Source organism: Cibotium barometz, chromosome 44, assembly GCF_041138505.1.
Source record: "Cibotium barometz isolate CiBa-2024 chromosome 44, ASM4113850v1, whole genome shotgun sequence".
Taxonomy (NCBI): Eukaryota; Viridiplantae; Streptophyta; class Polypodiopsida; order Cyatheales; family Cibotiaceae; genus Cibotium; species Cibotium barometz.
In genome coordinates, this window is record NC_141089.1 from 32,346,346 (window position 1) to 32,418,434 (window position 72,089).

At 42.9% G+C, this 72,089-nt stretch overlaps 2 protein-coding genes across 3 annotated transcripts; both read left to right on the forward strand.

Moving 5' to 3' along the window:
* The first annotated feature begins 9,493 nt into the window (after window positions 1–9,493).
* On the forward strand, window positions 9,494–43,778 carry LOC147613220 (uncharacterized). Of its 2 annotated transcripts, none has more exons than XM_086782485.1 (6): window positions 9,494–9,798; window positions 9,901–10,477; window positions 10,586–10,855; window positions 41,159–41,886; window positions 41,993–42,452; window positions 42,540–43,778. In XM_086782485.1, exons 2-6 carry the CDS (start codon window positions 9,943–9,945, stop codon window positions 43,421–43,423), a joined length of 2,877 nt encoding a protein of 958 aa, XP_086638611.1. In that variant the 5' UTR covers window positions 9,494–9,798; window positions 9,901–9,942; the 3' UTR covers window positions 43,424–43,778. The 2 variants fall into 2 exon arrangements, with proteins under 2 accessions (XP_086638611.1, XP_086638610.1); XM_086782484.1 differs by having other exon boundaries at window positions 9,563–9,798; window positions 10,571–10,855.
* Window positions 13,090–14,676, forward strand: LOC147613221 (uncharacterized). The gene is made up of 3 exons (XM_086782486.1): window positions 13,090–13,259; window positions 13,388–13,703; window positions 13,811–14,676. The coding sequence occupies exons 1-3, from the start codon at window positions 13,090–13,092 to the stop codon at window positions 14,267–14,269; spliced, it is 945 nt and encodes a 314-aa protein (XP_086638612.1). The 3' UTR covers window positions 14,270–14,676.
* Window positions 43,779–72,089: the final 28,311 nt, after the last annotated feature.

Here is a 72,089-nt window from a genome sequence, read left to right on the forward strand (position 1 = left end):
AAGTTTTTAGGGGGGAAAGGGACATGTAGCGGTTGGAAGAGGGCCAAGTGTTGGGGTAGGGGAAAGAGCGAAGGGGGTATGATGTTGGAGGGAGAAGCCACGTGTTCGAGCAGAGCACACACACAGAGAGAGAGAGAGAGAGAGAGAGAGAGAGAGAGAGAGAGAGAGAGAGAGTCTTGTTATGAGGAGTTAAATCATGGAATTTTATATTTCCACATTCTTTATTATTTATGAATTCCCCTAGACGAGTTTAGATTATCGATGTATATATTTATTGGGATGTGTGACAGCTCCCTTGTGTACATTTGATTTTATAAGAGATACACGCATTTATAAGGTTCAAGGTTTACACCTATTTTTGAGTAGATTTAAGGTTCAAGGTTTGCATGTCCAATAAAGCAAACTCAAAGGAAGGCTTGTTTTTGTCCATTGGATAATCAAAACCCACACTTCTTTTACCCACAAGGCAGCGAAAGGGTGGAAAACCATCTTTCAAAACCACCAAAAACCCTGTTGGAATTAGGGTTGCAGGAATGCACACACAACTTCAAGAAGATGAGGAAGCTTGAGCACAACACAGTAGTGTATTATGAGTGCCAAAAATGAAAGATTACAAGCCCTAGAAGATAATGGGCGTATATACAATGCACGGGGGAAAAAACCTCCTAGTGAGGGAAAAAGTGCCCCGGCGGTCCTAAGTGTGTTCACACATATCACTACTATAATATGGTAACAAATCCCCCCTGGAGTGATGCGGTGAACAAGAGCTAGCACTCATGTATAGGGAAGTGTCTAGCTATGTGGACGAATCCACAAAAGGGAGTAAGCCCAAAGCTTTGCGAAAAGCTTCGAACTTCTCACGAGGCAGAGCCTTTGTGAAAAGGTCTGCAAGGTTATCCTGTGTTGGCACATAAGCCAAACTGATCTCTCCTGCAGAGAGTCTCTCCCTGACATAATGGTAGTGCACCTCAATGTGCTTCGTACGAGCATGGAACACTGGGTTCCGCGCAACTGCCAATGCGCTCTGACTGTCAGTGAAGATGGTGGTGGCAAATGGCTGCCCAACACCCAAATCAGCCATAAGGCGTCTGAGCCACACACACTCAACCGTAGCTGTGAAAGCTGCCCTGTACTCAGCTTCACAACTAGAAGTGGCCACAGTAGGCTGCTTCTTGCTCAACCATGATATGCATGAGCTTCCAAGCATGAAGCAAAAACCACTCGTGGACACGCGTGTGTCATAACAACCAGCCCAGTCAGAATCTGAAAAAACATGTAAATCTGGCGGCAATGATCCCCCCTTGGGATAAAACAACCCAAGATGCCGAGTACCACTCAAATAGTGAAAGATACGCTTCACTGCCTGCCAATGCTTAATGCCTGGGCTATGCATAAATCTGCTCACCTGTGAGACTGCAAACTGAATGTCTGGCCTCGTAATGCATACATAAATGAGGCAACCAACAGCTGTCTGATAGAGTGTGACATCAAAGTGATCTCCAGCATCATGAAGACTCAACTTCAAACCTGTCTCCATTGGAGTAGCAATAGGCTTGCAGTCTTCAAGGCCAAATCTCCGCAACAATGTTTCAATATACTTTGTCTGACACAAAGCAATACCTCCATCACACTGCTTAAATTGTATCCCCAAATAATGATGCAAATGCCCCAAATTTGACATCTCAAAAGAGGCATTCAAATCAGCCTTAAAATCAGCAATATGACTCTCATTTGGTCCTGTGAGCAGCATGTCATCGACATAGAGAGCAATGATTAGATGTACACCATCCACACGTTTAACATACAAAGTGCTTTCTGTTGGACTATTCTGAAACCCATGTGCAGTCAAATATGCATGTATTTTTTCATACCAAGCTCGTGGAGCTTGCTTTAAACCATATAAAGCCTTTTTTAACCTGCACACTTTGTTTTCCTGCCCTCTTTGAACAAAACCACGAGGCTGCGATACATACACCTCCTCATGCAAATCTCCATTTAAGAACGCAGTCTTTATGTCCAGCTGATGTACATTCCAACCATTATGAGCTGCTAATGCACAGATGCTACGAACAGTGGTCATACGACATGTGGGAGCAAAAGTCTCATCAAAATCAATGCCCTTCTCTTGAGCATAACCTTTTGCAACAAGCCTAGCCTTATGGCGATCCACTGTGCCATCAGGCTTACGCTTCAATTTGTATACCCACTTAGTGCCAATGGCCTTCTTGCCAGGGGGCAAGTCACATAAAGACCATGTACTATTCTTCATAATAGCATCGTATTCTGCTTGCATAGCAGCCATCCAATTTTCTGAACTTTGTGCCTCATCAAATGAAACAGGCTCACTTTCATCGCACATACTAGAAACAGCCAATGCATAACAATCTGACGCATAAGAGGCACCATGAGAGCCAGAACGAGTGCGACTAGACAAAGGGGCATCCAACTTGCTGTCACGCAAAGTCTGCACCAGCCATCTAGGCATGTTCCTAGAGCCCTCAATCTCTTGTCTCTCATCCTCAAGTGCATCATGCACATCTGCATCAGATATAGGCTGATCTGTGCCATCATTTAAAACCTGCATAGGCTGAAAAACTGCCTCATGAGGTATTGCACTTGATTGTGCACCACTGAAAAGAGGCAACAATGTATCATAGACATCACGTGAGCTGATATCTGTCTCCTTAGTACATGAAACCAAGGGCTGAACTGCATCTTCCACAAATACAACATCACGGCTAACCAAAATGCGCTTTGTCTGTGGATGATACAAACGATAGCCTTTGCTCTCAGCACTATATCCAACAAAAATACATTTGACAGCTTTGTCATCCAATTTTCTGCGATGTTGCACAGGCACTAATGCATATGCCAGGCAACCAAAAACACGTAAATGGCCAACAGATGGCTTGCGGCTATGCCAAGCCTCATATGGAGTGACAACCTGTAATGCTTTGGTGGGACACCTGTTTAGTACATAAGTGGCACACATGACAGCCTCAAGCCAAAAACCATGTGGTAGACTTTGACTCTTAACCATACATCTTGCCATTTCCATGAGAGACCTGTTTTTTCTCTCAGCCACACCATTTTGCTGTGGTGTATACGGCACTGTACATTGGTGTTTTATCCCACGCTCAGCCAGAAATGCATTAAATTCTGAAGACATATACTCCCCCCCTCGATCTGAACGGAGGGTGCCCATCTTACTTTCTGACACATTTTCAGCCATAACCAAAAACTGTTTGAAGCACAAAAACACTTCGGACTTTGCCTTCAAAGGATATACCCATGCATGCCTGGTAAAATCATCAATGAAAGTCACGAAGTAAAGGTAGTTTCCAAATGATGGAGTTTGCATGGGACCACAAACATCACTGTGAACAAGCTGCAATCTGCGTTCAGCTCTCACTGATCCATCTTTGGGAAAGGAAGCACGCTGCATTTTACCCAATATGCAGCCCTCACAAACATGCTTGACAGGTGCCTCAAGCTTAGGCAAAGAAGACACCATTTCAGATTTCTGCAGGCGCAGCAAACTTGCAAAATTCAGATGACCAAAACGTGCATGCCACAGTTTTGCATTTGAAATAGCCTGCGTATCCATAATAGCACATGCTGAATCCTCTACACATTTGCCATCCATATTGAGCTTATACAGCCCTCGACATAGTGAACCAGATGCTACAATGATGTCACCACAAGAGAGATCATGAACAGTACATCTGTCATCCACAAATTTTACAACCAAACCTGTTTTGGCAAATGCGGAGACTGACAGCAGATTCTTTTTGATCCCTGGCACATACAATGCATCAAAAAGTGTAAATGTGTTGCAATTTGCAACATTCAGCACAATCTGTCCAACTCCTTTAACGGGATAAGAGGAGTTATTGGCACAAGTGACAGTATTCCCTGTGGGAGCAGACTCAAGGAAAGTGAATAAACTGCGCTGCGAGGTGATATGCTTAGTGGCACCACTGTCAAAGTACCATACATCTGAATCTACTGCAGACATACATGTGTCATGCAAAGATGGGTCATAACTGCACTGCGCATTGAATGCCCATTTTGTATCTTGAACAACATTAGCAGATTCATTGTTAGAAGGAGAGGCATCTGCCAACAGCCATACCAGCCTCTTTCTTCTTAGCCTCTTTCGCAGCCAGCTTAGGACACGCTTTGATGACATGATCATTTCCCTTACAGTACTTGCAAAATGTCTTCTGTTTGTCACCCTTCTTCTCATCTTTGTCTTCCTTCTTTGGTTGCGCAGCATTTGCAGATTTCTGCTTACTAGAAGAAAAGCCAGCTTTACCTTTCCCGCTTCTCTAACTAGCAACGAAAGCTTGATCTGCGACACGCATAATATTCCTGTTTTGCCTTGACTGGTCTTCTTGCAGCAAAACAGAAACTAACTCCTCAAATGATAAGGCATTGGGATTGCCTTTCATCATCAAGCGAAGAGTGGAAGCAAAACCCTGATAAGAATCTGGTAGACCATTCAAAACAGTCTGCACAAGTGAACTGTCTGACAGGATTTCATCTGCAGAAATGAGCTGCTCTTTGAAATCCTTGATCTTTGTCAAAAAGCTATCCATAGAATCACCTTCGTTCATATGCTCACTCTCCAACTGTTTTCGGAGGTAAGCAACACGAGCCTCATTTCTTGCCTGATACAATGTGGCAAGTACATCCCAAGCATCCTTAGAAGTCCTGCAGGAGCGAATATGTGGGATAATGGTACGTTTGACAGACAGCGCAATCAAGGCATGAGCCTGCGCATCTCTACCATCCCAACGAATCTGCTCTGCTGAAAGTGGTGGTTCTCGAACAGCTGCTACAGCACTTGTGCCTGCACCATCATCAACAGTACCTGTTTCTGATGTGTTTGCAGCATTCCCAGCCACAATAGGACGTGCATCAATACCCTGCACAATGTTCCATAACCCCTTTGCTACCAATACATGTCGCATCATATATGCCCACAATGGATAGTTGGTGCCATCCAACTTATCCTCAGCAGCCAACATGCGGAATACATCATTGTTGTCAGCCATGGCCAATGACTGTACTACTAGATGTAAATGCTGTCTGTAAGAGGTAAACCTGTATAAAATCGACCTGTGCTATGTAGCACAGCCCAAAACAGACGAATGGGCACCTGTCCTGCAGATTTTAATCTTGACAGAAAATCTGCAGACGCTCGTGAAACCTCGTCGCAATCGGAGGAGATGAAGCGGCAGGTGCCGGTGATGCTGCCCGGGAGGAGGAAGCCTGCTCTGATACCAATTGTTGGAATTAGGGTTGCAGGAATGCACACACAACTTCAAGAAGATGAGGAAGCTTGAGCACAACACAGTAGTGTATTAGCCAAAAGTAGTTTTTTTGAGTTCTTTCTCTCTTACAAATCATCCACCACCACATTTATGTTTCCCTTCAACTGCAAGCTCCCAAACTGGTATTATTAAAGCTTTAGGAGAAAAAAGGGTACAAGGAAGTGATAGGGCAGATTAGGGATGAGAGGGGACAAGAAATTGGAGATATCAAACAAATTGCTTAGAAATGGGTTAAATTTCTTAGGGCCACCTTCAGCCAAAAGGAAGATAGCTCTCAAAGAAGGTTTTAGGAAGAGGGGAGGTTACTTCCAAGGTATGATCAGTAGAAGGTGGAGACAGATAAAGCCAAGTGGTTGGAGAGAGATGTGAAGGAGGCATAATGCAAGATTGCCTTGCAAAAACTAGGGAAGGAGAAATCTCCTGGGTGGGATGGGTTGTCTACAGAGTTCTTCGTTGCCTTTTGGTCATCCCTAAAAGATATGGTATGGACCACATGCAAGGAGGCATTTGCTTCAGGGAGGATGAACAAAGACTTAAAAGAGGGGATCATAAAATTAATTCCTAAATAAGCAACTTGGTTACAGGTTTAATAATTGGTGACCTATCACCTTACTCATAATGGTATATAAGATCTTGGCCAAAGTCATTGCCATGAGGATTAGCCGTGTTCTACAAGAGGTGATATCCAGGAGGCAATATGGATTCATCAAAGGGAGATCCATCTATGACAACATATTTACGGCATTGATGGGTAAGGAAGTGGCTTAAAAAATAGTACAGAAGTGTGTGATGCTCCAATTGGACTTGGAGAAAGCTTATGTGACAGGATACATTGGTCCTTTGTGGCCAGGATTATGAAGAAGTTGGGATTTGGAAGCAAAATGGATACAAGCATCTTTACTCTCACGGCTGGGGGTTGCTCTAGGCTACTATTGAATGGAAGATTAGTTGGGGGGTTTGAGATCAAAAGATCTGTAATGCATGGGTGTCCTTTTGGCTCCCCTACTTTTTGCCATAGCATCACATCCTTTGATTGCCATATGTGAGAGGGTTGGTGATAGGCTTGAGAATAAGAAATGGAGAGCAGCTGGTGTTACAATGCTTTGCAGACGACTCATTACTTTTCTTGAAAGTAAACGATAACGTAAGATATGCTTTGCAAATAGTTCAATTATTGATGCCTCTGGTTCCAAATGTAACATTCATAAATCCAAAATCATTAGCCTAATTAAAGATAATGATTTTGACATGGAAAGACGGGGGTGTGAGGTGATAAGGAAGGGATAGATTGTTAGGCATTTGGGGATTCCTTTTGGAGTAGGGATGACTAGTAAAGATATAGCTAATTGGGCAATTGAGAGGTTTCTAAATAAGATGAAAAAATGGAAAGGGATTAGGGTGGATTTTCATGATAGAGCGGCCATTGTTAATTCAGTATTGAATACATATATCATGCTTTTATGCCCTGTAGTGGACTTCAAAAAACGTCAATAGAAGAGGATCATTGCTCCAATTAGGATGTTTATTTGGAAAAACAGCAAGGATGACATGAAGTATCTAGCTTGGTTGGCTTGGGAGAAGGTCAGCCTACCAAAAAACCTTGGTGGACTTGGAATTGTGCACTGACTACTCATGTCAAAGCCAAGGTGGCTACCAGCCTAACTAAATGCTTATTTGTAGGATGAAATTTAGTCCAAAATGGTGAGAGAGGTGATTGAGGATTTCGATGTGCAGTGCAAAGGGAGGTGGAGTGGATTGGATTGGAAAGCCAACTTCTGTTTTCTCATGCTCCATTGAGGATTCAGAGTTTTCCCTTTTGTAGGTTCCTTTGTCTTAACTGGAAAGAAGTGATGGGACTGATGAAGTGGGAGGGACGCACAAGGGTTACATGGAATTATCTATTTAGTTTAGGATTATGGTGGTCTCATAAATTTACTCCTCCCCCCCCCCCCCCCCCGCGGCCCCCTCTTGCTCAATTGGATGTAAGAATAACTAGAAGATTGAATAATAAGGGGTTGAGGTTGATTGGAGATTGATGGGGCAAATCTTAGGTAGGGTGGAAAGAGTTTTGGGACATATTAGGGAGGAGTTTGGGCTGTAGATGAGGGACTTATAGGTAGTAGGATAGGCCCTGGAGGAGATTGGCAAAGGTTGGATCTCTACTGCCTTTAATGAGGCTTGTTGGATGAAGGAATGGACTTGGATTACTGGGACCAAGCTGGTGAAGGTGACCACCAAGTGCTTGTATGAGAGTGAGATGAATGTGGTTTATTGCAATAAAATCTAGAGAGTAAGATGGAGCTCAAATACATGGCAGAAAAGGTGGAGATTGTTGTGGGACATGGATATCCCTTTAAAGGCTCATATCTTTATGTGGAGAGCATGTATGTGGGCTCTTCCCCTTGGATGCAAATTGGTACAGAGGAATTTCACTTCTAGGGCGTGTCCTAGATGTGCAATTACAATCGAGGATGGTAGACATGATTTTTGGGGATGCTTGGCTATCAAGGGGCTGTGGAGCAGAATCTAGAAATGGGTGTTCTCTAGCATAGGGGTTAAGGGGGGGATTGGTTGATGGGGAGACTGATAGAAGCTGAAGGGGCAATTAATAAGGTCTTTAACCTTGTTAGATATAGCTCTCTATGGGATATTTGGAACTCTAGAAACGGGCTAGTATTTTAAAAGGGTTCAAAGAAGGGGTGGATGCAGTAGAGTTGCTGTATAGATGTGTGCACCAGTGTTGGTTTGTTTTTATTATGTAAATAGGATGAATGACAATTCTTTTGTAGAGGTAGTGCAGGCCTTACAGTCTAGGATAGGTTGAGCCATGATATGATTGCACATATTAGGATAACCTAGTTGCTTTCTGATGTGTGGCAGGGCTATACAGGGAAATATGCGGAGGAAAGGTTGCCAAAGTTTGGACCCAAGACCCAAAGATGGTATCGGAAGGAGAAGCAATCGATTTACACCTTATGGCCCTAATTGAGAATCCTCTTGGCACAAGACTTAACGTGAAGATCTTGGACCAAGAAAGATTTCGTGGAGGAACAGACACCTAAAGGATGCACTACGGAGTCTTTGCTTGTTGCTGGTTGGCAGCTGGGGTATTACTTTTCTTGGGAACAGTTATCCTCTGTTTGGGAAGAGGAGAGGTGGGATCAGATTTGTACCTTACTTAATAGTGGCTGTTGTAAAAAGTCGAACATTGTATATGTTTTCGCTCCGGTTATAAATATAATTATGTAAAAAAAAAGAACGTTTGGTCGCCTTGTAAACGTTTTAGTGCCTAATTAAATTAAAGGATTCACTTATGCTCCTTAAAGCTGGGCATTCCCAAAACACATGTTTGCCATTTTCTATTGAAGACCTGCACCTAAGGCAAATGCCACTAGCCACTAGTCCAGTGAGATGAACTTAGTGGACTGGTGTTTAACATTATCAGAACTTGCATCTTATGGGAAATCTGGACCAACAGGAATGAAATTATATTCTTGAGGGCTACATGTACAGGGTTGCAAGAGTCAGAGCTGATGTATAAATGTGTGTATGTGCTGGTCTGTAATGTAATGTAAATAAAATTAGATCTCTGGAGTTGGATTTGTTGATTCAGAACTTGTAGAGGAATATGTCTTAAATATTTCCTTGATTCTTGATAAGCTTCAAACATACTAGGGTTCTTCCCCTAATGATGGATTGTTGGCTGCAGGTGAGATGTTGGGTTGAGAAGAAAAGGCCTCCTAAATTTGGACCTAAAACTCAAAGATGGTACCGCAAAGAAAAACAAATTGATCACACATTTGTTGCCTTTATTGAGAACCCGGTTGGCATTAGACCCACAGTTAAAGTTTGGTCAAAGCGAGGGGGAATGATGGAAAAACAGTCCCCCCGTGGTTGCATTGTAGATGCCATGATGGAGGTTTGCTTATTGCTGGGGTATCAGATCTCTTGGGAACTATCTTCTTTCTTGTGTGAGGATGAAAGATGGGAGTTTCTATGTAAAATCTTGAATGAGGTGAACAAAGAGTAAATAGTGGTTTTTCTGGCTTTGGTGTATGACAGATTTGGAATAGTTAATAATATAAATAAATATTATTGGTAAAAAAAACGATTCACTTATCCGTTTCTTTTCTGTAGTCTAAGGTTGTGTTGATTATACATGGCATTACTTAATATGCTCGCCCAAAAAGGGTGAAATATAATATGCACACCAAAAAATATGCACAGGAGGAGCACGGGGGGTTCGTTCTCTATCGCCAATTATGTGGCACCAAATTCACTGTGCGGGGGGCGGCGGGGGGAACTTTGTGCTGCAAAGCCCTAATTTCCGACATCGCCGTAGCCAGAACTGAGGGCGAGAACCCCAGGTCTTGTTCAACGTATCTTCTTTTTTCTGCAGAACCCTAACTCTTGGCATCGGGCGTTCGCCATCGCTCTCGACATAGCCAGAACTCGTGAGGTTAGTGCTCTCTTTCTTGCGGAATTTTAGTTTTTGTCCATTTCTTTTGCAGCCATCGTTTTCTGCTATCCGACTTGCTAAGAGAAGTCCTCCTTCGTGCAGCTGTGGTACTCGTTTTTTTAATCACTCCTTGTCCTGCAAAATATGGAGTCGAATACGCCCTCCACATCTTCGATACCCTCCCCCACATTTACCTATGCCACCACATGCACTGTTCCAAGATCCGTCTCCTCCCTGTCTTCATCTTTCACTCCTTTCTACCCTCGGTCTCAGCAGCAGCATTATCATTCACAGCCGGGCTCTGCCGATGGCTGCTATGGCTCTCCTCAAAAGCAGGATGACAATGCTGCCGATAACTACCGTGCATACTTGCAGCCTCACATAGATGGTCCTAACTTTTACAATCACTCAAACTATGCAAGCTTGGGATCTGAGCCGTATGAGGTTTCTTGGACTCCCGAGGGTTTTTATGGAGGCAATATGTTTGGTTTTGACGCCTGGCAATGGGGTGATCCAGCTTCGGTGGGGTATGCATATGCAGACGGTGAAGCTGAGCATTCTGCTTATTTACCCTCAGACTCATTATCCTATGTGGCAGGGTCTCCTCCCATAGAAGAAGCGTCTTACACTTCTTCTCCAAGTGATACAGCATCTCTTTCAGCACCTTTCCGTGGGCAAGGTACTGCCTTTCATCATTGTTATGGCCATTGTTGCTGTTGTGGTCATCATCATGACAGCTTTCTTTTTAAGAAACATCCCTGCAGCTCTGTAGTTTGTCATTGTGCAGGTGTTACAGTTGCTTCTAGTGTATTTCAGAGCAGTGCCCTGCTAGAGCAAGATAGATGTTGGCTAAACAAAAACTTGATTATGGCCATTGGTGGGAATCCTGTAGCAAGCCTCAAGAAAATGACACCTGAATACCCAGCAACTTCAGTGGATGAAACAAAGGGTCTGGTTGAGGGTATAAGAAATGAGGTAGCAAATGGATCTGCTATTGGCAAGCTGGATGGAAGTTCTACCTTGGATACGCAGTTGTCTGAGATATGTTCTTCTGTTGGTAAGTATTGGACACTCAAACTAGTGAGTAGAATGTCATTTTTAAAATTTAATATGTGAGGTACGTCGTTGCTGAAAAAGATTTGGGAGCAGTGGCAAGAGTTTCATGACCAATTGTTGCCTGTTGATTTTGAGAAGGATGTTACGAAGTGGAGTAAAGTTAGACAACTCCTACCCCATGCTTCTCCCATATTTCTCTCAAGTGTTTTCCTCATGTCTATATAGTTTTACAATTTTACCTTTCATGTATTCTATAATGTAAAGAACTTGCCGTTTTCTAGTTGTTTCCATTTCCTAGTTTCAGGCTGGTTTCGTTGAATAGACATCAGCTATGTCTTCCATTTAATGCAACTATCTATGGGACGTCAAGGCTTACTGCCTAGGTGGGGCTGACTCATGGCAATCTGGACCTCAGGCTCGAGTGGCGGTTCTAAAAGGGAACCTATGAGTGGGAGGTGTCACTAGCCAGAATATATTGTGATTGTCAATGCTGGATTTGATGTGGATTATCTTAACCCTAGGAGGGTTCTAGAGTTGTGATCTTTATATTCGTATGAGAGCCATACCTGCCGGTGGCATAGTTTCCAGAAACGGCGTTTCTGGACCACCGAAATGTTTCCAGAAACGGAAACGGCGTTTCCAAGTTTTATTTTTTCCAGGGTTTAGAAACCCGCGTGCTCTCTTTCGCCGGCATTTTGCGCCTTCTTTCCGCCGCCTGTTTGGAGCTGCTCTACCCATCTACCTTGCCCTCTACTCCTCTACCTCCACATCAGCCCTCTACCACGCCCTCTACCTCTCTACTTGGGGCCTCCACCTTTGCCATCTAAGCTCTACCAAGCAAGAAGGAGTCACACCTTGCTCGCAGCCTGCAGGACCAGAAAAACAGCCTCCACTTCTCGAATCTCTCCGAGTCTTCCGACCTCGAACCGCACAAGTAAGTTAAGTAACATGGCTCGGACTCCGGATCCTTTTTGGCAGCATGTGGAGCAAGTGGGGGCTTATGCAGGATCTGGTGGCTCCAGGAAATGGAGATGTAAATATTGTGGGTTGGTCAAAACGGGGAGTGTCACCCGTGTGAAGGACCATCTTGCTCATGTTCCAAACAAAGATGTAGGGCCATGCCCCTCTGTTCCTCTAGATGTTCGGAAAAGCCTTGAAATGTGGAGGCGAAAGCGTTTGGCCATTCCCGAAGAGGAAGTATCTACAGCAATGGGTGGTCAAGAGCATGAAGCTGGTTCAAGTCAAGCAGCAGCAGCAAAGAGGGCCAGAGGCAGAGACAGAGGATCAGATTTCTCCTCTACCTCAGTGTCGGGTGTGCATGCAAGGAGGACTCCTTTGCCAGGTGATGTATCACATTCACAAGACACCCCTCCAATAAATACTGTACAAAGGGCTAGCATCCAAGCAGGATTTCAAAAGCAAGCAATTGCAGAGGCAACTAGGGAGCTCACCCGGATGTTCATACGGTGTGCCATTCCCTTTCATGTGGCCAAGACAAATCAATGGAGGAAGACCATGAGGGCCATCGGCCGCATTGGATGCGATTGGGATGGCCCTACATCTGAGGCTCTGCGGACACGAGAGCTAAAGCGGGAAAAATCATGCATAGAAGTGCAGCTAGAGCCCTTGAAGGAAACATGGAAAAAGTATGGCTGCACTATATTGTGTGATGGGTGGTCAGATGTACGCAGGAGAAATGTATACAATGTTTTGGTGTCATGCTGCAAAGGCACTATGTTTTTGAAAGCCATTGATGCCTCCCTCCCAGGTCTCACAGTTACAGGTGCATTTATTTGGACACATAAGGGAGGCTATAGTGCAAGTTGGGCCTGAGAATGTTGTGCAGGTGGTGACAGATAATGGAAGTAATTGTAAGTCTATGGGCTCTATGCTAGAGGATGAATTTCCAGCCATTGTGTGGACCCCTTGTGCATCACATAGCCTCGACTTATTGATTGAGGACATAGGTCAAATACAATGGGTTGAAGCCATCTTTTGCACCGCACGAAGCATGGTGAAGTTTGTGAAGAAGAGGCCAAAAGTCTTGAGCATGTATCGGGCCTACAGCACTCTTGAGCTATTGCAGCCTGCAGCCACCAGATTTGCATACATGTTCATTGTGCTTGAGAGACTCCTGCGAGTCCGCAGAGAGTTGGTACGCACTGTCTACTCAAATGAATGGCTAGAGTGGGATGAGAGAGAGAGCCCCAAGGCAAGAGCTTTGTGCGTGATGTCATGAGAGAGGAGTGGTGGGTAGAGGTTGAGGGGTTGATCAAAACTCTCAACCCCATCTACACAGTGTTACGCATTACAGACATGGAGGGCAGTACTCTAGGCCTTTTATACGAGTACATGGACAAGATTGGGGAGGCTCTCAACAAGCAAGACTACTTGAGAGCAGAGCAGTAAGTCTCCTCAGTCATGGCTACCCTTGCTTTACTTCTTATCTTTATTTTACTCGAGTCTTTACATTGGTCTCGACTCTTGACTCTTGTTTTTTGTCCTTTTTTATCTCATGGTTTGATCTCTAAAGGGTTGATGAAATCAAGCCTGTGTGGAATCGGCGATGGGATTGGTTTCACAAGCCGATTCATGCAGTAGCACATGTATTGCATCCTTTGTGGCGAGATGAGGAGCAATACGAGAATGAGGAGCTAGAAGAAGGCTTCATGACATACATGAGGAACTTGACATCTGGTAATGTGCACATGCTGAAATGTATAGAGGATGATCTCTTGGCCTTTCGCAACCAGACAGGGAGCTTTGGTCGAGAGACTGCAAAGCTTCGAGAGACTCAGCTACAGCCCGTCTCATGGTGGGAGAAGTATGGAAATTGTGCTCCCACGCTGGTAATTCACTACCCTTAACTACAGTTTACATAGTACACTGTACAATGTGCATCTTTCTTGTTTCCACTTAGTTCTAATTTCTAATTGTATGTGCATTTCAATAACAGAAACGCATCGCCATTCGAGTGCTCTCACAGGATTGCAGTTCGGGTCCATGTGAGAGGAATTGGAGCACTTGGGCCCTCTTCCATACAAAGAAGAGGAATAGGCTGAGTACCGCTCAGCTAGAGCGGTTGGTGTTTTGTCATTGCAACCTCCAGCTCCTTGAGAGGAATGCCCGACATCCGGAGCCTTCGCAGGTGAATGTGGATAAGATCGACATCATGAGGGAGAGGTTCATCCCAGAGATCCCACGGAATGAGCGTGATATGTACACCTTGCTTTATGAGGAGCTGACAGTGCCGAGCCACAACACCCGCTGCACCACCCATTCTCAGAGGCAGAGGGGGGGATCCATCGCTTCCACTTCAGCAGAGGCAGAGGACCACGATCCTACCATTTCTTCATCTGAGCCTGACTCTCATGAGTCGGAGGATGACTCCTCCATGGATGATCTTGATGAGTGATTTTTGGAGCACTTAGCTCTAGGATTTTGTCATGCCAGCAGCTGCTGCCAGCCTGCCAGCCACATGGATATTTTTTGATCATGTTTTGTATTTACTATAGTCTATACATATGGATTATGGATTATGGATGATGGATCTTGTTTTGTATTGACTCTTTTGAGGCTTGAGCCTTGAGCCTACAGTTGTCATTTCTGAATTTTGATCTATCATTTGAGTCTTTGACATTGAACTTGAGCAAAGATGTATTTTTCAAGCTTTTGTAATGTTTTTATTAATTATATATGTATGTATTAAACCCTAAAACCGAAACTCCGTTTCCCCGTTTCTTCCCGAAGGCCGAAACTCCGAAACTCCGTTTCCCGCCGTGCTCCGCATCCCCGTTTCCGAAACTCGTGGAAACTATGGCCGGTGGATAGCTTTAAGAGAGACAGATATTGCCTAGAAAGTTAGCCTTCTGTAATCTCCACCTCTTGTGCTAGTTCAGCATAGTTTTGCTGGTGTACAAGTGTTTCCTTTAGGTTCTCAGGGTGTTCACTTTGAGAGGGGGATGTGGTTACTTGGCAAGGTGAGCCACTATTCCCCAAGCAGATGGCCTTTTGGATTACAGGGTACAGGCATAGGAGTCTTCATCCCTTGGATGAGCATTGATTTGGGAGCTTGGTGTATAGGTTGATATCGGCATTCATGCAGAGGCAGGCTAGGTCACTTGGTGACGAGAGCTGTTGTTGAGCTTCACAGGTACTTGCTGAGTTGCAGGATGCATGGCAGGTGTATAGGTTCATAGGGTACAGGTAGGTATGAGTGGAGCAGCAGCTTGGAGCAGATGATTGACATCAGATTGTGCTTTGGGATGATGAGTTGTGGATGTTTGGTTCCACATGGACACGTGACTAGTTGGTTGGGAGCTTGCCAGCTGGGGGTGTCAGGTTTTGGCAGGAGAGCTTTCTTGAGCTTAGTGCCATAGTTAACACCAAAGAGCTCAGGGGGTGTTGCCATGTGATTGGGTGACTCATAGGGGTGTGTGAGTAGTAGTCCCATCACGTGACCGCGAGTTATGGATACAGGTTTTAAAGGTCAGGTGCCGACAAGGTTGTTAGCTACAGTGTTGGAGGTATGTTTCTTCCACTTGGAGGAGTGTTAGCAGGACAGAGAGGCATTCTTGGACCGAGGGATACATGGAGATCCTTTTTTTTTCCCCCCGAGAAAAGATCCTTTCATTAGTTATATAAAAACGCCCGTAGGGCTACAAAAGATCTCTCCTGCTCATAAGAGAAACAGAGCAGTGAATACAGCAAGGCAGCCCGGGAGACTCTCCCTAGGTGCTGCAAAATAAAAGCATCAGTACAAAGGACTGAGGGGCTAAATCATACAATAGGGGGGGGGGGGGGAAAGCCAAACAGGTGGCCTGTAATGCCAACGGGGGATCCCGTGTGTAAGGTATAGAAGGGGCCGCTGCGCCAAGTGGTGTGAAAGGCCTGGCGCCGCAAGATCGCCTCATCCGAGTCGCCCCGGATGCGGTCATACTGTCCTCGCAGGGTGTGGATCAACTCCTGCCAAATCCCCCGTACAGTCTCTACTGGTGGCTCCAGTCTCCCCTCCAAGGCCGTGAAACACTGGGCCCTCCAGGTGAACCAGATGGTGAGGCTGCTGAGAAGCTCCCATCGTAAATCCCTCTCCTGTGTCCAGCTGGCGGACGAGAAATCCGGTGCCGGAACCAGGCGAGGCTGGCCCCTAATGAATCTGATGGCCTGACTGTCCTGCTCCATCTCATAGCCCATAGCAGGTCCTGACGAAGTCGACCAAGCAGTGGCACCCCACGTAAACATACCCTCTGGAGAGAGGGGGGCCAGAATACGCAGCATCCGCAGCCAAATCTGCTGCGCCTGACGGCAATCCCAAAGGCAATGTCTCTGTGTCTCCATAGGGTGGCCGCATCGGACGCAGGCCGCCGGAAGAACGCTGTAAACAAGCCAGGTGCCAACTGCTGAGCCCCTGTGGGCGACCAGCCATTGGAAAGTCGAGATCCTGCGGGCCTGTCGACTAGCCCAGAGCCGAGCCCAAAAATCCTCCAGGAACTCCTGTGAGAGTCCCTGTAGCCGCCAATGCCCCGCTGCAGCCGGAGAGACCATCCTCCTCGCCACCAAAATATGCCGCCCCAGCCGAACAGTATACTGGAAAAAGGTGATCTCTGTGGCCTCAAGGGATGCATTAGGATCATGCCACTCGTACTCCCCAGGGTCCACTGTAGCCGGCCAAGGGGCGCGCTCCATATGCCCATATGCGCCAATCCGGGAGCACATCTGCAGGGTCGGGGTCAATATGCCACTTTCGAGAAGCGGCGGCCACTACCGGTATCCTCTGAAAGGTGCACTCTGCAACCAAAGGCGACTCCACCTCCACTCTCTGAAGTCTGCCCTCATCCTGAATCTCATAGTAGAGGCGTCTGCCATCCTCAGCGCAAGCTCTGATAGCAATCAGGATCTCCAACTGTGTAAAGGCTCCCATCCACCGTGGGGCCACTAGCTCGAAAGGCGTGAACCACTCCTCTGTGAGTGTCTCCTGAATATCATCCCTCATAATCAACCCCCCTCTGAAGTGACTCAGCCTCTCCACCTGGATCTCCTCTGGTAGGTTGCAGAAGGCCTGCCAGTCTCCAAAACTACGTGCTGGGCCTGCTGCTAAAGGTCCCCAGGCTAGACGAGGTCGAGAACCCAGCATATGACCCTGCTCTGTGCGAACCGCTGGGCTCCAGATTAGCGGCTGTCTGGCCCGCTCCTCAACACAAGAGGGAGGTCGCTGAGAGAGCCCCGGTCTCAGCAGCTCCCAAGCTCTCAAGATGCTCAAAGCAAATCTGTCCTCCCATCCTCTACTGAGGCCTGTCCTCCTCATCTCTATGAAGATCCAGCGAATCTCTGGTGCCCAAGTGTCCCCTGCTGGGGGAGCCCGAGCCTGCAGCCGCTGCAAGAGAAGCTCTTTCCAAGGTTCAGCGCTTGGAAGCAGCCCCCGAACAATAAGCTTCCCCAATAAGGCTCTACTCTGATCGACTGGATCTATAATGCCCAAGCCTCCTTGAGCCAGCGGAAGTGTAATAATTGCCCATGCAACCTTTGCTCGGGATGGCTGACTGTCCCGCCCAGACCAAAGAAAGTTCCTGATCAGCCTCTGTACCTGGCTGATGCAAGAGCTCGAGAAGATCCAGCAAGACGTAATGTACCACATGGTCGCTAACAGCACCTGATTTGCCACCACCACCCTCCCAGCCAAGGATAGTCGAGCTGTACTCCAATACAAAAGCTTCTTCCGAATACTCAGAAGAAGCGGGGCTGCTGCTCAGGTGACAAATCTAGTCCAATCTGGCATCCCAAATACCGCACTCCTGTGCCAGGAGGAATCCATCTAAAACCGGGGTCTGGGCTCCATGCCGGAGTGGAGCACTACTGATCCAAAAGGCCACTGTCTTGCGCCAATTGATCAATGCTTCCGAAGCTGCACTAAAAACCTGGAGCGACTGCTCTGCCCGAAGAAGATTGGCCTCTTGGCCATGCAAAAATAAGCCCGTGTCGTCTGCAAACTCAGCATCGAGCAGGTCCTCCCCCCGGACTGGGCGGTGGAGTCCTCTCAAACCAACCTCCTCTACCGTCAAATACATGCTCATAGCCTCCGCAAAGAAGAGAAAAAGAAAAGGGGCGAGGGGACACCCCTGACGGACTGATCTGGTCAGCTCAAAACTCGGCCCCCATCCTCCTGCAATCAACGCCTGGCTACGAGCTGTGGAATACAGAGCCGCCACCCCTCTGATTGTAATATGCGGAAGCTTCGGAGAAGGATCGGTACTTCAAAACTCAGAAAACAGCACTCTTTTCGCGACGGAATTAACGCACAAAACTGAAAGACGATGTGCAGAAAAAAGAGAGAGAAGGGGGAGATGGAGAAGGACACAGTATTGGGTCCCAATTACCCTCTGTAGGGCCCCCACCACGGATGGTGTATTTGCTTTATTAGAATGATGTAAATCTGAAACAAATACAAAGTACTTGACCTTTTCTTGGCTGGAAAACCTGCCCTTGACCTTCAGTCCTTCACCCCTTAGCTTTAGCAAACCCTTGGCTGTCCTGGCCCTTGAATGCTTGAGGCTCTTGGTGAATTGTGAGATGAATAATGGGATTATGGGCTGGGGTATTTATACCCCTCCCTTCATGCAGTCGGCTGGTTTCAGGAAGCACCCACGACTGAGTTTCATCATTAAATTGTGTTCACACTTTAATAAAGTGTTTTCACACTTGTTTAGCCCCTGTCCAGCCTGCGCATGACTCTGGGCAGCACCCTGGCTGCTGGACATGCTGCGCAGAGGTGTGGGACTGCCCCCCACACCTGGCCGCCTGCTGTCCTAGGGTTTTACCCTCTGTCGGCTGCCTGTCCAGAGGCTCTGGAGCTGGCCGACTGCCCCTCCAGCCCTTGCCTTGGCTGGTGGGCAATATCTTGGGCCCTCCTGGCCCCTTGGGGGTGGTTCTATACCTCCCCCATGCCCATGCCAAGTATGCCAATGCAAAACCTTGCCCTGGGGTAGCCCTATGGGCTGGCCCCATCTCTACATGCAAACTACATGCCTACAGAGGCCTGGCATCCAGTTGCAAACCAGATACACAGCACATCTGACATCATTCCAGAGGGAGACTCACAGCGCGGACTGGCACTGCTTCATGTGCAGGACAATGCACACCTGACCTTGGACTCATGTGCAGGACAATGCACACCTGACCTCGGACGACTGAGATGGATCCCTGGCTGACTCGTCCCGGACTGGGCTCACATGGGACCAGTTCACCATCCCAGGTCCTGCACCTATTGTACAGAATGTCCACGTGGCATCCAAGTGCGGGATGCACGTGACATCCCCTTCTGCTTAACTTGACGGAAGCTGCATAGCCTCCAAATAATCCGTCAATAAAGCCGGATAATCTTCGAAAAATTCTTTGTCGAGCCATACCGCTTCATGAGTTCCTCGGTCTTGAAACTTCGTGAGGAACTGTCGTAGTCTTCGGCCTGAGCCATGCTTGAAACGGTGCAAAAGGATCTGTTCTGGAACCATTACTTCTGCTTCATCAATGATGTCTGGTTCCACTTCGTCTTTGACCTCTGAAGGGGGTGGACCTGCATATGGCTTTAACCAACTGACATGAAATACATCGTGCATAGTCCAACTCGGAGGTAGCTTTAACTGCATAGACACCTCATTAATCTTTTTCCGGATGGGAAATGGTCCGAGGCTCCTGAAAGACAACTTTGGGCATCGCTTGCCCACCTGCTTCAATCTTTGCTTCATAATCTGAAGATATACCCAATCTCCTTCCGAAAACTTCATGTCCCTTCGGTCTTTATTGGCCTGTCGAGTGTAGGCCTCTTGTGCTTTAACCAATCTGTCTTTAACGGACTCTAGGATCTCCTGGTAAGACTCCGTCACTCTGTTCGCCTCCGGTACTGAAGACGACGTCCTGGTTAACAACGACTGGAAAGGCCTTCCAAACGCTGCCTCATATGGAGTCCTGCCAATAGCTGAAGAAAAAGAGTCATTCAAAACAGCTTGACTAAAGGCAAAAACGATTCCCACTTACCTTGCTGATTGTGGACATAACACTTCAGCACATCAAAGGCCAACTAGTTGTATATCTCTGTCTGGCCATCTGTCTGTGGGTGGAATGCACTGGAAAAATTCAACTTAGTACCAAAATTATCAAACAATGCCCTCCAAAAATGACTGGTAAACTTGGCATCTCGGTCTGACACTATGGTCCTAGGAATCCCACCAATCGGGTACCAATGCCGAATGAATAGCTGGGCAACATCCTCGGCGGTCACATTGGCCCTGCAAGGAATAAGCATAACAAATTTGCTGAACCTGTCAACAATAGTCAAACACTGTGTATTACGCTTACTCGGACTGGGAGGCAGATTTGTGACAAAGTCCATCGAAATGTCTTGGAAAGGACCCTCAGGAATTGGCAAAGGCTGTAACAACCCTATCGTCTTTCCACGAGGAGCTTTCACCTTTTGACAAATGTCACAGCGTTGTACATAAGTAAACACATCACGCCTCATCTTTGGCCAATAGTATTGCCGTTCTAATTTCTCCAAAGTCGAATTCATGCCCCTATGACCACCTGTAATGGCGTCATGGGCATCATGGAGAAGAGCTGCCCGGAATGATTTCATGACACACAGTCGGCCTTTGTAGTAAAGCCAACCATCGCGTATCAGAAAATGGCATGGTCCTGTGGCATCCAATGCCTGTTTCCACTGCGTACCGAATTCCTCGGAATCCGCGTACGTGTGCTTCATGTCTTCTAGTCCTGTACCAACAAGGTCCAGTCTAGTGGTCTGAATCGCGGATACTTGTCCCTTCCTGCTCAAAGCATCGGCCACTGGATTGGCCTTTCCTGGAAGGTACTCAATCATACCACCAAACTGCTGGAATATCTGACTCCAGCGGTGTTGTCGATCACTCCATTGTGCACTTGGCATCGTCTGAATCCAGCGCAATGCCTGATGGTCAGTGCGAACCTCGAAGTCATGGCCATACAGGAAATGTTTCCAATGTTTCAAGGCCTGTATAACTGCTAGGAGTTCACGATCATAGACTGAGTAGTTCTTTTCAGCGGGCAGTAACTTACGAGACATGTAAGCTACTGGATGACCATTCTGTTGCAATACACCTCCAATTGCGATGTTACTCGCATCGGTGATCACCTGGAATGGTTCGTCCCACGAGGCAAGGGCTAAACAAGGCTCTTCTGATAAAGCCACCTTGAGGTTCTGGAATGCCTCCAACGCTCGTGGAGTCATTCGAATCTTTTGCCTCCTTGTTTTCACTCCCTTTAGCAGATCGGTGAGATCTGCCGAGAGATCAGAAAACTTGTCAATGTGGGTGGAATATGCCTGGCATATGCCCACAAATGATCTAATGTCATAAGCAGTCTGAGGTACTTCCCAGTTAACAATCTCGGCCACTTTAGCCGGATCAAGTCGAATGCCTTCGGCACTGATTATATATCCCAAGTAATGTACCTCGAACAGATAAAATTCTGACTTCTTTTCATTGATATAGAGCTCGTTGCTTTCCAGCAACTTAAGGACTTTCTCCACATCAATGTCATGCTGCTCAACTGTAGCTGAAAATATGAGTATGTCGTCCAGAAATATGAACACACACACGCCGATCAACTCCCGGAAAATACGCATCATCATGCGGTTAAATGTAGCTGGGGCGTTCGTCAAACCAAATGGCATGACCACAAATTCATAGTGGGCCCGTTCTGTACGGAAAGCTGTCTTGGGGATGTCCCCCTCAACAATCCGAACCTGGTGGTACCCACTCTTTAAATCCAATTTAGAGAACACCTTAGCTCCATTCAGCCTCTCGAGAATATAGTCAATTCGAGGCATCAGGAATCTGCTTTTGATAGTCAGCTTGTTGAGTGCACGATAATCGACACACAACCGAGAAGACCCATCTTTCTTCTTGACAAACAAGATCGGTGCTGCAAACGGCGACACGCTGGGCGGATGAAGCCAGCTTGCAACAATTCTTGGAGTTGGCGGTCCAACTCCGATTCCATTGCCTTAGAAAGGCGATACGGAAACTTGCTCGGGGGTTCCGAGCCTGGGAGGAGGTCAATCTTGTGATCCTCCGGTCTGGACGGGGGAAGCTGGGGAGGGAGACTGTCCCGAAGAAAAATCTTCTGGAACTTTTCATGGAGAACCGAGTACTTCTCGGAAGCACTGGCCACCGTCTGGGCTGTCTGGATGTAAATCATCGCACACTGTGCGCCTTTCCTGATTGCTCTCTTAGCCTGCAAGTGGCTTATGAGCGGAAAGTTTGGAATACCTGGCTCACACTTAATGGTCACAGGGGTGTTTGACACATTCCGATCAATCTGGAACGTGTGCTTGTCCCACTTGACATCAGGGAGAAACTTGTGAAACCACTGGATCCCCAAAATTATGTCTGCTCCTACAAGAGGGGCAACCATAAAATCACGCACAAACTCTATGCCCTGAATGACTAATTTAGCACCGAGAGCTTCATACTTGACGCTCGTAGTCATACCTGTGCTAAAACCCTCAACTTGTTTGTCCACCGGAGTGAGCTCGAAACGGGCACGCCTAGCGGCCTCTTCCGTGATCACATCCTCCTTGCTGCCGCTGTCAAACAAGACAACGACTCTCTGGCCACCTATGTAGCCAAAGGACTTGAGCAATTCGTTGCGCTCATACTCCTGGTCATGGGCGCCCTTCTGCTTATCTTCGAGCTCCTGGCTAATAATTGCTCCAACTGAAGCACCGGGGGTTGAAGAACTAGGGGTAGCCACTGGGGTCTGTGTGGGAGCTGTGCTCACCACGGAAGCTGTGGAGGCGGCGGCGGGCTTTGGAGGCTTCTTCGGACAATCCCGAGAAGTATGTCCTTTTGTGTGACAAAAGTAACATCTACCCTCCTTCCTGTACTGAGCAAGCTCCTCAGCACTCAACTTGCCACCTGTCTTGCCTGCCTCCGCTTTCTGGTCTGGAGTAAGCTTAGACGCATTGTTCGAGTTCTTGGAGCCAGAGGCTCCCGGGTTCTGTCCTGGGGAAGACCTCGTCTGGTTCTGGCTTTTGCCCCCCGAGGCGTTAGCCTTGGGAGAAGCCGGCTGGGAAGTCTTGGGCTTGCCACCATTGTGTTTCATTTCTGCACTCTGCGCAAGCGAGAGTGCGTCCTCAAAGGTGGCTGGTCTAAACATACGCACCTCCCATTGGATGTGCGTGTCCAGGCCATACAAAAACTGTCCTTTCTTGTCCGAATCAGATAAGCCTAATTGTAGACACAAGGTCGAAATTCTATTGGCAAACTGAAGGACTGGTTGCGCGTTCTGACGCGCTCCCTTGAACTCGTCTTCGAGTCGCTCAAGGTAGTGGGGCGGTAAAAACCGCTGCTTAAGGTCACGGACGAACTCGTCCCACCCATAAGCTGCCATACCTGATCTGGTGTGGGCATGAGCCCACTGAGTCCACCAAGGAATGGCCTCACCTTCCAAATACCAACTGGCTAAGATCACTTTGTCAATATCTGTTTTCCTAACTGCGGCAAAGTAAGCTTCAAATTGATGTAACCATGAATACAGAGTAGTGGGATCGAGTTTACCATTATACTTACTGAAATTCATTTTCTCGGGAAAATGATTCGAGGGCGCCGCCGGTGTCAATCTGGCGTCCAAAGCTCGAAGGTAACGCTCGTGTTCCACTCGTCGCATGGCGTCGTCTTCTCGTTGTCGAATCTCCAATGCACGCATCTGCCTCTCAAGCCAAGAGCTTGGCTGCGGCTGTGACCCCTCGAGAGGGTCCCTGTGATGACGAGGATCTGGTATCTGGGATACGGAAGGAGAGGGAGGAGGAGATGGAAAACGCGACGCTGGAGAGCGAGAACGCTCCTCCAGAGCCAAAATCCGCGCCTTCTGCTCATCCAACTTGGTTGTCTGGTCTGCGATTGCTCGCATCATCTGCTGGAACATGTCTTGTACACTCAAGCCGGGTGCCCTAGCTGGGCTGCCTGGTGCACTCTGGTCCCATGGTTCTGGTTCTCTCTCGTCGCCGAAGTTCGCCATAGCGGGAAAATGCAGTTCCTTTCCGGAACGCAATCTGACCATCCACTATCTGTGTGGGAGACTTCCGGAGGCTTCCGGAGGCTAAAAACCAACCGTCCTTCGAGGGACAGGAGTCACTCCGAAAGGGGTAGTCCACCGGCGTCTAAAAACCAACCACACGAGCGAAAAAATTTTCTGGTTTTCTTTGCTGAATCTTTGTCCTTGAAGTGAGCTCTGATACCACTGTAGTATGCGGAAGCTTCGGAGAAGGATCGGTACTTCAAAACTCAGAAAACAGCACTCTTTTCGCGACGGAATTAACGCACAAAACTGAAAGACGATGTGCAGAAAAAAGAGAGAGAAGGGGGGGATGGAGAAGGACACAGTATTGGGTCCCAATTACCCTCTGTAGGGCCCCCACCACGGATGGTGTATTTGCTTTATTAGAATGATGTAAATCTGAAACAAATACAAAGTACTTGACCTTTTCTTGGCTGGAAAACCTGCCCTTGACCTTCAGTCCTTCACCCCTTAGCTTTAGCAAACCCTTGGCTGTCCTGGCCCTTGAATGCTTGAGGCTCTTGGTGAATTGTGAGATGAATAATGGGATTATGGGCTGGGGTATTTATACCCCTCCCTTCATGCAGTCGGCTGGTTTCAGGAAGCACCCACGACTGAGTTTCATCATTAAATTGTGTTCACACTTTAATAAAGTGTTTTCACACTTGTTTAGCCCCTGTCCAGCCTGCGCATGACTCTGGGCAGCACCCTGGCTGCTGGACATGCTGCGCAGAGGTGTGGGACTGCCCCCCACACCTGGCCGCCTGCTGTCCTAGGGTTTTACCCTCTGTCGGCTGCCTGTCCAGAGGCTCTGGAGCTGGCCGACTGCCCCTCCAGCCCTTGCCTTGGCTGGTGGGCAATATCTTGGGCCCTCCTGGCCCCTTGGGGGTGGTTCTATACCTCCCCCATGCCCATGCTAAATATGCCAATGCAAAACCTTGCCCTGGGGTAGCCCTATGGGCTGGCCCCATCTCTACATGCAAACTACATGCCTACAGAGGCCTGGCATCCAGTTGCAAACCAGATACACAGCACATCTGACATCATTCCAGAGGGAGACTCACAGCGCGGACTGGCACTACTTCATGTGCAGGACAATGCACACCTGACCTTGGACTCATGTGCAGGACAATGCACACCTGACCTCGGACGACTGAGATGGATCCCTGGCTGACTCGTCCCGGACTGGGCTCACATGGGACCAGTTCACCATCCCAGGTCCTGCACCTATTGTACAGAATGTCCACGTGGCATCCAAGTGCGGGATGCACGTGACACTGATCCATCCAGGCTCAAAGCCCAGGCGAAGCATAGTGCCCTCTAAGAAACCCCAATCAACTCTATCGTATGCCTTCTCAAAATCGAGAAGCATCACGACCAAGTCCTCACCAAGAAATCTAGCTCGGGCCGTCGCCTCCCAGAAAGTAAAGATGTTGTCAAGGATACTGCGCTCAATGACGAATCCTGTCTGGGTGGCATGAATCAACTCCCCCAGGAAGGGCTGGATCCTCAAACTCAAGGCCTTTGCTAAGACCTTGTAGACAGTATTGAGGATCGTAATAGGCCTCCAATGCCGAATATCATCTGATACTCCCTCCCCCTTGGGGATAAGAAAGATCAAGCCCTCTGAAAAGCTCTATGGCATCACCCAGTGTCCAAAACATACTGAAAGCCCTTGCGGGGGCCTGGCCCCAAAAGGTCCCAATAGCGCATAAAAAAGGCCGGCGTCAGTCTGTCCTCCCTTGGGCAACTATGTCGCGGCAGGACCCTCAAGGCTTCGGCAAGCTCAAGCTCTGAAAGAGGCGCACCAAGAACTGTACGCATACGATCTGTGACCCTCCTCTGCACATGGGCCCACATAGTCTGCCTGCAAGCATCTCGATCCTCAGTGGCTGGCTCCGTTGAAAGCAGGTCTCTATAGAATGCCGTGGCAATGGCTCTGATCTCCCCGGGCTCAGTAGCTGCCGATCCATCCGGTCTACCAAGTTGACGGACTCCTGCTCGAACATGGCGGGGTCCAGTGATCTCAAAAAACTCCCCCGTCACTCTGTCACCAAGCTGCGTCCACTGAGAGGCCTGACGACGATAGTAAAACTCATGTCTCTGCTCCTCTGCCTCTCTAACCTCCTGGCGTGCCTGGCTCAGCTGTGACGCCACCCACTCACATGCAGGCTGCTGCTCCTGAAGGCGCTGTAGCGAAGCAAGGCTGCGTCTCAGCCGATGCTCCCGCTCGCGAATCTCTCCCAATCGTGTCAAAGCTGCAGCGTGCAAAAAAGAGCTAAGCTCGATGAGACCCTGGGCACACTGGCCTGCTGCATCCTGGTCAGAGCACTGACTATCATGCCAGATCCTCTCAATGTCCTCAGCGAGACTGGGATCTGTAAGTACCCTCTCTGGGATCCTCAATTGCAAGCTGGGCTCCCGTGTCCTCTCCTCCAATGTCAAGATAATTGGCGCATGATCTGAAAATGAGGTGCCAGCGAGAATGCCGACGGAGCCCCCTCGCTCCCCTAACCAGTCGCCCACATAAAAGCGATCAATCCATGATAGATTAGTCCCTCCCTGCCGGCGATCCGACCGAGAGAAACTAAGACTGTCCTGAGAACGGGAGAAGGCCCCATGCTGCCATACATCAGTGATCCTCAGGACATTTTGCAGCCATGTGTCCTTTGTTTCCACATTGGAAACATTTACCTTCTTTGACATACTCCTTGAGTTGCTTGTGGGATAGCTTCTTTTGGTACAATGGGGGTTTATCCTCATTTTTGTTCTTCTTTTCTTGTGGCTCGGCTTGAGATCCCTCTTTGAACTTCTTCTTTTGGGACGAGTCTTGATTCTCATTCTTTGATTTGTCCATCATCCAAGGCATATATAGAGCTTCGGCTTGCAAGGCTTTGTCTTGGGCTTCTTCCAAGGTTTGCAAGGCTTAGTGTCATGGGCATTTCTGACCAGATTTCCATATCAATGCATATGAATACAGTATTGCAAACAAGTGGTTGTCAATGTAAACTTGCAATCCACACTACCCTCTCAAGTGCCCATGTTCTCTGCCATGTGTTCCACCAACAGCAACAATCTGCAAGAGAGCATGTAGGACAAGAGAACACTACACAGGGTATGTGATCTTGTAATCCGGTTCCTCCCTCTTGCTTCTTGCTTCCATATTTAAGCATTAAAGCTTACCAATTGCAAGTAGAGTCGATGACAGCGGAAGTCTTCGCGAATGGAAGTCCTTGGAGTGAAGAGATCTTTGATTTGTCGCATTTCTTCGCGATAAAAAGTCTTAAAGAGGATGAAGGGAACCTTGGGAAAGCTTTCCTTATGGTTCAACTTGAGAAAGGAGGGCTGAAATTAGGGTTTTTAGCAAAAAGACTAGAAATTACAGCAATAAAGAGAGCTGTTTTGCTGAATTTCAGTCATTGGGAGAGTTTAGGAGAGTGATTAGCATCCGGAAACACTCTTGGAAGCTTGAGAAACACCTTAGCAAGCTTGGAAATGGAGTTGGGAAGGAGAAAGTGCATAAAATGTAGCCCAACCGCCGTCATGAAGGAGGCGCCCATCTCTAGAGAGAGGAGGAAGAGTGAGGTGGTGAGTTGTCCAGTGTAGGTGGCAGGCAGGTGCTTTGTGGAGCAAGCTAGAGTGGACACATGGTTGGTTACTCCCATACATACTCCATCCAGAGTCTGTCTAGATCGCCATCTAAGCTCTACTTAAGAGCGCAAGGGTGGACAGCACCATCACTTGTATCTCTTTGGTATAATTAGAATTTTAAATTCTCTCCATTGTCTATTGTGCTTTGTCTTGCTATCTCTTTCTGCTGTGCCATATTATTATATGGTATCAGAGCTTAGGTGCTCTTAGCAAGAATAGTGCATAAAGTTTAGTCTTTCTTTGCATGGAATCCTAGGAGTGATGGATTTTGCTGCTGCTGCACCAGTCTTGCGCATTCGTCCACCTGTCTTCACGGAAGGCAAGCTTGATGGGACGAAGTGGGAAGTCCCGATCCCAACAACCCTACAAACATGCTTCCGCCAAACGCTACACTTCTTCGGGCATGGAGAAGGCGCAATGCTGACGCACTTTGTGCCATCGTCACCAGCGTAAGTGATTCTGTTCTCACTCTGATTCAACATACTACCAAGGCTACAAAGGCTTGGATCATACTGAGAAATCAGTATGAGACTCGCAATCAAACCAAGATTTTGAACCTGGAGAATCAGCTTGTTGCTGAAAAGTTTGCTGAAGGAGGAGCTGTTGAAGCATTTATCTCGCGGATCAAAAATATGAGAGATCAAATGGCTGCTGTAGGGATTACACACACTAGTGAGGAGTTGGCCCGAAGGTGCATCCGAATTCTTCCACAGAAGTATGACAGCTTGGCTACATCACTAAACACTCAAGTTAGAGTACCATCTTTATCATTTAAAGAATTTAGTGCTATGCTACTTGAGGAGGAGATGCGGCTGAAGACCCGAGATGGTAGTGATGCTGCATTTTCGGCCAATGCTAAAGGCAAAGGCACGACATCTTCTGATGAGAAGAAGAAGAAGCCAAAGAAGAAGAAGTTTCAAGGGAGCTGTTATTACTGTGACAAGAAGGGTCACGCTCTCAAAGACTAGAAAGAAGCAGGCTGACGAGAAGAACGGGAGTTAGTCAACAATGTTGAGACTGAGCTTGAACTTTGGGTTGCCATTAAAGAGGTATGTTCATCTGCTCAGGCTCCAGGTGAAGATTCATGGATTTTGGATAGTGGAGCATCCCGACACATGACCAGTAAGAAGTGCTGGTATAGTTCTTGGAAGCCTCTATAGGAACCCATCAGTGTTGTTGTTGGGAATAATGCTAAATGTCCAGCCGAAGGGTCTAGAACCATATCTTTTGTGGCAGCTACAGGTGAAGAGAAGACGCTGTCAAATGTGCTCTATGTATCCCAGATAAAGAGAAATCTACTATCAATTGCTGCGATGACGGATCTTGGGCTTGAAGTACGCTTCAAGAAAACTGAAGCAGAAATTCTAGATAGTGTTGGCAAGGTAGTCGGCAAAGGAGTAAGGCGCAACAATCTCTACGAGCAAAGTGCCCTTACAGTGTCTGCAGATAAGAGCACGAGCAAGCTTTGGCACGAGCGATTGGTCACATTGGATTTGCCATGCTAAAGGAGATGCAGAAAAAGAGTATGGTGGCTAATTTGCCTACGTTTTCAGAATTGTAGAAACCATGTGAAGCTTGTATGATGGGCAGGCAACAACGCAAGGCATTTCCACAGGAAAGCAACAATCGGGCAAAGACTCATCTAGAGTTGGTACATGCTGATCTTTGTGGTAAAATGTCTACTACTGCATTAGGGGGATCTTCTTACTTTATGCTGTTAGTCGACAATTACAGTAGGAAGATGTGGGTTTATTTCCTTCGGGATAAGGTTGAAGCTTTTGGCAAGTTCAAACAGTGGCATAAGCTTGTGGAAAATGAGACAAGAAAGAAGGTGAAGAAGTTTCGTACAGATCGAGGAGGAGAATTTCTTTCGGCGGAATTTGACAGCTATTGTAAGGAGAATGGCATCAAGCGCCAACTCACCATTGCTTACATACCTCAGCAAAATGGTGTTGTAGAACGCCGCAATCGAACTGTCATGGAGATGGCTCGATGCATGTTGAAGGCAAAGGGTTTGCCCAAGACATTTTGGACTGAAGCAGTCAACATAGCAATATATGTCCTCAATTGGAGCTACACAAAGGAGCTCATATTCCAGATGCATCCACGACCAAGCTAGATGCCAAAATAAAGAAGTGTATCTTTCTTGGATATAGTTAAGAGTCAAAGGCATATCGACTCTATGATACAGAGGCAAAGAAGATCGTGGCTAGCCGAGATGTGGTATTTGCAGAACAGCCACACTCAGTGGAGGAAGGACGTCCGTCCACTCTCATCAGCTGGAGAAATAGTCCACCATGAGCCCAACCCACTAGTCAGATTTCCTCTCAAGGACGAGGAGTTTTCAGAGGATGAAGACTCACACATCACAACAGCCTGTTGCTACACCACAAGGAAAGCCACTTCCAAAGTGGGCACAACAACTCTTTGATGAGCGTAATCCAGTACTTGAGAAGTCAGAATCTTCAGCAGATGGACCACGCAGATCAAGGAGAATAGGGGAGCAGAGAAGAGCATCTGATCTCATTGTCAATATGGCCTTGATGGCTGAGATAATGGGAACAGTGCAGGAGCCAGCCACCTTGGATGAAGCATTAGCAAATCCAAAGTGAAAAGCCGAGATGCAGTCTGAGTATGACAGCATCATAAAGAACAACACTGGGGAGCTAGTTGACCGACCACCAAACAGAAAGGTAATTGGTACCAAATGGGTTTGGAAAGCTAAGTATAAGGCTGATGGCTCACTTGAAAAATGCAAAGCTAGGTTGGTTGCACAGGGATTTGGACAGGTAGAGGGTTTCGACTTTGATGAAACCTTTGCTCCCACAGCTTGTATGACAACTATCAGGGCGGTACTTGCCTTGGCTGCTCACAAAAAGTGGCCAGTCTTTCACATGGATGTGCATAAACTGCAGCCCAACCGCCCTTATGAAGGAGGCGCCCATCTCTAGAGAGGAGGAAGAGTGAGGTGATGAGTTGTCCAGTGTAGGTGGCAGGTGCTCTGTGGAGCAAGCTAGATTGGACACATGGCTGGTTACTCCCTTTGTACAAAGGGGATAAGGTTTGGGCGGTGGACATTGGGTTATGTCCACCTCGGGACATCAGCTTGTGTGAACACTGGGCTGGTCATAATTTATAAGTGAGTTTTGGTCGCCCAAAACTTAATGAAGTGTGTACACACTCACTTATAAATTAGTGCTAACTCCTAAGGCCAAGTTTATGACCAATACTTATCACCTGTCACATGCCACATAACCATGTCAGCAGACAGTTTCATACGCACGGTTCGCGGGCGGGCATTCCCTTACCCAGAACTACACATTGGCCAAGCAAGCATGAAAACAGCATGCAATTTCAATTGCAAGCAAGCACATAAAGATGCTATGCAATGTAGCATTGGTATGGACAATTCCCGTTCATGAGACTATATCAAATCTTCGCGACAAAAGTCTTCAAGAGGATGAAGGGAACCTTGGGAAAGCTTCCCCTATGGTTCAACTTGAGAAAGGAGGGTTGAAATTAGGAAAAGACCAGAAATTACATCAGTAAAGAGAATTCGACTTTGGAGAAATTGGAACGGCAATATTATTGGCCAAAGATGAAGCGAGATGTGTTTACATATGTACAAGGCTGTGATATTTGTCAAAAGGTGAAAGCTCCTCGTGGAAAGAAGATAGGGTTGTTACAGTCCTTGCTAATTCTTGAGGGTCCTTTCAAAGATATTTCGATGGACTTTGTCACGAATCTATCTCCCAATCCGAGTAAGCGTAATACGCAATGCTTAACTATTGTTGATAGATTAAGCAAATTTGTTATACTTATTCCTTGCAGGGCTAATGTGACCGCCGAGTATGTTGCCCAGTTGTTCATTCGGCATTGGTACCCGATTGGCGAGATTCCTTAGACCATAGTGTCAGACTGAGATGCCAAGTTTACCAGTCATTTTTGGAGGGCATTGCTTGATAACTTTGGTACTAAATTGAATTTTTCCAGTGCATTCCACCCACATACGGACGGCCAGACAGAGATATACAACCGGTTGGCCTTTGATGTGATGAAGTGTTATGTCCACGATCAGCAAGGTAAGTGGAAATCTTATTTGCCTTTAGTTCAAGCTGTTTTGAATGATTCTTTTTCTTCAGTTATTGGCAGGACTCCATATGAGGCAGCGTTTGAAAGACCTTTCTAGTCGTTGTTGACCAGGACCTCGTCTTCAGTACCTAAAGCGAACAGATTGACGGAGTCTTACCAGGAGATTTTAGAGTCAGTTAAAGACAGGTTGGTTAAAGTGCAGGAGGCCTACACTTGACAGGCCAATAAAGACGAAGAGATATGAAGTTTTCAGAAGGGGATTGGGTTTATCTTCGGAGTATGAAGCAAAGGTTAAAACAGGTGGGCAAGCGATGCCCAAAGTTGTCTTTCAGGAACTTCGGACCTTTTTCCATCAGGAAAAAGATTAATGAGGTGTCTATGCAGTTAAAGCTACCTCCGAGTTGGACTATGCATGATGTGTTTCACGTCAGTTGGTTAAAGCCATATGCAGGTTCTATTCCTTTATAAGTCAAAGACGAAGCGGAACCAGATGTTGTTGATGAAGCAGAAGTTATGGTTCCAGAACAGATCCTTGTGCACCGTTTCAAGCATGGCTCAGGCCGAAGACTAAGACAGTTCCTCACGAAGTTTCAGGACGGAGGGACCCACGAAGCGGTATGGCTCGATAAAGTTTTTTGAAGACTATCCGACGTTATTGATGGATTATTTGGAGGCTATGCAACTTCCGTCAAGTTAAGCAGAAGGGGATGTCACGTGCATCCCGCACTTGGATGCCACGTAGACATATCTGTACAGAAGGTGCAAGACCTGGGATGGTGAACTGGTCCCATGTGCGCCCAGTCCGGGACGAGTCAGCCCGGAATCCATCTCAGTCGTCCGACGTCAGGTGTGCATTGTCCTGCACAGGAGTCCAAGGTCAGGTGTGCACTGTCCTGCACATGAAACAGTGCCAGTCTGCATTGCGAGTCTCCCTTTGGAATGATGTCAGTGATTCTGTGTATCTGGTATGGTACCGGATGCCAGATCATTGTGTAGATAGTTAGGGTTTGATTATAGGAAAAGGGGCCGAGTGCTCTAGGACAGCCCTAGGGGCAGGCCAGGGGTAGCCGATTGGTTATCCAGCCCTAGGAGGGGTGTAGGGCAGGTATGGGGCAGCCCACACAGGCTGCCCAGCCCCAATGTACTTGCAAATTCAGTGCCCAGCCCCTAGAGAATCAGGCGCATGATGCCCAGCCAGCCATGAAGTGATGCTCAGGTTTTTTTGTGAATTATCCAGCATTTAATGCCGATTTATAGTCGTGGGCAAAAAAGTGAACTGGCCGATTGGATTTAATGCTGGCCGATTGCTTATTTGGAGTAGTATAAATAGATGAGCCACAATCCCATTATTTCATCCCATTTTTCACCAAGAGCCAAGGCAAACAAGGACTAGACAAGCCAAGGAGTTGCTAAAGCAAAGGGGTGAAGGACTGCAGGTCAAGGGCAGAGTTTTCTCAGCCAAGAAAGGTCAAGATTTTTGTATTTTCTTTTTCAGATTTACATCATTCTAATAAAGCAAATACACCATCCAGCCCCACAGAGGGTATTTGGGACCCAATACTGTGTCCTCTCTCTCTCTCTCTCTCTCTATTTTCTGCACATCTTCATTCAGTTTTGTGTGAAAAGAGTGCTGATTTCTGAGCATTGAAGTTACTGATCTTCTCCGAAGCTTCCGCGTATTACACTTACTATATTTAGTAATTTTTGCATCCTAACTTTGCTTGCTAAATTTGGAGGTTTCTATTTTTTGGCAGTTGACACCTCACCACAGAAAGTTCTAGAAGAATGGACAAGTGTCCCGACACTTGTCATTTGAGTTCCCAAGTGTCCCTCCACTTGTCCCACCTACTAACATGTGGTTGGACACTTGTCTTTTTCAGCCTTACTTTCCCTCTTAAGCCTTGAAGCTCTTTTATCCTATAAATACAACCCTTTTCCTCTCATTCTACACACAACTCCCTTGCTGTAAATTAGTCCCTACTCACCCTAAAGCAACCCACACCACTTGGGTGCAACCCCTACCTCTCCATCAATGCTTCCATATGATGTAACTACTCCGTCTTCCACCTTTTCCCATGCTGTCCATTATTGCAGCAAGTGTGTAAATGAGGTTATTACTCCAATTTCAGCTTTATAAAGTCTCTTTTCCCTTCATCTTTGTATCAAGTACAAAGTTGCAGCCATTGTACAGCTTTACATCAACAAGAAGACTGATTACTCTGTCTCCCATTCGGGCTTGTCACTATCAAATGCATTTGCATACTTACTTGTTTTTGTATGTTCATTAGCATGGTTTGTGAGAGTGAAGATTACTTCTTCTTCACTCTCAGGTTGATTGTAACTGAACTCAATCCTAAAGTACTTGGATTGAGTAGAAATAAATTCCCATCTTGGGGGGGGGGGGGGGGGGGGGGGGGGGGGGGGGGGGGTTTACTTGCTATCTTATGCACATGTGTTGTAATTAATTTCAGCATTGAGTTATATGAAGTTAGTTTTGTTATGTATCTATTTTAAGTGTGGAATAACCATCGAAAATAAACGGGAATATTAATTGTTAAGCATACCACGTTGTACGGGGCGCTTGCAATGGGATCGGAGCTTTGGCTCGATCCTACCCCTACACTGGTAGTGCTTGCAATTAGTATTTTCTTTAGTTACATGTGTAGTGTGACTTTACTCTTTGCATTTGCTTGTTTTCATAATCATACTCATCCACATGGAGACTCAAGCTACCCACGAAAACCATGTGGGAGAGCAGAGCACTCTTTTTTAAGCAATAGAAAGCTTTCGGGAGGAAAATCAATTGATTCGTTAGCAAGTCTCAAATATGGAGGCTACTAAGAAGAATAGTGCGAAGAAGGAATGAGGTCGATGAGTCTCAAAACAATCAAAGAGGCGTCATCAAAGTTCTTCTTCATCAAGAACGCTTTCTTCTTCTTCTTCCTCTTCTTCTTCAAATGGGAGTTCACACCATTCTCATGGGCGAAGCTGTCAAAGGTAATCTCATCAACATCCTCGCAAACATCCTTCATCACGATCTTCTTCTCCATCTTTCTCTTCGACTTCTTTAGCATCAAGTTCTGGGCATAGAAGAAGGCAATCAAAGAAGACCAAATCCTTATCCCTGCTTGAAAAGAAGATCAAATTCAGTACGTATGATGGTTCTCGTAACACCGATCTTCTTCTTAAGTTTATTCGTCAATTTCAAATTTTATATGGTCGTGATAACTATAAGAAAAAGAAAAGATCAAGTTTGCAACTCTTCATTTGATCGACTTAGCTCACACTTGGTGGACGGGGTTGGAATGCGACCATGCTGCCCCAAAATCTTGGAGGTCTTTTATTCGAATGCTGAAGGCCCAGTTTCTTCTCGTTCATTTCAAAAGAGATGTGAAGATGAAGTGGGATCGGTTTTGGCAAAGAAAGATTGAGTCTCTTGATGATTATACGAAGAGATTTTGGAAGCTACCTCTCTTGAAGGTTCAACACTTCCAGAAAATCAGCAACTCTGAAAAGATGAGGAAGTTCCAAGGTGGCATACACTTTAGACTTCGTACTGCTCTCAATCATTATCGATGCTCCAATTTGAGAGAACTCATAGACCATGCAGAGACATGGGAAATGGAGCATGGCAATAACAAGGTGCTTCAAAAGAATGAAAAGAAGAGGTCCTTTCACAAGGAGGATAATTCAGCCACTAAAGAAGGGGGAAAAGAGGAGCAAAGGCAGCTACCAACTTAAAAGAAGATGAGGCCTTATCTACCTTCCAATGTTCTCAAATTCGGTCCAATATGTATTCCCAAACAAAGCAGATCTTTGAAGAAGAAAAGCAACGCTACATGAAAGAAGTGAAGTGCTTTAAGTGTGGACAGCTAGGTCACATCTCCAAACACTGTCCCAACAAAGGACAAAACAAACCCTTCAACAACTCCATACCACAAGTGACAATCAATGCGATAGGAGATGTGGTGGGGAACACAACTCGCACCCCAGAGATGCGCCAACTATTGAAGGCTTGGAGTCAAATGCAAGGAAAGCAAGCTCTTTTCTTGATATACCTTCAGCCAATGAGAACTTCATCTCTTGGCAATTAGTAGCAAAAGAGCTTGGCCTAAGGAATGAAGATATGGATACTCCATTGGAACTGCACCAAGTTGTTCATCTTGATGCCATATGGAGATGCAGAGAAGACAGTTGGACCTTACATCGGTAAGCTGAAATTCCAGCTACAAGGCTACAGTGATTAAGATACCTTTTGCACCGCCGATCTTGATGGTTCTGATGTGATTCTCGGCATGCCTTGGAATCACAGGGTAGATTCAGCTCTCTACTCCCAGAAAAAGAAGGTGGAATTCAAGCATAGAGGCAAGAAGTATGAAATCCAAGCTGGAGTAAGTAGAGACACCATACCAATGGTTCTCTTGAGCCATTAAAGATTGTGTGCAATGTTGTTTGATTTATGTGAAGAACCGCTTCCCAATTCCAAGAATCGATAACATTTTGGATCGACTTAAAGAGCAGCTATCATCAAATCAGGGTGGTACCACAAGATGTCCATAAGACCGCCTTCTGCACTTCATTTGGTCTTCATGAATTCTTGGTCGTTCCTTTTGGATTGACCAATGCACCGGCTACCTTCAACCGAATGATGGAACACATCTTCCGAGATTATCGCCAGTATGTCGGTACATTCTTTGATGACATTCTTGTGTTCATTAAGAATGAAGAAGAACATCACCAACACTTGGAAGAGGTTTTGTAACTTCTTCAAGAACACCAGCTTCTAATCAATGGTAAAAAGAGAGTTCTTTATGGATAAGATAAATTATCTTGGATATGTCATCTCTTCTGAAGGCATTCAAATGGATCCTGAGAAGATTAGAATTATTCAAGGATGGCCATATCTTCGAGATGTGCATGAGGTACAATCTTTTCTTGGATTATGTTCATACTACCGCCGATTCATCAAGCATTTAGCACACATAGCTTCTCTTCTACATGACTTGACAAAGAAGAAAAGCTCTTTTTGGTGGATGGAAGTTGAGAAGGCAACCTTCACAAAGCTGAAAACAGCCCTCACTTCAAGACCCGTACTCATCATTCCTTATTTGCTAAAACCATTTGTGGTGGAGGCAGATGCTTGTGGAGATTGCATTGGAGCAGTTCTCAATCAAGAAGGCCATGTTGTGGCTTTTGAAAGTCGTCGGCTAAATGATGTAGAGAAAAGGTATGACATTTACAAAAAGGAATTATTAACTGTGGTACATGCCTTAAAGATTTGGAAGCATTATTTGTTAGGCAATGAGTTTCTGGTTAGAACTGATCATCAAAGCTTGAAGTATTTCAAAACTCAAAGGCGTCTAAAAGAAAAACATGCGAAATGGGAAAACTTACTATCCATGTTTTATTTTCAGATTATATATACTCTTGAAAAGCATAATGTAGTGGCAGATGCACTTTCTAGAGTCTCTCAAATTTCAACCATAACAGTGGTCCATCATGAAGAGTTTCAGGAGATGTAGAACACATGAGAAAGATGCTGATTTTGCAGTTGTTTGGGAAAATTTACAGCAAGGAGGGTCTCATACAGATTACCTTATCAAAGACGGTTATCTCTTGATGAATAATCGCCTCTGTATCACTCTTCCTCTTCGAGAAAAAATTGTTGAGAGAAGGCCATTAGCCTCCATATGCAGGTCATCGAGGAAGGGCAGCCACCACTAGAGCGTTTCTTCTACTGGCCCACACTTCGAAGAGACACCAATGACTTCATAGAGTCATGCTTGGTTTGTCAAAAATCCAAGTATGACAAACAAAAGACTCCTAGTTTGCTGCAATCCTTATTAGTTCTAGATGCTTCTTGGGAATCCACCACTATGGATTTTATCTCAAGTATTCCAAGAACTCCACAAGGTCATGACATGATTTGGGTTATTATTGATAGATTCAGCAAGCAATCACATTTTATTCCTTGTCATAAAACGCTGAAGTTTGCACAAGTTGCACGGCTCTTTATCCAGCACATTTTTAGATTACATGGGATGCTTTTTGAAATAATATCTGATAGAGATTCTAAGTTCACAAGCAAATTTTGGCGGACTTTATTTGAAAACTTTCTTCTTTCCATCCTCAAATTGATGGACAAACAGAGGTCATGAATCTCACTGTCCTTGATATGCTCAAAGCTTATGCTAGTGAACATAAGACCCAATGGGAGAAATACCTTCCTTTGCTGGAGTTTGCCTACAACAATACAGTGCATTCATCTACAGGAAAAGCTCCAAATGAGGTTATACAGGGTAAAGTGATTCCACCACCAATTGTTCGGACCAAAGATAAGATTTTTGTTGCTGATGAGTTTGCTTTAGATTTGAAAACAACAATGAATCAAGTCCGCTCCACAATCAGGTCGGCTCAGGAGCGACAAAAGAAGCAAGCTAACAAGCGTCGAAGACATTTGGTCTTCGAGAAGGGTAACTATATTTTGCTGAAATTTGATAAAAGCCGTCTGAAGCAGGGACTCGGTAAAACTTCATCTTTTCCAAAGTTGTATTATGGACCATTTAAAGTTATTGATAAGATCGATGAAGTATCTTACAGGCTTGATTTTTCACCTCATTGGAAGATACATAATGCTTTTCATGTAAGTTCGCTAAAGCCTTATGTTGGACGAGAACCAAAAGAATCCATCATTGAAGATCCACCTTTGGTGGAAGAAAATGATCAGGTGCTAGAACTAGAACAGATATTGTTTCACAAGGACTAGACAACCAGAAGTGGCCTTGTGACTCGGAAGTTTTTGCTGAAATTCAAAGATCTACCCTCAACGGATGCAAAACGGGTAGATGAAAAGTTCATGTAATCTATACTTTCTTCTATGTTTTTCATGTTTTCCTTTGAATTTAGATAAGCAAGAAAATCCATTCATTTGGATAGATTCGTGCATAGGAGCTAGCTACTGTTGAGTGGCCATAGGTCATGGTGGGTCCACGTAGTGGGCTAGAACATGGATAGTGCACACTTTCACCTATATGGCCTGATTGGCGTCTATGGCCGGAACTCAAGCATACCAGGGTCAAGCTTGCACACAGAAAGGATTGATGCCTGGGAGTGTGGGCTAGATCCGTCAGAATAGACAGTTACAATCGATAAGATGACATGATCAATTAAAGTCTATGTTAGAGTGATTGCCTGATTTTCATTTTACATGAGTTAGATGCATCAGATTGAAAAACCATTACTGTTTTGTGAATGTGGACGGAAAGAGCTTTCATTCGACTTTCATATTGGGGAGTCCCTAAAATCTAGGACCGAGCCCTAAAAAAACGGGTACCTCGGTTTGCCCTAGGAAGGCTAATCCTAAAAAATAGAGATTTTCTAAAAAAAAAATTAGGAATCACTTACTATATTTAGTAAATTTTGCATCCTAATTGTGCTTGCCAAATTTGGAGGTTTCTATTTTTTGGCAGTTGACACCTCACCATAGAAAGTTCTAGAAGAATGGACAAGTGTCCCAACACTTGTCACTTGAGTTTCCAAGTGTCCCTCCACTTGTCCCACCTAACATGTGGTTGGACAGTTGTCTTTTTCAGCTTTACTTTCCATGTTAAGCCTTGAAGCTCTTTTTTCCTATAAATACAACCCTTTTCCTCTCATTCTACACACAACTCCCTTGCTGTAAATCAGTCCCTACTCACCCTAAAGCAGCCCACACCACTTGGGTGCAATCCCTACCTCTCCATCAACGCTTCCACATGATGTAACTACCCCATCTTCCACCTTTTCCCATGTTGTCCATTATTGCAGGAAGTCTTTAAATGAAGTTTAGCTCTCTTATTACTCCAATTTCAGCTTTATAAAGTCTCTTTTCACTTCATCTTTGGATCAAGTATAAAGTTGCAGCCATTGTACAGCTCTTCATCAACAATAATGCTGATTACTCTCTCTCCCCCATTCGGGCTTCTCACTATCAATGTATTGTAAGAAAATGCATTTGCATACTTGCTTGTTTTTGTATGTTCATTAGCATGGTCTGTGAGAGTGAAGATTACTTCTTCTTCACTCTCAGGTTGATTGTAATTGAACTCAATCCTAATGTACTTGGATTGAGTAGAAATAAATTCCCATCTTGGGAGGGTTGCCCATCTTCAACCCTCAATCTGGCTCCATCATATGTCTCTCAACTTTACTTCCAATATGTATTGCTATCTTATGCATGTGTTGTAATTAATTTCAGCATTGAGTTATTTGAAGTTAGTTTTGTTATTCATCTATTTTAAGTGTGGAATAACTATCGAAAATAAACGAAAATATTAATTGTTAAGCATACCACGTTGTTCAGAAAGCTCCCCCTAGAGACAACGGACTGATGCCTCGTCGAGATACCGGGCTGAGAGCATATCATCCCTCCCCCAACGGAGTGGTTAGGCTCCTTCACTCGCCATGATATCCCCCTAGCAGTCCTCAGTTCAGACAAGGGGCCGCACTCATTTTTTCAGTAGGCCCTCAGGGCTGGCTGACCTTCTCCCCCCACTGAGGAGTTCAGCAGCGGATCTCTGTAGCAAGTTGATAACCAGCTTCACATAGACCCTCCTTCGGCCAAAGGGGGTCACGACAGATCTTGGTGACTTTGGCTTTGGGAGAGCTTGCCCTGACACACGTCTGTGGGGCTGAGGCGAGTGGGAGCGGTATGACACAGTATCCAGGCAGCGGCAGCTCACTGGTCCTCCCAGGCCCCCCCCTCCCCTCCCCCCCCATCCTAGGAGATTTTTGGAACCGCCTGTGGGACAGCTATCCGATGCCAAGGAAAATCACACTTTTCCTCTGGCAGTCAGCCCACCCGCAGCCTTGCCATCGGCACTTGGTTGGCCAGCAGAGGACAGCCCGCACAACATGCGCATTGCAGCCATCCCATGGAATCGCAGTGGCACTGCCCCAAAGCACAACAGGTTTGGCAGCGGATCCTTGGCCTTTGCACGATAGTACGGGCTGCTTTGTTCACCATTACGTGGGGGCATTAGCTTGGGTGATTGAGACTGGCCCTGCTCTCTCCTACGAGGAGGGAGAAGGACAGGCTATCCGTCTCTCTTCCTGCAGGATTGAGACTATTCCCAGTCCAGACAAATCGTCAGAGCCTTGGTCTCCAGGGACTAATGAGAGATGGGAGCTCCCCTCCTGCTGAGTCTGTTCGCTCCATATGGACCGACATCATTCATTACCTCTGTGGCCAGTGGGGGGAGGTTCGGATTACATGCATAGACAGCGAGATGCTTTTCTGTGCACATAGTGCCGGGGTTCCTCTCTCTGATCCGTACGGCAAGGTCACTTGGCATTAACTAATAGAAGGATCTTTTTTCCGGAAAAAAAAGGGTGTTCTTTTCATAAAATCAGAACATTAACTTGATTCATTTGATTTTGTTTCATCAAAAATTTCCAATGCTTTTTTTGTGAGGTAATATAAGTTTGGCTTTTACAGGTATTGAACCTTCAATGGAACAAATTACAACAAACATGATGAAAAACCATCAGTTTCAAACAGAGAGCAGTAAGTTATCCCAGAATTCAAGCAACTCTAACCTTGAGCGTGGATCTGCAAAGGATATCCAGTTCCATATCTCAACAAAGCCCTTCCATAGCTGCGAATCATTGGAAGGTATCAAATTGGATTCTCCGACCATGTGCTTGGAGTCTCTTCCTGCTGAAATTGTCCAGGAGGATGTTGGCAGTATAAACAGTGTGTCAGTTCCAAGTAGCCATACTTCTGTACCGTCAACTAATTGCTGTGCGCATATCCAGGACAATGCCCAAGCATCTTGTTCCTCTCCAGGTAAAACCTCTGCTGTGGAGCAGAAAAACTGCTGTGGATCTCCTACAGATACAGTCAAGGCCCCTTTGGCTTTGGGGACAGCAGGCTGGCCCTGTGATGAGGCTATTTATGTTGAGTCACTGATTTGTGACAAAGTTGCTTCCAGTAATGGTCTGCCTTTAGGAGTTGAGCTGTGTTCGAATGGGTCCCAGCTGCTAATGCAAACCATCTACAACCTCTCGAAACTGCTGCTGATAAGCCAGTCTGGGGATTATTCAAATGGTTTCCATCTCATGGATTTAGCCATAGAAAAATCAATCTGCATGCTTTCTCAGTGTGTCTTACAACAATTGTCTGTGAACGAGGCTGGCATTTGTCATGATCAACAGGGTTGCCAGGTCTCTTTCTCCTTTGTTTAATGTAACTTAAGCTGTGTCAGAATTTCTGTTGTCTTCTTCTGAATACAAGTAATTCTCACTATTTTTTCATGGATGATACTCGCAGGGACAGTTGCAGGCTACCCAGCAGGATTTGAAGAGATCTGATGTTTCTACAAGCATACCAGATATTTTAAAAAAGTGTTTGCGACCTCTAGTCAGCACACAGCATGAGAGCTCGTTCTCCCCAGCTGAGACCGGTCCTTGCAGGAAAGCTCTAGAGAGTGAAGGCTTGGAATTTTTATCTGATGTCAGTATGAAGAGGTGTGTAGAAGACAATGAAAGCTCATCTGTAAAGAAACATCTGGAAAAGCCACTCAAGGAATTATCGGAGTTGCAAGGTAAGCTTATGAAGCTGCAGGAAGAGATAGCCTATGAGCGCGTCGAAAGCAATGCTACAGTTTCCACATACAAGAATCTTTGGAGTGAGGCTCAAGAGGCTTTGGATGTTTCTAGATCAGAGATAATGAAAATGAGAGCTGAGCTAGAAGGCCTGAAGCAGGCATCCAGGAAACTAAAGCATACAGGTAAGTGCATACGATGTGCTTGCCATTTCTCCCTTTTCATGAGTTGGTTCTTAACCTCTTACATTTTGAGTACTTCTGATTTTTTAGAACGTCTGAAGGGCAAGGCTGAGGAACTTGAGTTTACTGGTCATGACGTGGATTCTTCTTGCATAAATCATAAAGGCTTGTGTGGGAACTTTCCTGGCATTGCCAATTCAAGCCAGAACTTCGTGGCACAGATCACAGGTAGGAAGCCAGACAGTGAAGGCAACTCTGGTTTTTGTGGAAGCTCAGGGGAAGGTTTGCCCAAGAGCAACGAGGTGCTGACAGGGTATTTTGATCCAATGAAGATTGTTCAAGTTGACTGCACAGAGATAAATTGGTCTTCTCCTTTCTTGGAGAATGAAAAAGGGATCTCAAGGCATTCCCTTCAAACAACATCTAATCAAAATGGTGATAAGTTTGGGACTGCTGGCAGTAAACCTTTAGCGAAATGCAGTGTTGAGCCCCCTACAGATCTGGAAAATGGAGTCGCTCAGCGTCTCTCTCTGCTTTTGGCAAGACAAGGGCTGGATTTGAATGTGACTTGCACGGATATTGTAAGTGCAGATTGGTCTTCTTCAGATGCTAACAACGTCAGAGAAAGTGAAACCATGCCATCTGGTATAAAACCAGGCTCCATTTATCAGCAACATGTCCCTTTCCAGTCTGAAACACTGTATGTAGGGGATGCCAACAAAGAGGTAAGATATGAAAGGACTGGCTCAAGCTGCCTAATTAAGTCTGATCTTGACCTGAAAGATGTCCGGGCAGACATTTCAAGGATGAGAGCTGCAGAAATTAAAAAATCGAAGACAACATGGAGTACTTGTCAGGAAGATGAAATAGAAATAATATGCCTCAGGCCAAATGATGCAGATAACAACCTTACGTGTCTGAATGGGGAGCCTGAATGGGAACATGTGGTTGTCACGAGAGGTCTGTGCAGTTGAGGAACATAAATGGCTTTGTTATCAAGAAATCGTGATTTTATTTTTTTGTATTTATGGTTGAAGAAACCGTTTGCTGAAAGGAAAATGGTTCTAAAATACTTCTCAGAAAGGTCAAGTATGAGGCCTTATGCTAAGTGACAGAGAGTTCACATTACATTATCTAAAGGTGTTGCATGTGCTGGACTCTTCTCAGGCCTGTTTAAAACTGACCTAGTTCATAAGTGATATTGGTTAGCTTGTCTTTTTTGTCCTGTTAATCAGGCTGGAACTTGATGAAGCCTATTGTAAATGAATGGATAAACACCTTTTCAAAAGGACCTTGTAATCTAAATAATTTGGTCCACAAATTTGAGTTGTAATGCTGTTTTTGGTTATGATTATGTCGTTATGGAGCTATCTGTTCATTTGCAATAGCGTCCTTATTTCTACATATAGGGGATAGTCTACTTAATCATAAATCGCTTGTAAAAGTAATTGCAGAGATAAAAAAAATTAGGCCCATATCCACTCTTTTTTGGGATTTAACTAATAAGCTTTGAGGCTACATATCCCCGCCCTGAGGTTTCCTCCCTTCATTCCCAGCTGTTTCTCACTCAAGGCTACCGAACTAGGTAAAGACCAAATGTGAACTCATTAACAGCATTACCTGCCAAGTCAACACAAATGGCTGGTAGAACCTGCATATACAGACCCCTCTTTAGTTTAGTTTTTTCCGATACTTCTTCACCCTTTAGGTAACAAGTGTTGCACTCTTTGATCAACTTACATTAGAAGAGTCTTTGATCAATGTTGAATATGAGCAAGGCGGTCTCAAGTAATGGATGCAAACTTACACTATGTTGTTAAAGTTCAAGCTTGTGATGGTTGTAGTGAAAAGAGGAATTGAACCAGCTTCCATGCCTTGTAAAGTTGCACTCTTTAATCGACTTACATCAGAAAAGCCTTGCCTTTGATCGATATAAAATTCGAGCAAGGGGATCCCAAGTGATGGATGCAAGAACTTACATTGAGTTGTTAAAGTTCAACCTTGTGATGGTTGTAGTGAATCAAGAACTTCTAGCATACACGTCTCATCCAAATGACTGCTTATGAGTGATGCAAGTCTAAAAGTAAGCAGTGGATTGCTAGCGCAGCAAGAAACCTAAGCTGTTTCAGACCCCCCCCTTTCTAAGTTGCACCTTTCGTTGATCACCAAGTCATCATTTATTTAATTTCACCCTTTTCGTCATGTTTGCATTAGTTAAACGGGTATACTTTTTTTCTCTCAAAGTCATAGGAACACCGTTTTTAAATTTTCTCCTGTGCATGGGCATTGGCGTTTAAGACCCATGTCAAATGGGATCAATAGTTGTGAAATCATGAAGCCATTTTTGGTGTGTCGGATCGAAACCTAAACTAGGGAGTACGAGCGGCCACCATTTTTTGATGTCCCTACTTTACTTTTTTTCCTTAGTTTACCTCGAAGTTGGGACCCAAAAAGTTTTCCAAGTCCCACATCTCAAATACCAAAAGGTTTACTTTTTGTAAGCGTAGCTTGAGACCTCTAGTTTAACGAGCTAAGCTCCATCATGTTGTCAACCCTCTATTTTTTATGTTAACACATCCTAGTTTAGTTTACTTAGTTTTTCACTAGTCTAGACGCTCCTCACTAGTTTACTTCCCTAGTCTTCCCTAGTTCACCTTCTCCTCCCTAGTTTACTTCTTCGGTTTACCCTCTTCCTATTTTACACTCGTCCTTGCATGCATGGCCCTAGTTTACTCAACATGTTGGAAAATCATGGTGGCCAATTGCCATCCCTTATTTTTTTTTTCAATTCGACACGGCAAAAATGGTGGCAATCGACCTGCCGTCATCCCTAGTTTACTTTTTTTCCCCCTAGTTTACTTCTTGATTTCAGAGCCGTCGGCCAACAATGGAGGCGGACCACACGTGATTTCAGAGCCATTGATCTCATTTGGCAGGGGTTTTTAAGATCCCATGGTCTTTAAGACCATGGGGTCTTAAAGACCCTTGTTAGGTGGCATCCATGGCCATCGTGCATTGAAGATTGCGCGCACAAATCTTGACCGTCCATCTTCAAAGTAAACTCGGCCCAATAAACTCGGTCCAATAAGCTCAAATAAGTAACTACGTCGGCGACACCGCACAGTAGTATAATCGCTTGACACCACGTGATTTCACTGCTTGAAGGTATAGTGTAGTGGTAAGATGTTTCCATTGGAGACCCACAGTCTCGAGTTCAAATCCTCTTTTGCACATAACATCCCATGATGTAGTTTACTTGATGCTATAAACTACGAAGTAAACTATGATTTGTCAAGTAAACTAGGAAGTAAGCTAAGACGACATAGTTTACTACTTCATCTCGACGGCCCCAAAAAGGCGTCACGATTTAGATCAATGTCATCCATTGATGCCAATTGAAAAGGGTCTTTAAGACCCCGCGGTAGATAGTACTGAGAGGGGACATTCATCGATTTGGCTATTCTCCCTACTCCCAATGTGGAGTCCATCGGCCCTTCGGCCTCAACTTTCAAAAGCATGTAGACGCCATAGTTGTGGTACCCCTCGCTCCCCAACCCCAAAACTTGTTCTCCAATATTCACTTGAAATCTTGTAAACCTCTCTTGCTTCCCTCTTGCGGCACTTGAAAGCATAGGGGAATTTCTCAATGTTTTTGTGGCATATCGCACTACACCTCTAGGCATCTATTTGAGGATTGTAGCCATGCACCATCCCTATCTCGCATAGGGCATCTATTGAGGATGCACCATTCTCATTTTGGTGATCTTCTATTGAGGGCAGTTAGAGAGGAGGGCCCATGGCTTTATTAATATCTTGCTTAGGCAGAGGACAAGGAGAGGAAGTTTGTGGAAGAGCGATGGAGGGGGGTGGGCAAGGGACAAAGGAGGATATAGCAAGTATCTTAGAAGGGTTAGACGACGATGGTGGAACTTAATGTAAGGGACTTGAGTTAAAGTGAAATAGGAGATAGGAGAGACGGCCTTGGTAGTCCTCTTGCACTCAATTGTCAAATAGTCATATAGTATACTTCAATCTCTTGAAAAAAGAGTTAATTAATGTATACAAGTAGGTGACCCGCACGTTGCTCCGTGACATGCAATTTTTGTTTGTATGCATATCTGCGTATGTATGTATGTACATATGCAAGTGTGCAATTGTGTGCATATGTATATGCATCTATGCATGTGTATATGTGAAAAGTGTGTGTGAGTGAGTGAGTGCATGCATGTGTGTGTGTGTGTTTTTTAATTGTATACGCCTATCTGTATTTGTGTGTGTGTGTGTGTGTGTGTGTGTGTGCATGTATCTATATGTGACTCTCTCACATAGATGCATATTTGTGTATGTCTCTCTCACATGTAGTCTCTCTATGTCTCTTGCTCACACTCGTCTCACATACACACTCTCACACACACAGAATCTCTCTCCCTCCCCCCCCCCCCCTCTCTCTCTCTCTCTCTCTTTCGCACACACACACACACTCCACACGCACATTTGTGATTGTCTATACAGTACGTATGTGTGTGTGAATGTGTTTTTATGTAATGTATTAGTAAAATATTATTACATATTTACTATATGTATCTTGATTTATATATTATTATTATATATTTATATTTAGATATCACATTATATTATTTGTATATATTTATATTAAATTATCATATTTATAATATATTTTCTATATATATATATATATAATTCTCTTATTTATACTTATGTATTACACACACACACACACACACACACACGCACAATATTATATTATAATATTTTACTATAGATTTAATATATAGATTTATTTAATATCCTTACTTATTATATGTTTACATATTGTTATTATATATATTTTATGTTTATTTATTATATATATTTATATTTTTGTATTATAATTTTTTTTTCTCAATATACCTCTATGCTTGTTGGAGGAAAAACGACTCAATAAAATAATTGCAAGGTAATAATCACAAAGCATAGAATAAAAATTGCACATTATATAAGAGGGGGTCTAATTTGTCCCCACACAAGAGTGAGTCCATGCTAACTCTTAGTGTATATAAATCATATTGCTTGAAATAACTTATGGGCCCAAAATAGTGTCCACTTTTACAAATATGTTGACTTCTACCAAAATAGGTTGCTTTATTAAACGTGTAAGCTAATCTACTAAAAAATAGTAAATCTTGAACCTTATAAATGTGTACATCTTTTGTAAAATCAAATATGCACAAGGGAGCGTTAACATGTCCTAATAAATATATACATCGATAATAAATATGGATGCCACCAAAATGGATAAATGATGTGTGCTGTCACAAAATTAAATAGTATTCTGCCAACACTTAAAATCAAGTGTCTCAAAATCTTCCTGATCACCTCCACCAAGTCGCCTCCATTATCCAACCTAAGGATTTGCACTTACATCAATTATGCCAATCAATTAATAAATTAATTGATTGAAATATAAATAACCATACGAAACTCATAAGATCAAGACTATGCAACCCATACTCTCATGCATGTACTGAATAACCCACGTATAAGTAAAGTAAGCTACGATCGCCCGAATTTAGAAAGGCGTTCCAATCTAAACCCATCTAGGAGAATTCATAAATAATAAAGAACGTGGGAATATAAAATTCCATGAATTAACACCTCATAGCATGCCCCAAGGGTAATAAGCAATTGTCCTCAGCTGTGTCACAAAATAAAAAGTCATCATGGACTAGTATGAACATAAGATGTAATCAAGGATGGATAGGCAACAAGGGCATGATCAGCAGGTAGCCATTGAGATTCTTTGATGGGGTGACATCTATACTTCACTTAAATCTGTTGACTAGGAATTAGGATGGTAAAGAAGCTCTATGTTAGAATTAAATCTAAATAGGAAATGTTTAAATCAAAGTTATTGTAATAAGAAAATGTCACCTTTTTAATGTATGGTTTATGTGCTACAAAATAAAATGTGAAAGTCATTTTTTTATAATCCTCTGAAGTGTGACAAATATCTTTTCAAGTGGGGGGTGAGATTGAAGATAATAATTTAAATGAATTGGAAAGTCTTCATGGGTGACTATGGGATTATCTTCAATTCTGTATCCTCGAATGATTTGGTGTTATTCCATGAGATGACAAAATCAAATGTTGGGAGGAAAAATGCGAGTGTTGCCAATAGGAATAATAAGAAAACACCCTTCATTATTGTGCATCCAGATTTTCGATCATTCATCCTCGAGCTTGTTGTTGTTGAAGATTTGTAGCAATGCCTCAACTAAGTGTGAATTGCATTTGGTTATAGAAGCGCATCAGAGACATTCAACCATAAGTCGTAAGAGTTTGGATGGTTGATGAGGGTTATGGGGAGATGTCTGAGTCATTGTGATATGTACGAGATATGCTGGCAAAAATAAACTTTCAAATGTGTTAGTTTTTAAAGAGACACAATAAATAATTTACATGGTGGTGGCTTGAAGTGGCTAAAAACCTATCAATTGCTTGCAAAATCTCAAGATTTTTTTTAAAAAATTAGGGAATTTTTTTAAAAAAAATTAGGGAATTTTTTCGGTATTTTAAGGCTAAAAATAGCTGTTTTGGGTAAAATTAATGATTTTGGAGACCAAAAAGCATTGTAGAACTTTTTGGAAATTGATGGTGGGATAAGAAAAGAAAACCAACTCTAATTACGTAAATCCACTCACTATAAGGTTAAGGTTAGAAAGAAAACCAACTCTAATTACACAAATCCACTCACCAACACACAAATCACACATAATCACTCAAATTAACTCAATATCCTACTCTAAAACACATTTCCCTAACAATTAACTAGGGATTTGCATCCAAGGGCAAGATAAAGTGAGAAAAATAAAAGATTTTTTAGAAGATAATGGCTTTACTTCCTTCCCTCATCCAAGACTAGTTCTTCTTGGGTAGTGGCACCATTCGTTTGTGTCAAAGAACCTTCTTACCTATTTGCAAGGAATCATAGAATAGTGGCCAAACCACTTTATCCTGGATCATGGAAGTCCCATTAGGAGAGGTAAAAGAGGCCAAGAGGTATGTCAATCCCTCTTGTTTAAGCCCTTCCTCTACTCTAAATCCTCTAAGTCAATTCTTCCCTTGGCAATGGTTAGGGTAGAAAGCTTGAACCACTCTCCTCTCCACTCTAGCTCAATCACACTCTCCTCTCCACTCTCCTCTCCACTCTAGCTCAATCACACTCTCACTCAAACTATCAAGCATGCACACTCAACATACTCCAAGCACACACACAAGCATGCGCACCACAAGCAAGCAAGAAGGTAAGTTCAAAAGAGAGGAAGAAAGCTTTGCACATCGATTCTTCCTATGCTTATTATCAAAAGTTGTATATACACAGGGGATTTGCCCGATGGCCCAACTTAGGTGGGTGCTCATTGCCTACCTCTATTCATACATACAAGCCTTATGGCTTGCTACATCATTGGGACCCATGTCTATACATAATGTGAAATGTTCTTAGGCTAGAGGTGGGGATTTTGTAACGTAAGGAAGGTGTGAGAAATGTCCATCTTAGAATTCTATCCACCTTGCTTGAAATCTTTGGGAAGAAACTCTAAAAAGACGATGAGCTTAATCAAACCTTTAGCTTGATCTCTGAAATGTCCATCTTAGAATTCTACACCACCTTATTGAAAACTTTGGGAAGAAACTTGAAAAAGGAGATGAGCTCAATCAAACACAATATCCTAGTAACTTCTTCCACTTGTGGGCCAAATGTGCTCTGTACATTACTTGCGTACATTGCCAACACTACCACCCCAACTCACATTGTCTATACCCAAAGCTAGTATGTCCATACTGTAGTCATTACAAAACTCTGGATCATAACATTTGTCATGACATGTCACAATGTATCTATTTGCATGTACAAATCTCACCTCCAAGTTCCCCATGCACACATCAAGTTTTCTTGCTCTACATAAAAAAACCAAGGGATATAAATTACTAAGGAAGTAGTTCGATGAACATTACAATGCTTCTATTATCATGGACCTTACAAGGTGGCAAATTGTCATACTACCTAATAGTAATTCAACACGTACAGTTCTTGACAAGCCTACGTGAACAATGTTTGATACATCGATCACATGTTCATACTTCTTGAGGAGTGCCGCTTTATTGTAAGCCACCTCACAATACTCAACATTTTGTATCTTCATCGTGGAGAATGTCAATTATCCATGTTCTCACTTGCTTAAGCCAAGTTGTGATCAAAAGCCAAAACACTTGTAGTAAATGACTACATAATGGGTGGAGGAGAATACTTTAAAACATAGATCTAAAAATGACCCACATGATCCTAAATCCAAAGGACCAAAGATGCACAAACTAATGAGGTTAAGGCACCTCATGACAAGGGAAAGAGGCATGTAGAAGGATGAGCTCTCCAAAAGGGTAAAGACTACACAAGATGCTAGAGAATCCACCTCAAAAGCTGTCCATAAAAACCAAAAAACCCACATCGCAAACACTTGTTCAAAAGAAAGTTTAGTCTCTTCGCATGGGCAAGAATAATGGAAACCTACTGATCTAAGGAGAATTAGAAGATGGTTGGAAGAATGTCCAACACCTCACCTTGTTCCCCTAATCCAGTCCATTTCAGGTCGAGAACCACACTGTTGCATGTGAGGAACATAATAAACAAGTTTGAGAGAGCATGGTTAAGATTATCAGACTTGTATCTAGATTACATGTTGTTATTGAAACACATAATATTAAATTCATAGAAGTATCCCAAACACAAAAATAAGAGGAGAATTGATTTCCTTTTCAAGAGGAAGAGGTACTATTTACCAAAACCAATTCTTTGAAACATGAGAAAGAACTAGAGGAAGAATCTATGGATGATAGCTAGTCACCAAAACTAATATTGAGACAAAGGATTTCTATGGGGCCAATGCGATGTCCTTGCCATAAACCATAGTAAGATCTAGAATATTTTTTACTAAAGGTGATCTCAATACAAATCCACATTTGGAGAAGCACTCTTATCTTGTGAAGATGATGATGTAGCTTCCATCTTTGCACACCTACACTCTAATCCAAAAATATACCTAGAACTTTAATACTGTATATAGAAGAAGGGCATTCTAATGGATAAGATGGATTTTCAACCAATTTACAAGCCTTCGAACAATTCTTAGTTAGGATGGTTAGTGGATCTATGCTACCAATGCACACATTGGGAACTCTCTATGTTGAGAGTCCTGATAAAGAACTCGACACAATGGACCAATTTCTTGATAATGCACATGAAACCCCAAACTCACTTCCTCTTAAAACACCTCTCAAGGTATGGCTAAGCATTCCAGTGGAAAGAATGTTAAATGGAAAAGAGCATTAGCTTGCCTTGATGCTAGTCATAATATCATGTCTTGGGAAACCTTAACATCTTTGGGCCAAAAAACAATCATCCCTAAATACTAGGCTATGCTAGATGTAAGAGGAGATCCTATTGAAATCTTGTTCCATCTCAAACAAACCATACTCACAATAGTGAGTGGAACCATGATATGCAAGTTCTATGTGACTACTCTCGAAACACTCAAGGAAGGAATCTCCAACAAACCATACTCACAATGAGTGGAACCATGTAGGTTCTATGTGACTACCCCCAAAACACTTAAGGAAGGACTCATCCTTGTTAGAGTCTATATGGGTGACCTATGGTATGCAATTAATCAACTCCATGCAGTGATCACCCTAGACACTTAAGGAAGGAATCATCCTTGTTGGAGGTACGGAATTAATCAATCCCCATGTAAATGATCATGCTAGATACTCCTAAAGGCATTTTCATAATGTTACCTCACAAGAGTTAAAATATCCATGGCATGAACTTGACTTGATGCTTCCAATATTTAATGTTGGCTTTGAACTGCTAAAAAAAATCACAACAATTCAAGCTCAACTTTACCCATGGTATCATGAACCCAATCCATGGGAATTATTAGACCAACCCGTACTCCAAGCTCATCCTAAGTGATTCCCTTCACAAAGGTCATGGCTATGCCATGTTTAGGGATCTCTGAACAAATAATCTATATGTGAACTAACCCCCTTATTGCAAGTTCTTTATGCTTGAGTATGTGTTGGAAGCATATCTGGGATGTGAATGTATTGTTATCACCCAAGGCAAACTATGCTTCACTAGCAATACATTACCTTCAAGGTCATTAACTTAGAGTTGATGTCACCATTTCATGATAATCAAAATCCAACAGTGAATGATCTCTATGATGATCAGCGCAAAAGCCTACTACCTTCCTCCTAGAAAGCTCCTATATGCTTGAAGATATGCCTTCTCCACCATAAGACATCCCTAATAAATCCACTATTCCTTTAACTCCGAACTCACCACCATCAAAGAAACACGCTCCTATCTCCAACACAATAACCTCGTGGTAGTCGATAGCCATTTCCAAAACATAACCTTACTTTGAAAAGGGTAACCCCACACAACCCTCAACATTAATAGACCCTCTTCCCAAGGTTGTAGCCTCTCCAACAATTACCACTATTAATCAAGACATACCCTTTATGTTAGCACTCCCCCATGATGAAGAAAACATCAAAGGTCACCAAAGGTAAATCCATTGATGTTATCTTGACATCGATAGCTCCTCTGTTGTAGATCCAATGCTTACTGAAACAACAAACACTAGTGCTTCCTTGCAAGCTCACGCCAAGAAGAAGGTAATTTTGTCCCAAAGATTAGTGTATTAAAATATCTACAAAGTATCAAAACTTGGGTGGAAAAAAATAGATGCTTGTTAGCAATCCAAATTGGCTACCTCTCACCAACCTAAACTGTGCACTTAATGATAAACCTCAATAAATTAACAAAAATAAAAGTGTCACCACCAACCTTAGTAACAAGTGCACCAAAGTCTCACGGTGTGGAGGAAAAGTACATGCAAGAAATCTATCACTCCCAAAAATGGAGGAGCCACAAGAATCAACTCTTGCACTCAACTCATTAGGGCAACCAATAAGTAAACTTTCCTATTGCCTCAACTTAATGAGCGATAGCTCCAAGCTTCAACATCCTTGCCTATTCCATCCATAATGGAGTTGATTGAATGTAATGTACATCAATCCACTTTATGAGCCAACACTGTATGTTGCAAAAGCTTATCAAACAATAGACACAAGGACCCACTCTCTCAAAAAGGAGGGTAGCTTGTAGATCTAACTCAGTTGTGCACATAAGAACCTATCATCAAAGAGTTTATGATACTTTGATAAATTAGATGGAAGAGAGCTTGAAATGTACAAAGGCAGAATAGGAGAATTTACACGACCATCTTCTCTTTAATTCAAGGACATTCAATTATCATTGGGTATATTCATCAAAGGATACACCATGAAAATTATCATTAGGAGGGAAATAAAGTTGATGGCTATCTACAAATCATACTTACCCAAACAACCTTCTTGAGATTTTCACACTATGAAATCATGTGTGTTTTCAAGCCATGAAAAACTATATTATTTTTTATACATCAAGAAAAAATATAGAATCAACAAAAATTGATGTGCTAGGGCAATAATTCAAAATCTTTATTAACCATTTTCCTAAGAATTTAGCACCATGAAAAGATTAAATTTTTTCATGCCAACATCAATCATGGAAGAAACACCAAAACATTGACCCACTACTTATGTATGACTTACTAAATATCTAGCAATCAAAAGGGAAGAAGTCTTAGCATTATCAAAAACTCTAGTTTTTTATGCTATGAAGCACTACCCTAAATTTCTATGTAAACTAAAGGGATTGTTGGTGGTTTGCCAAGGTTCAAGTATGATGGAAGCAATCATATATGTGATTGTCAGTTTGGGAAGTAGGAAAGACTTCCATTTCCAGAGGTGGTCAAATGAGTAGGAGGCCTTTGGAAATCATTTATAGTGATATTTGGGATCTAGCACAAACCCCATCCATAAATGGTTGTATGTATTATGTGACCTATGACTACAGTAGAATGACATGGATCTACTTCTTGAGGGAAAAAGGTGTAGTATTTGGGCGTTCAAAGAGTTCAAAGCATATGTTAAGAAGCAATATGGACAGTGGATCAAATGTTTGAGGAGGATAGATGGTGGAGGTGAGTTCACCTCACGTGCATTTGATGATTTCTTGAGAGATTATGGGATACGAAGGAAACTTACATGCAAGTACACACCTTAGCAAAATGGACTTGCTAAGAGAAAGAATAAAGTCATTGGTGAGATGGCACAAGCCATGCTTAATGAGAAGTGTAACCTCTATGGGGACGCCCATTATTTCATTTTGAGGCATTTTATTTGGATACATCTTTTATTTATATCATCTACCAGGATTAATGTGTTTAATCAGGCTATGTGCACTGGTATGATGCCTCTACTAGGATTAATTTGTATAATTAGCTATGTGCGCTAGTATGACACGGTCAAGATTAACGTGTTTAATTATCTGTGTGCACTGACTCATATTATTTTAGGTAAAGACAATGATTGAGTGGCGGATTATGTGTTAATCGCAGGTGGAACATGTGTTAGACCACTATGGGATATTTTGGAACACATGTAAACACCTTTTATGGTTTCATATTCAGGCATCAATATTTTTGTAAGACTAAGGCTTCATACCTTTGTCGATACCGAATAAGTATTTTATACTTTTGGTAGGCCCAAGACTTTATATTAATGTTTGCTATATTTTTGTAGAGCTTACACACTCATAAACTCAAAAGCACTTGTGTTTTTTTTTGGAAAGCAAGTGCTTTTTCTAATACTTATAAATATAGGTGAGTGGTACAAGGGCCACACTCATCCAAGGGAGATTCAACCCAATCTTGTGTCGATGATTTATGTTCCATCTCTCTCTTATTTATTTTATTTGGTTTCATAAGGTTTATGCTTTTAATTTGTGTAAATATATGTTATGCTCTAGTTTTTGTGCTGAGAAATTAGAATTTCTTCTCCAAGGGTCTTAAAGGTCGTGACAAATTAAGAACAAGAAAAAATAAAATAACAAATTAAGGACAAGAAAATAATGTATCCTAATTACTAATTAGAAGAATATCTCATGCCCAAGTATACCATTGACCTTGAGGCCATAACTACACATGTAGGCAACACTTATTTTAAGTATCTTATGACTTCCAAAAACCATTGCCTTGAAGATGCCAAATGGATGCCAATAATATTTTTCTGTTCTTACCAAAATCTCATCCACTCTTACCATCCATGCAATTGAGGTCAATTGCAACCCGAGCAAGTACCTCTATGTGGATGCCCATTATTTTATTTTGAGATATTTTATTTGGATGTGACCTTTATTTATATCATCTACGACCTTTATTTATATCATCTACCAAGATTAATATGTTTAATCAAGTTGTGTGCTGGTATGGTGTCTCTACGATGCAGGATTAATGTGTTTAATCGGCTATGTGTGCTAGTATGACATGGTCACGATTAATGTGTTTAATTAGTTATGTGTAGTAACTAATATTATTTTGGATGAAGGCAATGATTGAGTGGTGGATTATGTGTTAATCGTGGGTGGAACATCTCTTGGACCACTATGGGATATTTTAGAAGACATGTGAACACCTTTAATGGTTTCATATTTAGGCATCAATATTTTTGTAAGGCTAAGGCCTCATACCTTTGTACATACCAAATAGTATTTTATGCTTTTGGTAGGCCCAAGACTTTATATTAATGCTTGCTATATTTTTGTAGAGCTTGCATGCTCATAAACTCAAAAGCAATTGTCATTTATTTTGGGAATTATCTTTTTGGAAAGGAAGCATTTTTTCTAATACATATAAATATGGGTGAATGGTACAAGGGCCACACTCATCCGTGGGAGATTCAACCATCTTGTATCAATGGTGATCTTTATTCTATTTGCCATCTCTCTCTTGTTTATTTTATTTGGTCTAATAAGGTTTATGCTTTTAACTTGTGCAAATATATGTTATGCTCCAATTTTTGTGATGAGAAATTAGAATTCCTTCTCCAAGGGTCTTAACACGCCTGACAAGAAGAGTATGCCAAAATGGAGTTGCTAAGAGAAAGAACAGAGTCATTGGTGAGATAGTACAAGCCATGCTTAATGAGAGGAGTATGCCAAATTACTATAGGCAAAAGCATGTGCAATAGTAGTGTACTTATTAAACAAGACACCTACATTAGCTATTCATGAGAGCACACCAGAGATAAGGATGATTAGCTATAGACCTCACATTGGGCACTTAAAAGTTTTTTGTTGTGTGGATTATGTACATGTGCCTAATGAGAAGAGAAGGGAATTGGAGCCAAAGGCAGAAAAGTATGTATTCATTGGGAATGCACAAGACTGGAAAGCATATAAGTGCTATAATCCAGTGACAAAAATATGTCCTTTTAGTCGTGATATGATATTTGATGAGATGGCTAGTTGGTATAAGAAAAGTAAGAATGTCATGGGTTGATGAGATAGATGCCAATGTGGATGTACACTTTTGATTGGATGAGTCTACTAGTATGTCTGGGCCACATGAGACATCTAGTAGTGATAATGTGAGTCCATGGTCAGGGAGATTGAGACATGATGTGAGCACTGAGAGTAGTGTATTAAATAAAGTCAAAAAGAAGATTGAAGACATTAGCATTGGTAATATTGGTTATGTTCTGAGAATCTTGATGATGAGTTAGGAATTCTAGTGATTAAGACTCCAAGTGTAAATCATGACAGGTATGTACCCCCACATGCTAGAGCTCATAAAGCGCATAGAATGAACCACAGCCATTGAGAAGATCACAAAGGGTGAGATATCTAGTGCAAAGGTTGACATATACAAGATATGCTATGAATTATACATATATTGCATCTATGGTGAAGCATGTGGAGCCTACTTGTTTTGATGAGGCTATTGGCAAAGAAGCTTGGAACAAACCTATGAATGATGAGATGGATGCGTTGGTACATAATGACATGTGGGACTTTGGTTGAGTTAGCAAATGGCAAGAATGTGATTGGCTATGAATGGGTTTATAAGGTCAAATGTAAGCTAGATGCACAAACTCATGAGCTTGATTATGATGAGACATTTATTCTAGTGGCAAAGATGGATATTGTAAGATCAGTGATTTCATTGGCTACATCTAAAGGTTGGGAATTGCATCAAATGGATTTCAAGAATGCTTTCTTGAATGGAGAGTTACAAGAAGAGGTGTTTATAAAACAGCCACGGGTTTATGTACACCTAGATTTTCCCACACATATATGTAGATTAAAGAAGGTTTTATATGGGCTAAAGCAATCGCCATGTGAATGGAGTGATAGGATTAGCAGGTATCTCATTAGCATTGGATTTCATGTGGGAAATTCAAATTCTTCACTATATGTGAAGAAGACACAGAATGGTATGGTGTTGATTGTCATTTATGTGCACAATTTTTGGGTCACAAGTGAAATTATGGGAATAACATTACCAATGTGAAGGAATCATTGAGTAGCTAGTTTGAAATAAAAGATTTGGGAGGGATGATATTCTTTCTTGGCATTGAGGTTATCAAGACATAACATGGTATACGATTGGTGCAAAGGAAATATGCCTTGGATATGTTGATAAAATATGGCATGACTATATGCAAGCCTATGGCGACACCATTGGAGCAAAACATAAAGTTAAAGGTTGATCTAGGTGATGAGTTGGAAGATAAAGTATGGCATGACTAGATGCAAGCCTATGGCGACACCATTGGAGCAAAACATAAAGCTAAAGGCTGATCTAGGTGATGAGTTGGAAGATAAAGTATGGCATGACTAGATGCAAGCCTATGGCGACACCATTGGATCAAAACACAAAGCTAAAGGCTGATCTAGGTGATGAGTTGGATGATGTTACTATGTATAGGCATCTTAGTCAGTAGCTTGATTTACTTGACTATCACTAGACCAGATTTATATTATGCAGCGGGACTAGTTAGTCAGTTTATGTAAAGTCCCAAGCAGCCACATTTGGATGCTATCAGGAGGATCATGAGATATGTGAAGACCACTGCCCATTATGGTTTAAGCATGAAAAGGATGTGATGGTGTATGGTTACATTGATGAAAATTGGACATGAAGTTCTTATGAGATAGGAGATTTACTAGTGGATATGCATTTAGCATGGGAAGTGTTACAGTGAGTTGAAGCAGCAAAGAAGCAACCTACAATTGCTTTATCTCACACGAAGGTAAAGTATAGAGGAGTAGCTATGGCTGCATGTGCAATGGTATGGCTAAAAAAGTTACTTGGTGTGATTTGGGACAACATCATGGTGGAGTTGTCATACGTTGCGACAACATTAGTTGGCTATTTAGTTGGCTAGTAATCTATTTTATCACGCGAGGACCAAACATATAGATGTCCATTATCATTTCATTAGGAAGAAGGTATTGGATGGACAAATTAAGTTGACATATGTGAAGACACAAGAATAGGTTACATATATCTTTACCAAATCAATTTGTTGTCTTTACCAAATCAATTTGCTAAAGAGAAGTGACGACATAAGAATAGGTTACAGATATCTTTACCAAATCAATTTGCTAAAGAGAAGTATGAAAACATGAGATGGACATGGTGAGCTTGAGGAGGTGTGTTTAGAATGTAAGCTCATTGACAGGCTAGTGGATAGCATAAAATGTGTGGACAGTATTCAGTAGTGAGTGGACAATAATGTGATTGGCCAAGTGTGTGAACATTAATACTAGGTCATATTATCTGCGAACTTATCACTTGTACAATGTGCTGATTTTGGTGAAGAAAAATGAAGCTAGCTATAGATCTTCTCTACATTGTGTGAGATGGAGTAATGAGAGGAATTAGGGTTTCTGTGTGTGACTCCTCTGGTACATTCATCCATTCACATCCTCTAATAACCTTAGCCTTCATCCATTCTAATTTCATAACATCCTAAGCTCCATCTACCTTGCTTCCGTATACATGTGCCTCATACATGACACTCACATGTGGGTTCTCAGTTTCATGAATAGCCTAAAAGGTGCCTAAAAAGATTGATGCTTCATCATTGTGTGTAGCTCTTACCTCTTTGGGGTTGGGGTGTCCTACAAGCTTCTTACCCTTGACCTTATCTTCCACTAATTGTTTGTTTTAAGTTCCCTTGGGTTTAGGAGCTTGTGAATCATCTTTTGGTTTCTATTTTAGGACATTTTCCTTCAACCAATATGAGGACCCATCTTTTTTTGTTGGGTTTTTGGCTTTTTCTCGCATCCTTGTTTGCAAATGTGTGAGTATACAGTTAAAGGTACTATGGTGAATTGCCCATTCTTCACACTTAAAATATTGCATATTGCAAGTGAGGTGGCTTGAGTAAGATCCATGTTGGCATGGAGAGAATGCTTTGTCCACACTATTCTTTAACAAAGCTTCAACAAAGAAGTAGAGACAACCATCAATGATAGTACTAACTCTACAAGAGGTGAGTCATCAGATGATGATGAAGCTTCATAGAAGAAGGGGCCATATCCTAAATGGGTGAAATAGCTCTTGGATGGAAAATCTCCACTAGGGCAATCATACAAGAGCTAATAACTATTCTTAGATCCAAGAGAATAGAGGAGCACAAGAGGGCCTCTAATTCTACTTGTGCCTACTACTGCTCCATAGTAACTATTTGGTCCTCCAAATTGGGTCCTACACCATTAGGCCTTGTAGTACCTTTGGACCCAGTACCCTTGACTTGCTCATAGAGGCCATATGCATGCTCTCCTTGAGGACTTACACCAGCTTGTCATCGTTTCACTCCATCTCGATAGACTCCTCAAAGCCCTTAGTGAGAGTGTCACCTTCGACCTTTGTAGAGCAAGTTTCTCCAAGTTAGTGCAGTTGGTGATAGAGCAAGCAATCTATCGCATGGTTTTTGAATCTATAAGCCGCACATCTAGATAGATGTCATCCATGCCCAATACCCTATATGTGGCGACATCAATAGGGTATGGGCATAGTGGGCACTCTGCCTGGGGGCTTCACCTAAAAATATATAAGGTGAGGAGTAAAGAGAGAAGGAGCTATGGAGAGTTCAACTTCTATTCATTGCCTAAAGAGAATGTGGGGGAGAGGGAGATCTTGAGTTCCTTGTTGTTGCAAGCAAACACACACACACAAAAGAAAGTGTAAGACACAAGACAGAGATGGATGGCTGAATTTTCTTCTATCTTCTTCTCTTCTCTACAACCATATAACTAAAAGATACGAGAACATATATAAAGGGAAAGTACTCTCCTCTACAATAATATACAAATGGTTGGTCCATAGTGTGTCCATAGTGTGAACACAAACTATGCCATAACTCTAGTACTCCAAAGTGACTACCATCACACAGCCTCTCATCCATTGGTGGAATATCAACCATAATCTCACCAAACCATGCCAGTGGCATAAGTGCAGAAGCTATCACCCGGGCGGGTCATCAATGTCTGCCATAGCACTAGTTGAGCTCAATATCTCAACACTCCCCCTTGAGCTCAACTCCACACACTGCACTTCAAGTAAGCTCCTAAACCTATGGAGCTTCTCTGTGCCCAATTCCTTTTGTGAAGATGTCTGCCACCTAATCCTCTGTGCTAACATATACCAGATCTGCATGTTATTACTAGCCAACTATATGCTACTCATGTTGTCACAATAAATGAGTTTAGTCAAAGGGTTTTTTATCAATGAACAAGGAATCCAAGGGGTGATTTCTTTTTTGGGAGACATTTGTGCTGAAGGCCCAATTTTCAGGGGAACTCTCTAAGGCTAGAACACATTGAAAATTGGACCTTTGGCATGCACACAAATGTGGTCTGATGGAGACAAAACATTGCAAGAGTGTATATATGGACCCCACCCTCACTCTTGCAAAGTTTGGTCACCATTCGGAGCATATTTGGTTGCAATGTGCATGCCAAAGGCCCAATTTTCAAACACATACACAAATGCAACAAGAAAGCAAGGATACAAAGAAGCACAACACTCAAAGTAGATTGATAAGAATGAGTGAAGTATAAGTGAAGCAGCATGATAAGGTCACTTACATGCTCAGGGAAAAAACATTCTAAAAAGACAACGAGGTTGAGATATATGAACCTCCTCATGCAAATCACCATTCAAGAAGGTAGTCTCTTGAGTCTTAATATCCAATTAATGTATATTCCATCCATGATGCACTCCCAATGCAATAATGTACCGAATTATTACACACATACTGGGGGTAAATATCTCATATAATCTAAGTCCTTCTCTTGAGCATAACCCTTTATAGCAAGCCTTACCTTGTAGTGGTCACCACCATCAATGCTATCATCAGCTTTACGTTTAAGCTTATAAACCCACTTTGTATACCAATGTTAAATTTACCAAATACCAAGTCTCATTTTTTAAGGATGGAGTCATACTCATCCTACATGGCCTGTATCCAACTTGATCATTTTCTTGTGCTTCCTTAAAGGAATAGGTTCCTCTTCATTGCATATACTGGCAATGAAATCATGATCCAAAAAAGATAAGACCTTGTAGATGTTCTACTAGGCAAAGTAGTAGCTAATTTGTTATCCCACAATGTCTGCAACAACATTCATTTGGTGAATTCTTGGACGTTTGTATGGCTATGTCCTTTCCTCATCCATTGTATCATCCACAATTGCGGGGTGATATGTGGGCTAAATTTTGAGCTAATTTTCAACCGGTATGGGCTGGAAAGTTGTGCTAATTTTCAACGACATTGATCATTCATTTGCTCCACATATGGTTGTCTGGAATTGTACAAAGGTAGGAATGTATCATAGATGTCTTGTGAGCATACATTTTGTTGTTTTTAACATAGAAGCATGGGTTGAACTTAGTTCTCAACAAACACATTTTTAATCACCAAAACCTAACGTGTGGTAGAGCTTATACCCTCTTCTTTCTGAGCTATATCGCACACAATCTGCCTTGTGGTAGAGTCTATACCCTTTGCTTTCTGAGTTATATCTCACAAAAATGTATTTACCACCTTATCATTTAGCTTTCTATAGTAGAGTTTATACCATTTTCTTTCTGAGTTATATCTCACAAAAATGCATTTTACCACCTTATTATTCAGCTTTCTATGGTGGTTGGGTGTGGTAGAGTATTACCCTTTGCTTTATGTGGTCAGGTGGTAGAGTCTATACCCTTTGCTTTACTTGTCATTCAACTTATTGCGTTGTTGCTCATGCACAAGAGCATAAATAAGACAACCAAAAAACATACAAATGAGCCACACACTGCTTCTTGCCACTCCAAGCTCTATAAGGGGTAATTGTTTATAAAACAAGGCCTTGGTGGGGCATTTGTTCAGCACATAAGTGGCACACATAACTGTCTCCAACCATAAAACATGAAGCAAATCCTAGCCTTTGAACATGCAATGTGCCATCTCCATGAGCGAAATGTTCTTTCTCTCAATCTTACCATTTTGCTGAGACTCTCTGCCACTACTGCTGAGGTGTGTAAGGCACTGTGCATTGATGTTTTATGCCTTTTTCAGCCATATAAGCATGAAACTTCTTTGACATATACCCCCCCTCCCAATTTGTACGAAGGGTGCCAAATTTATAGGTAGACATATTTTTAGCCATAGAAACAAAGTGTTTAAATCATGTAAAAACCTCTGACTTTGCCTTCAACGGATACATCCAGGTGTGCTAAGAGGAGTAGTCTCATCAATACTGCATACATCATTATGTATAAGCTGTAATTTTTAAATACCCTTATTGATCCATCTTTCAAGAATGGTGCCCATTGCATCTTCCCCAAAATGCACCCCCACATACATGTTTAATAGGGGTGTCAAGCTATGGCAACTTTGACACCACCTCTTATCTTTTAAGGTGCAACAAATTGCCAAAATTTAGGCGACCAAAGTGGGCATTGGAATTACTCTCATAGCATGTGTGGTAGTAATTGAATAAGCATTATGTGCCAATCTCTCATACCTATCCAATATGTAAAACGCATGGCTTAAAGTACCAGATAATATGGTGAAGTCTCCATCACTTATTCAGGTCATGAATTGTATAATTCTCTTGAATAAATTTGACCCCTAGCAATGGCAGAGACTGACATACATCCAATTCTTTTTAATGCGTGGCATAAATAAGACTCAGAGTACTAGATACTACGGTGAAGTCTCCATTACTCAGGTCATAAATTAGACACCTGTCATCAATAAATCTGACCACCACAAGGCCTACCCTAGCAATGATAGAGACTGACATCAAGTTCTTTTTAATGCGTGGCATAAATAAGACTTATGAGAGTGTGATTATCACACCATTTGAAGCAATGAGCACAACCTTACCAACTCTTTTCACTAGATATGAGGAGTTTTTTGCACATGTGATTGTGCCTCCTTGAGGAGCAAACTCAAGGGAGGAAAATAAACCACATTGTGCTTATTAGCACCACTATCAAAATACCAGACAAGCTGATTTGTCACTAACATACATACATCATGGACAGAAGCATCATAACTATAGTGCATAATGAATGCCCAATCATTATGTGCATAGTTTGTTGGCTCCTTCTTTTCAGCACTTAGTGTTGATGCATCAGCCCACAACTATCCCTGCTCTTTCTTCTCGTTCTTCTCTAGCCTTTTTAGGTATTCTTTTGACAATAGTTTCATTTGTTGATTTTGCCTTTAGCTTATAGCCACCTTGAGAGAAGACTTTGACTTTATCTTTTTGATTGTTGGTAGTAAATGCATAATCTCCCACATGCATACTAGTTTGATTTTGATGGGATTGTTCTTCTTGTAAGAGCACTGTAACCAACTCATCAAATGTAATGACATTAGGGTTAATCTTCATCATAAGTCGAAGTTTGGATACAAAACCCTTGTATGAATCTGGTAAAGCTATGAGAACAGTAGAGACCAATAAACTATCCGAATAGGCCTTATCAATTCATGCAAGATGCTCTCTGGGGCCTTTGATTATTGTGAGAAATTCATCCATATGCATAAATTCTAAACTTCTTGTGCAAGTAGACTACATGTGCTTCGGTACGCACTGGTAAAGCATAAAAAATGTATCCCAAGACTACGTGGTAGTTTTACGTGAGCGAACATGAGAAATGATGGTCATTTGAGAGGTGCGAAGACGGATGCCATAATTACATTTGAACCAGTATCACCATTCGAAGTACTTGTACTATCCAGTGCTAGTGAGACAGAGCGTGCCTCAATGCCAATAATAACATTCCCAAGCCCTTGGCAACCAATACAGGATGTATCATATAGGACTATAACAGGTAATCGGTCCTCTCAAGCTTATCCTCATCAATAGAAAGCATTCTAAATAGATCACTTATTACTGCCATTTAAGTGTACAAATAACAAAACTCTAACACAAAACACAAATATGCCAACAACCTGCAGTACTGTCAATTCACATCATTGAATGCAACTAAGGTGGCTACTAGCAATAGATCATTGATGAAGAAGAGACTTGCAAAGTGTATGAAAAATGGTAGTGTAGCAATGTTACTAGAAAGGACGCAAAAGTCGATGACAATGCTGACGAAGCTATTGATGATGAGTTCAAAGATGTGATATCGATGATGAGATTAAGAAATAACGATAATGGCCTTGTAACACTTACGGCATATGCATACAATGTCTGCACACCATATTTGCATTGTAGAAAAACCTAACATCAAATAAAGACTCTCTTGGGATGTCTTTAGAAACCTTACAGCATGCAAATGAGCCTCGGAATGACCCAAAAGTTACACAATTTTTGTTAACTTTATTAGCGTAATTTCGTTAACAACACACTAGAGAGTATACCTTCTCGACCTAAGAGGATAGCTCAATTTGAGACAATCAAAAGAGCAGCTTGAGGAGGTGATAAAACGAAAGAAAACGATGGAGGTGCGAGCCAAGAGAACCTTCTTTGAAATTAATTGTTGGAGTGGAGACAAAGGCAGCAACACTGACACAAATGCAACAAGTAAGCAAAGATATAGAGAAGTACAACACTCAAAGTAGATTGATGAGAACGAGTGAAGTATAAGTGACGTGACATGATAAGGCTACACACTCACTCATGAGAGTATGTACACACTCTTGGAGTAAAAAACCTCCTTAGGAAGAACAAAGTGCCTTGGCCCATTATTAGCCTACGTTCGCACATCACTACGATATAAATTGCTACAATCTTAGGCAACTCTTATTAGACAGTCTATGAATATGTAATCAATTGCACATCGTTCACATGAGGGTTTTAAGGTATTAGTAGGTTGTTGAAGTATTCTAATTTGGGCAATTGTCTACCTTATGGAGTCCTCAATGGTGGAAACATTATGTAATCTTGCCCTTGGTTTTTTTTTGGTCAAAAGAACTTGATTTGCCAATGGGATCCCTTGGATGTAAGGTATTCACGAGAGGTCTAACTCGTTGTGATTGGTGATATGTGTGCCTTTTGATCTAGTAAAATGGGTTGTCAACACCATATGCAAATTAGAAGGCCATGCATACCCCCCACCATTTACACTCAAAGACTACATCCGAGGTGGGGACAATAGCTTGTAGGTGAGCATTAAAGAGCACATGGGCTTGTAGCCAAAGCGGAGACTCAAGTACTTCCAGGGTTTAATATTATTGGTGGGTAGGTTAAAATGAATGCACATGCGAATCAAGGAAGGCAAAGTGTGAGCTTTTTTTTTTTTTTTTTGGGGACTTTTTCTTTATCTTGGCTACTTTCAACTGCGCTAAGAGCTCCGTGACTTCTTCTTTCACATTTTTTTTTTCTAGCTTTATCTTTCTCTTGAAGGTGGCGACCATACAAGAGGAAGAGGGACTTGTGTGCCAGCTGCTCTACTACTACGATTGCATTTTGTTGTTTGTTTTCCTGTTTGAGCTGGCTGCTACTTGTGCCTCTCTTAACTTTCTCGAGAGAGAAATAAGGCACCAAAACGTTTTTAATTAAATACTTAAATACTCAACATTCGCCGAATCTACGTTTACAAGTTAAGTTGCTTTAAACGCTCTGCTGCTGCTTGTACTTAAGTGCCTTGCCTTGCTTTGTTTTGTTGCAACGGCCTGTTGTGGAGGGATGGGACTCGGGAGGTTCTACTACATCATGATTGGCAGGTTTGATTCTCCCATGTGTATAACACGATGGGGTGGGTATATGTTATCGTTCCTTTTTCAAGCGTTGGGAGTTGCATTATTTATATTGCGTCGTCATTCTTTGTCCTACACTCTGTCATTATTGTAAAAATGGCACCACACAAAGGGGTTCCTTTGCATGATATAACGAATACGTTATCTGTTTTACCGTCACCTTGTCTTCTTTGCCACGAAGCAGAGCAGACAGCATCTACTGTACAAAGAAATCCTTCTCCAAATCATGCATATTCAAGGATACCGACGCCACCTGAAGTTCCATCCTCCATGGGATTAAATTACGTGCTTGTTGCTATTAAGAGGAAACCTAGATCGTTGGGTATGTTTTCCATTCTCTCTTAAACAAGAGTCAACCTCTCTCTATGTGAAACAACCATCGACCTGTGCTTAATGAATACCGATTATGGGTCTCTGTTAAATAAGCGTGAAGCTCTGTCATGCGATTAATTACATATTATTTATGATTGTAGGCTCTTCTGAGACTCCATAAGGTACGAAAGAGAAGAAGGCTGCCTCGATCCATCTGTGAGCAAGTGCCCAACATTCCCGACTGCCCAAAAAAAAAAAAGGGCTCTTTGGAGTTCGTCTGCAGTGAATGTCTTAAAAGCATGTTCGCATGCAATGGGAATTCTTCAAACCCGACAGAGAGTTGGTGATGTGTAGAGGGTATGTTTGGTTATTGTATGAAGGATCTTTTAAGAGACACTTTATATTTTTTTACCATAATGTTTCGTCTCTGAAGAAATAACACCTGGCCTCACCAGAGCTGTATGCCCTATATGGTCAAAGAGATCTCAAGAACAAAGTGTGCCTATCTCACCAATGAATCTGTTTGAGCACGTATGTATGTGTTTATAGATATTTACATACCCAAAAAGATTGGCGTGCAACACTAGAAAATACTCTACTTCGAATGATATGTGCATGAAAATATTATCATGGTGCATCGTGGATTATACCTAAAACAGGTAATGGTATGGATAGAAGATGAGTTGCATCAATCTGCAAAGTGATGAAAATCCCACACTTAACCCAATGCACTGACATTGAGACTATCTTCTTACAAGGATATGCATGCAACAAGGTATTTCAATGCAAACAATATTCAAGAGCAAAAGAGAATCATGGGACAACAAGCCAGGGAGTCGTCAGAACCCGAATAGTTAACCCGAATAGTTTATGCTAAAGAAGATTCTCTTCTAGAAGAAGACTACAACAACAACTACGTGTTTGTGTGTGAAAAAACTGCAAAGTTCAAACAAGCAATCATCAATGGAGATGATTTCATCCCTCTTTCTCCTACTACTAGAAAATATGTGGGCTTACCAAAGGATGACGCTTGCTTTCTTTGAACAAGTACTTTTCATTAGGTTACAATGTAATTTCTTACATAAGCTTTTATTATTATTTTGTGTGTTCATGTTTTCATTTGTTTCTCCTATTGCCAACCATTCACAACAGCACGTAAATAAATCGACTTTGTTTTGAAGCAAGATAAGGTGAATGTTAGTTTTGAATCGTTGTGATTGTTCTCTTTCTGTATATTCTTATGTCATGGTGTTGAAAAATGTCATCTTTATTGTTTTTCTGCGTGTTCATGATTTCGTTTGTTCTTCTCCTATCGCCAACCGTTCACAACAACATGTAAATCAATTGACTTTGTTTTGAAGCAATATAAAGTGAATTTTAGTTTTGAATTGTTGTGATCGTTCTCTTTCCATACATTCTTTTGTGATGGTATTGAAAAATGTTGTCTACAAAATAAAAATGCAATAGAACGTTTTGTTGCCCTAGAAAGGGAGAGAAGGGTGAGTGGGTTAGTGGATGTACAGAAGCATGTGGCATCGCATGTGAGTGTACAAAGGTAGGTCGTTGACGCACAGCACATGCATGTAAGCGTATGTGGTTAGGAGAGCTAAGGGTTGGTGGGGATTTGGGACCAGAGCGATGAGGCCAAGGAAAGTAGTTGGGGGGACTGGGACTTGGATGAAGAGATGAAGAGGGTCCCCCAAGAAGAAGAAGAAGAAGAAAAAGACAAGGATAGGGAGGCTAAGAAAGCCCAGTCTGATTTGATCTTTGCAAGGTTGAACAGTCAAGAAATCCTAGCAAGAAAGGACAACTAGAGGGAAGGTATGTGCAAGCATATCATCCGACCTTGTGAAAAGGTAGATAGGATTATTTTCTACATGTAGTGCAATTCTGATGTGCTCAGGGAGGCCGCCGAGTAAGGCAGATTTGGGCAAGTGGCTTTAGGAGGATATGTTTCATGAGAAGGTGGTGTCGTAGGTGTTTTACCTGGGAAAAAGATTTTTTAACGTATAGTTTGTGAAAGGGAAGGCGGTGGTCGATTTGTTTGCTAGGGCTCCGCTCTTCATGGGATAGAAGTTGGTACATGTAATGCCATTTGATCTGACTCTTGATGTAAACAAGAACCTCCAAGAGGCATGTTCAGTGTGGGTGGAGATTTAGGGGCTTCCACCCTAGTTAAGGCCAGTGAGATGGGGGATTTAGCAAGGGAAATCGGGCTGATCCTATTTGTTCCAAACAGATGAGGATAATGGGAATCACTCGGACAAGATCTATGTACCTTGGATTACTACGGTAAAGAGGCCTAAAGTTTTAGAGGTGGACTTGGGGGAGATGTGGAAGACATAGTTGAAACTGATATTTGGAGCTTTTCCAAGGGCCATGCAGATGATTTGGGTATAACAAAGGATGAGGAAATAGGTGGAGAGGAGAGGAAGAAGGATGAATCGGTGGGGGGGGGGGAGAATAAAACTGGGAGCACTGAAAAACCTATTGAGAAGGAGGGAAAAGGAAAGGAAAATCTGGCGATGACTGAGGAAGGGAGTTCTGGAGAGCAGGGATGGACTAAAGTGAGAGATAAAGGAAAAGGGGGCTGCAATCTTAGACAAGTAAAAGGGAAGGCAAGAAAGAATCAGAATATTCCATTTAGGAAGGGTGTATTGACTTGTGGCAAATCCAAAGAGGGGTTTGGAGCTTCTCTCTGTTCTAATCCCTTTAGTCCCTTAGGTGTAGAGGATAGTGGATAGATTCAACTGGCAGATGGAAACTTCTCGGAAAGCTATTCAACTAGAAATAGTAGAGTTGAGGGGAGGCATTATAGTGGAGGAAGAAGTAGAGGTGGATATGGTACCCGCTTACAGCCCTTGAATGAGTAGATCCTATGAGGTGAGGGGGTGTACTTGGAATGTGAAAGGACTAAGAGATAGAAGGAAGAATGTTGCTTTTTGGGGGTTAGTAAAGAATGAGGGGTCTTAATGATGAGGGGGGAGATGTGGGAGTGGATAGCAAAGTTGGATTTTCATTGCCCTTGCATCCTGATGGTAGACTTTAATATGGTTGAGACAAATGGATAGGTGTGGTGGAAGCACTATGTTAATGGGTCATGAGAAAATGAAGTGGGAAGGACTCAAGGTAAGATAGGACTTGTGGATGGGAGGGAGTTAGGGGCTTAAGGATCTGAGCATGGGCACACATATTTTAGTCTGCAGTACTGTGGGTCTTCATCAAGGATTGATAGAGTTTTTGTCAGTCACATCAAGCCGCATGGGTTCCTCATACCTTCTACTCTAAAGTGGATCTTTGCTCAGCTTTATCTCATTGCATTCCTCTGAAATGGGGGTGGCATGTGGTTGAATGGGGGGAGGATGACTTGAGGCGATTTCCTACCAATAAACTGAGAGTGAACGACCTTTTATTGAAGGATGAGCTATTTGTGACCCTTACTAGAGAGGCAATTAGAAAACTGAGAGGTAAGGGTGGTGTAGAGGAACCCTAGAGAGGAATTGCTAATGAAATGTAGGGAATTATCATGAGAGTAGGAAAATTGAGGGCTAAAGAAAAGAGATAGAAAGGAAGGAATTGAGTGACCTAATGGAGAAACTGTAAGGGAAGAGATAGAAGGGAGGTCTATCTGAAGGAGAGGTTAACCAAAATGCTTGGTGTCAGGCTCAACAAAGAAAAGAAGATGACAGGTTGGCCAGGCAATTTCATAATCTCTCTCTCTTCCAAACGACGCATGTGCAAATCTCCTCCTAAATTACTTCATTGATTTCGTCACGTACAGTCGCCAACCGGTTTCTTCTTACCTTATAAGCTTTAAGAAGAATAAAGCTTTTAAAAGCCTAAGATTTAAAAGCTATATAAAGTTACCAAATCTATTGTTGTTGTTAATTTGATCCACTTAGTCATTTTTGTCATCACCATGAGCATTCGCTTTAGATTTATAATTTTTTAACCAAAATTAACTTCATTTAGGTATTAATCTTTGAGGAGATGTTTCTAGAAGAATTGAGTTGATAATCATGGTACTATAGCGGCATTAGCGTGTTTCAAAGCATCACTATCATGTCAAAATTTTAAAAAATAAAGAAAATTTCAAAAAAATGTATTTTTTTCTCTCTCGAATTTTCAAATCATCAGCCAGATCATCTAGCATTCGAATCATCACAGAGATTAGAAATTCAGATCGTTGAGACCAGAGTTGAAAGTGGGTTATACGAGACGATCAGTGTGGTAAATAATCTTCATTTCCACACACTTGAGTTGTAAAAAAGGGGATTGTCTAGATCGTCGATCCGACTTTCAGATCGGTACTTTCTAGATCGTCCACTTCTAGATTGTGCGATTCCAAATCCAGATCGTAGTTTTCTATACCAAATTTCAGATTGTCCATTTTTTATTGTTCCCACCAAGATCCGATCATCCCACTTTTCCGATTGTTCGATTTTCGAATCACCGCCAATTTGAGATTGTTCAAAATTCAGATTATTTGTGATCCGAATCATCGATCTAAGATCCAAATCGTCCACTTGAGAATCCTTGATCTAGATCATCGATCTGACTTGATTTCCAGAGATCGATCTGACTGGATTTCAAAAAAGCAAAAAAAAAAAAAAAAAGTAACGAGAAAACTTTATATTTATCTTGTTTATATGCATCTTTTTATTAATTTGCATGTCAGTTTACCGTTTCTCTGCTGTCAAAAAATCTTGAAAAATTATAAAAACATAATAAAACCCTAAAACCCCATTTGAAAACTACAAAAATCATAAGACACTCATAAAAAGAACCTCAGCAAAAGTAATTTTGATGTAGGATCAAGTGTTTATGCATTTATGATTAGGTAGAATCATTGCTTAGTCTCAATCCTATTCTAACTCAACCTTTAAATACAAGACTTTGTTTCATACACTAACACTATAGGGTTGACCTCCATGATTGTGCCAAAGTCTAGCTTGGAAGCGAACTAAGAGTCCTTCATAACAAAAGAGACTATATCAATGTTAGCAAGAGTGGAGGCTAGTGAGTGCCAAATCTTGGTGAATCGATGTACGAAGTGTGGCATCGATCACTTGACTAATGATTACCCTCTTAAGCCAACAAATC

Excerpts from the sequence above, each read along its gene's own strand:
- LOC147613221 (XM_086782486.1), top strand. The coding sequence starts at position 13,090 with ATGAGAGAGGAGTGGTGGGTAGAGGTTGAGGGGTTGATCAAAACTCTC. Across the intron at positions 13,260-13,387 it reads GACTACTTGAGAGCAGAGCA|GGTTGATGAAATCAAGCCTG; the intron begins GTAAGTCTCCTC and ends TGATCTCTAAAG. Across the intron at positions 13,704-13,810 it reads GAAATTGTGCTCCCACGCTG|AAACGCATCGCCATTCGAGT; the intron begins GTAATTCACTAC and ends TTTCAATAACAG.
- LOC147613220 (XM_086782484.1), top strand. The coding sequence starts at position 9,943 with ATGGAGTCGAATACGCCCTCCACATCTTCGATACCCTCCCCCACATTT. Across the intron at positions 10,856-41,158 it reads TGAGATATGTTCTTCTGTTG|GTATTGAACCTTCAATGGAA; the intron begins GTAAGTATTGGA and ends TGGCTTTTACAG. Across the intron at positions 41,887-41,992 it reads ATGATCAACAGGGTTGCCAG|GGACAGTTGCAGGCTACCCA; the intron begins GTCTCTTTCTCC and ends TGATACTCGCAG.